General features: G+C 42.6%; 1 protein-coding gene across 2 annotated transcripts; it reads left to right on the forward strand.

Moving 5' to 3' along the window:
* Positions 1–22,220: 22,220 nt before the first annotated feature.
* Positions 22,221–50,661, forward strand: TIPARP (TCDD inducible poly(ADP-ribose) polymerase). 2 transcript variants are annotated; one of them, XM_003416133.4, is made up of 6 exons: positions 22,221–22,351; positions 24,939–25,899; positions 42,138–42,306; positions 43,595–43,755; positions 48,656–48,934; positions 49,551–50,661. In XM_003416133.4, exons 2-6 carry the CDS (start codon positions 24,980–24,982, stop codon positions 49,996–49,998), a joined length of 1,977 nt encoding a protein of 658 aa, XP_003416181.1. In that variant the 5' UTR covers positions 22,221–22,351; positions 24,939–24,979; the 3' UTR covers positions 49,999–50,661. The 2 variants fall into 2 exon arrangements, with proteins under 2 accessions (XP_003416181.1, XP_023411131.1); XM_023555363.2 differs by lacking the exon at positions 22,221–22,351 and adding an exon at positions 23,305–23,535.
* Positions 50,662–72,089: the final 21,428 nt, after the last annotated feature.

The raw sequence follows: 72,089 nt of genomic DNA on the forward strand, positions 1-72,089 counted from the left end.
GGAGCAGGAGAAAAGTGGGATGCAGACCTCAAATTCTAGTAAAAAGACCAGACTTAATAGTCTGACTGAGCCTAGAGGGACCCCAGAGGTCATGGCCCCTGGACTCTCTGTAGCCCAAAACTAAAATCATTCTCGAAACCAGCTCTTCAGACAAAGATTAGACTGGACTATAAAACATAAAATGCTACTGGTGAGGAGTGTGCTTTTTGGCTCAAGTGGACACATGAGACTATGTGAGCAGCTTCTGTCTGAAGCCGAGATGAGAAGGCAGAGGGGGACATGAGCTGGTTGAATGGACATGGGAAATACACGGTGAAGAGAAGGAGTGTGCTGTCACATCGTGGGGACAGCAAGTAGGGTCATATAACAATGCATGTATAAGTTTTCGTATGAGTAACTAACTTGAATTGTAAACTTTCATTTAAAGCACAATAAAAAAAAAAGATTTACAGCCTTAGAAACCCTGGGGATAGTTCTACTCCATCCTATAGGGTCACTATGAGTTGGAATTCGACTCGACAGCAACGGGTTCAGGTTTGGTTTGGTTCTAAAGCTTCGTTGTATATTCTGGATCACCTGGAAACTTCGTGAAAATATACAGAAGCCTGGCCCTATCCTACTTCAAGAAGCCTGGGCCTCTCCGTCTTGTACGGACTCTCTAGGTGATTCTAATAGTCTCTCCAAAGTTTGAGAACCACTGGCCTTGGGTACATGGCTGGCATCTTTTCACCTCAACCTTTACCAGCATCCTGGAAGACTTCAACATTCACAAAGATGATTCCACCATTACCAGGCCCCTCAATGCCTTGATCTCTTCACCCTCAATGACCTTCTCCTCCATTCCATCAGAGCCAGCCACTCCCACAGATTGAGCTACACTCTATGGGACAGAATTACAAAGCTGGTTTGTTTCCCTCCCAATTGCCCTTTTGAACCCCTCTATAGGCACTTTTTTTCCTTGTCCCTTTTCCTTGTCCCTAGGGCAGACAATAACTTCCCTGGTTACTTTCAGGTCATAAAAATTCTCCTGGTAACTCTCAGTCACAAGAATAGTCTCATTTCAGTAATTTAAATGTTAATAGAATTTGAATCACTTTCTAAACTAAAGCTCCTCCCCTTGGGCTGGAAAGCCCTGGGGCAGGGGCTGTGTATAGATGGCTCCTTGCCTTCCTCTTGCTGCCATCTTCCCCACTCCGCCCTGCCACCAGCTATCTCCATACCCTCCAGGAATGGTTCAGGGAGAGGGAGGAGAAGGAGCAGAGGGAGGAGAGATCAAGAGTCAAGATCTCACAGGATTATTACAGACAAAAACCAGGAAGGGTAGAATCCCATTATTCTTTCTTTCTTTTGCTGGTGAATTTTGAAGAGATACTTCCCTTGTTGTTGTTGTTGTTGTTGTTGTTAGGTGCCATTGAGTTGGTTCTAACTCATTGCGACCCTATGTACAACAGAAAGGAACACTGCCCAGTCCCACACCATCCTCGCAATCATTGTTATGCTTCAGCCCATTGTTGCAACCACTGTGTCAACCCCTCTCTTTGAGGGTCTCCCTCTTTTTCACTGACCCTCCACTTTACCAAGCGTGATGTCCTTCTCCAGGGACAGGTTCCTCCTGAAAACATGTCCAAAGTACATGAGATGAAGCCTCACCATCCTCGCTTATAAAGAACATTCTGGCTGTACTTCTTCCAAGACAGAGTTGTTCGTTCTTTTGGCAGTCCATGGTGTATTCTCTCCTTGGAGCACTCAACTAAGCTCCCGTGATGGAGACAATGTTTTTCCTCCTGCTGGCCTCCTACAATTCCCTCCTGAGCCCCTGGACATCCGGAGGCCACTTGCTCCACTGGGATCACTTACCCCCTCCAGTCAGTCTTGGAAGATGGCTCCAGATTGGCCCCTCCCACAAGCCACATCTGGCCCAGGAGAACCTCTCTCCTGGCCTTGTCCGATTGCTGGAGGCTATGCAATTTGCTCCCATTGCTGTCTTCTGCTCTGCCACCTCAGGCTGACTTAGTCAGACCAACTCTTACCAGGCCTGACACTCTTCAGACTTGAGGAGGCACATTTGAAGCTATTCAGGTAGTTACCTTAAAGTTTCCTTCTTACCTGGTTTGAGGAAAGAGGAGCATCACCCTCTTTTCCCAGGACAGTGAGGAAGAAAAAGCCAAGGCACTCTAAGTTCTCCCAAAGAAAATTTGTCTCTCAATTTTTTCAACTCCGATTTTGGTACACACTTGAGGTAGGTAGGTGATGGATTAAAGGTCACTGACCCTCTCTTTACAAGCCCTGCGTAGCTGGTAACCAAACCAAACCGTTGCCATTGCATCGATTCCAGCCCATGGTGACCCCGTGTGTTCAGAGTAGAACTACATTACTTAGGGTTTTCAATGGCCGTGACCTTTGGGAAGTATATCTCCAAGGCTTTCTTCTGAGGTGTCTTTGGGTCAGTTCAAAACTGCCAACCTTTTAGTTGGTAGGTAAGCACTTAACTGTTTGCTCCACCCAGAGGCAGCTGCACAGGTGGTATAGCCCCGTAATTTGGCACCTATCATTTTCTTCTCAGCTTTTAGGGCCTCAGCCAAAATGGAAACAGAAAAAGTCCCAGCAGTCAAGTTGGTTCCAACTCATAGTGACCCTGTAGGACAGAGTAGAATTGCCACATACGGTTTCCAAGGAGCTGCTGGTGGATTTGAACTGCTGACCTTTTGGTTAACAGCTGAGCTCTTAAACACTGTGCCACCAGGACTCTTACAAAGCACTCTGCTCCCTAACTTAGGGTGTGGCCAGCCTGCTTGTCAAGCCATTCTCACTAGGACCATTACTTGGCCTTAAAGGGACTCTACACCATTCATGATTCTCTTTTCCCTAGCCCTCTGCAGTCTTTAATTCCCTCCCAGGTTAGATTTTGTGATCCATACTTTCATTAATCCTTTTGCCAAAACCATGAATTCCTTCATCTCTGTATTTTCTTCACATCAACCTGGAAGAACCTCAGTCTTGGATGAACTCAACAGCCCACATTCTCCATGCCTGTACTCAGGCAGCTAAGCACTGTGTCTAAGAATTACAAAAGAGAAAGCTGATATGACTAAATTTTAAGGTCACTAACACTGGACCCTCAATACTGCCAACAACTCTGTTATATTTATTTGACCAACTGGTTCTCTTACTCTCTGCAAGGGCCGTTTCAAATCTTCCCCAATCTCTTCAATCTCCAGTGCCCTACCACACTGCTCACTCTCAAAAAAGAGCTCACCTTTCATTTCCTGGAGAATGTAGAAGTCCTGAAACTGTAGCTCCATTTCCCTAAAAAATTTACCACCAAACCTACACCTGTACCTGCCCTACTCTCTCCCTCTGGTTAAAACAGAGATGCTTTTCCTTTAAACCAAGACCAACACCTCTATTCATCTTTGTATCCAACCCCCTCCTACCTTCTTACCAAAAGCTAAACCAACCCTGTTGCCGTTGAGTCATTTCTGACTCGTAGTGACACTACAGGACGGAGTAGAACTGCACCATGCTTCCAAGTTGTAATCTTCGTGGAAGCAGACTGCCGCATCTTTTGGCCACTGAGTGGCTGGTGGGTTCAAACTGCTGACCTTTCAGTTAGCAGCCAAGTACTTAACTGCTGCACAACCAGGACTCCCCATCTTCTTAAAAAAAAAAAAAATCTGTTGCCCTCAAGTCCATTCTGACTCATAGTGACCCTACAGGACAGAGTAGAACTGCCCCACAGGGTTTCCAAGGAACAGCTGGTGGATTCAAACTGCCGACCTTTGGCTTAGCAGCCGAGCCTCTAACCACTGCACCGCCAGGGCCCCACCTTCTTAGGAACTGAAAAAGAAAACAAACCAGTTGCCGTCGAGACACTTCTGACTCCTGTTGACTTCGTGGGCTGCAGAGTGGGACTGCGCTCCATAGGGATTTCAAGGCTGTGACCTTTCAGAAGCAGATTGCCAGGCCTTTCTTCGGAGGCATCTCTGGGTGGATACGAACCGCCAGCCTTCTGGTTAGTAGTCAAGTGCTTATCTGTTTGAACCACCCAGGACCTCCTTCTTAGGAGCTGTATGCCATTAGCTATCCCTTCTTCTAGCTTCAACCTCTTCCTCTCATTTGGATGTTTATCATGAGGATCTAACCATATTGAAGTCTCCCCTGCCTTAACAAACCATTAACAGCTGACGTTTATAAAAAAATTATTATATACCAGCATTGTTCTAAGTACTTCATATATACAACTTATTTAATCATCATATCAACCTTTGAAATAGGTACTATTTTTAACCTCATTCTTCTTTAGAGGAAGCAGGTTCAAGGTCACACAGCTGGTGAATACAGAGAGATTCAAACCCAGGCAACCTGGTTCCTTAGTCTTTTCTATTTTCTTGATTCTCTATCAGTCTGTTTTTATTGTCTACTGTTTTTTAGATCTTCTATTGCATTGTCTTGTTTCCTCCTGGCTCCTCCCTCCTCCTCCACTGCTATTATGATAAATTTAAAATTTATAGAAAAACTGCAAGAATATTATAATGGACATCTATATACTGAGAATGCTCCTTAGAAGCAAGGATGGCAAGACTTCGTCTCACATACTTTGGACATGTTATCAGGAGGGACCAGTCCTTGGAGAAAGACATCATGCTTGGTAAAGCAGAGGACCAGCGAAAAACAGGAAGGCTCTCGAGGAGATGGACTGACACGATGGCTGCAACAATGGACTCAAGCACAGCAATGATTGTGACTTGTGCGGGATCAGGCAGTGTTCCATTTTGTTGTACATAGGGTCGCTATGAGTTGGAACCAACTCGATGGCACCTGACAACAACAACAAATATACCCTTTATCTAGATTTGACAATTGTTTTATACATACACACACACAAAATTCAAAATTCAGCTACCACACTATATCAACTCTGAGTAGTTGCCTAAAGTACAAACTTCATTTGCTTGCACTTCAGTCTACAAATCGCTAAGTAGATAACACACACACTATGACCACCAATCACCGCACTTCCTTCAAAGTGTGAAGGTGGCTGGTCACGACGCATTTGTTACTCAGTCCACTCCCAGACAGCAAAGTGTGCGGTTTTGTTGCCTCCTTGGCTCCCAGTGATAAACTCACGTGACATTTTACAAAAATGGATACTGGAAAGAAGGATTTGGCCGGCAAAGATGAAAGTGCAGGAAAGAAAAGGGATAACGCTGGAGGTGAAATTCAAATTACACATAAATGGAGTCATAGAAGAGACAGCTGACCGCGAGGATGCTGACGCTGACGCCCTTGGAGAGGCTCTAGATATGCAGCCAGAGGAACCTGGTGAAGACGACCTCATGGACGTGAATGAGGAACACGGTTGTGAAGGCAAGGATGACGATGCCCCAGAGGAAGTCAGGAAACTTCACATGAAAGGACCTCATGGGGATATTTCATGACACTGAAGGTGCAAAGGATGAATGCTGGAAGCTGATCCAAGCTCAGGGGTGTGACAGTTTGCCAAGGTGCAGAGAGATGCTTCGGCCATGTAGCAAGTTACACGATGAGAAGGTAAGTACAGTTCAAACTACTGTTCATAAGTTTTTTCACAAAGAAATAAAACTCTTTAATTCTCAATGTTTATAATGTTTTAAGTTACAATAATAGATATTAGTTTTACTATTTTTTTTCATTTTCCTGCATTTATAACTGACCATAAGAGGGAGTTTTTAACGTTTTGTCAAGAATTTTTAAAGAACATGGAACTGTTTCTCACTGGAAAGTGAGGACCATATATATATATATATATATATACATACACACATTCCCCCTGAGCCGTTTGAAATTAGAGATATCACGATGCTTCACCCTCTAAATACTTCAACAAGTATCTCCATCTCTTAAGAACAAGGACATTCTCCCACATAATCATAATATCTCTCTTATCCCTCTCAAGAAATTTAATATTGATACAATAATATACGTAGTATTTAAGACATATTCAAATCTCCCCAATTGAATAATATCCTTTAAAGCATATTTTTTAATTCGGTATCTAAATAAAGGTCACACATAGCGTTTAGCTTTTCTGAAATCAGAGAAGTTCTGCTGCCTTTTTTTTTTTTCTCCTTGACATAAATATTTTTAAAGAGCCCTGGTGGTGCAGTGGTTAAGAGTGGTTAAGGTCAGCAGTTCAAATCCACCAGGCGCTCCTTGGAAACCCTATGGGGCTGTTCTACTCTGTTCTGTAGGGTCGCTGTGACTCAACGGCAACCGGTTTGTTCGTTTGTTTTATAGACAAAGAGTTAAGGACACTAACAATCCTAGACCATCTTAATCCAGTCAGAGGGTCTGAGAAGATTTGAAGCAGGAGGCTAGTCTAGTTCGGATTTACCTTTACTCACAATGTCGTCCTTTGAATTTCAACCCAAAGCCTGGCAGGTGAGAGGACGTTGCCCCCTTTGATCTTCTCTAACCTTCCTTTTAAAAAAAATTATTGTGGTAAAATATACAATCAAAAAAATCCATTTTAGCCATTTTAAGTGTACAGTTCAGTGGCATTAATTACATTCACCGTGTCGTATGTTTCCATTTCCAAATGTTTTTCATCACCCTAAACAGACACTCAAACTAAAGCAAACCCACTGCCTTCGAGTTTAATTCCAACTCGCAACAAGCCTGTAGGACAGGGTAGAACTGCCCCGTAGGGTTCCCAAGGCTGTAAAGCTCTACGGAGACAGACTGCCACATTTGTCTCCTCCAGGGTGTCCGGCGGGTTTGAACTGCCAACCTTTCGGTTGGCAGCTGAGTGCTTTAACCACTGCGCCATTAAGGCACACCACTCAGCACCCCTTAAGTAATAACTCCCTCTTTTTCCCTGCCCCCAGGCCTTGTTGTTGTTAGTTGCCCTCGAGTGGATTCCGACTCAAGATAAGCCCATGTGTGTAGCACAGAACTGCAGTGGGTTTTCAAGGCTGTGACCTTTTGGAAGCAGATCACCAGGCCCGTCTTCCAAGACACCTCTGGGTGGGTGCTACAGGGGGGGTCCAAACAGCCAACCTTTCGGCTAGTAGTCGAGCGTTTAACTGTTTGCATTACCCGGGGAATCCCCCGGGCCCTGGTAATCACTAATAAAATTTTATCTCTATGCGTTTGCTTATTCTAGATATTTCATGTGAGGAATCACACAATATTTGTCCTTTTATGCCTGATTAATTTAACTCAATATGTTTTTAGTTTCATCCAAGTCACTGCATATATCAGAACTTCATTTATGGCTGAATAATACTCCGTTGTATGGTTCTATGACATTTCGTTTACCCGTTCATCTATCGACGGGCACTTGAGTTGTTTCTACCTTTTGGCTATGGTGAATAATGCTGCAATGAGCACTGATGTGCAAGTATCTGTTTAAGTCCCTGTTTTCAATTTTTTTAGGTATGCAACTAAGAGTGGAATCATTGGGTCACACGGTAACCCTATGTTTAACTTTTTGAGGAACTGCCAAACAGTTTTCCATAGTGGCTATACTATTTCACATCCCACCAGCAATGGGTGAGGGTTCTGGATTCTCTGCCACCACCCTAACACTTGTTAGTTTCTATTTTTCTGATAATAGCCATCCTGCTGAGTGTGAACCTCAACCTCCATTTTTATGCCCTAGCCCTGATCATCTCATAGAGAGCTGCCCCACAGGGTTTCCAAGGAGCAGCTGGCGGATTTGAACTGCCAACCTTGTGGTTAGCAGCCATAGCTCCTAACCACTGCACCACCAGGGCTCCCTTTGAGAAAAGTGGATCTAATACTCTGATCACCTCTCTGGGTTTCCTTCTTCTCCCAGATTCTCTTGTTAGCTCACTAATACCTTACAGGGTAAGTTAAAAAATATTTTGTCTGGCTTTTCTGGTTTTTCCCGGTAAGAGTATTAGCCCAAATTACCTAATCCATTATTGGAAGGAAAATTTTCCCTTGCCCCAGAGTTGACTCTTAAATATAAAAACATGGCCGTGTTATGTTCCTAACTAAAACACTTCAGTGACTTCCCATTTTTCTTAAGAATACTTAGCTCTACCATTCCAAATTATCTCAGCCCAGTCTTCCCCTCCCTTTCTAGTTTCCAGAGGCATTGGCCCTCTTTTGCACGCCACGCTTCACAACCCTGGCTTTGCGCTTGCTGTTTCTGTCCCCTAACCACTATGAACTGCTCCCACCCTACTCCCTTTGGTCTTGTTAATGCTCAAATGCTTCTTCACCAGGGAAGCCTGCCCTGGCTCCCTCAGTCTGGGCCTGGTCCCAGTTATGGCACCCAGCCCTTATCAAAGTTTGTAATTATATGTTGATTTGAGGGATTATTTCGGTAGTACTTCCTTCTTCCATGTGCTCCATGAAGGCAGGGACCAGGTCTGTTTTGCTCACCACTCCTTGCCCAGCAATTACTTGCATAGGCATTCAGTAAAATAGTTGAATGAATAAAAATGATAGTCTATCAACAAGTTCTTCTCTGGGTTGCTTGTCTATGCAGTTAGCCCATTTATTTCCACCAACAGGCCTGCATCTAGGGTTTCCTTGGCACAGCATCCAAGCCTATGACTGCTAAAAATTCCTGGCTCCTAACTTTGAAGTCTGATCTAAACAGTTTCAGTTTCCGTTTCTCTTACGGTCACGTTGATTTCATTTCTATAGAGCCTTACTTTTAATCAAAGAAATACTGTCATTTGGTGACTTTGCAAAACCTGTAAACTCAGGGGTTACCCTGGTTTCAATGCAAACATACAGATCACAGAGAAAAAGCCACTCAGAGCCTTGACTTAATGACTTCTAATTTAGCTAGCTCTTCAGAAAACAAAAAAAAAAGTTAAATAGCCTCAGGCAAGTGATGAAGTCAAAATAATGTATATGGCAAATAATATTGCAAATATTTTCTTTTTATTTAATATTTATTTTCCTGGTAGAGTAAATTTGCATCTGTTTTGTGTTTGAAAATAAAAGACAGCTGTTTCTTTAAAGTCTGTGGGCAAGAAGCCAATAAATAATGGGAACTCTAGTTGATACTATACCCAAACCAAACCCACTGCCATCCAGGCTATAGGACAGAGTAAAACTGCCTCCTAGGGTTTCCAACGAGTGGCTTGTGGATTTGAACTGCCGACCTCTTAACCACTGCTCAAAACCAGAGGTAGGTTTGTATTACTAGAAACTTGCATGAGACTGAACCGAGATTTTATTTTCATACTTTAATCCGCATGACCTGGAGTAGTAGTTTTCTTTCTCCTCTACATTTACAGAACACACAAATGCTAATTGTTTTACTTCTTTTCCCTCAAAGTCATTTCTTATTCAGTCAGCCTCTTTTGTAAAAGAATGGGGTCTTCTTGGTCAAAGTTAGGTGGTGGGAAGTTTAAATTAGCTCCTGTTTATAGGATTAGGAGCTCTGGTGGCACAGTGGTTAAGAGCTATGGCTGCTAACCAAAAGGTTGGCAGTTTGAATCCCCCAGCCTGCTCCTTGGAAACCCTACGTGGGCAGTTCTACTCTGTCCTATAGGGTTGCTTTGAGTTGGAATCAACTCAATGGCAATGTGTTTTGGTTTTATAAGATTATAGTTTGCCTCTGCTGGAAAAATATGAAATGAGTGGACAACCACTGGGAAACACCTCACTTCATGAAAAATAAATCTCCCTTCCTCTTTAAATACAGAATATAGGCCCATGCCTCCTCTTCTAAATAACGCACTTGTTAAGAGGTAGGGCTGCTAACCAAAAGGTCGGCAGTTCAAATTCATCAGCCGCTCGTTGGAAACCCTATGGGGCAGTTCTATTCTGTCTTACAGAGTCGCTATAAGTCAGAATCAACTTGACGGCACCCATCATACATATACACATACATATGTACATACATACAAACATACATACCAACCAAAAAAACCCAAACCCGTTGCCGTCGAGTCGATTCCGATTCACGGCGACCCTATAGGACAGAGTAGAACTGCCCTATACGGTTTCCAAGGAGCGCCTGGTGGATTCGAACTGCCAACCTTTTGGTTAGCAGCCGTAGCTCTTAACCACAATGCTACCAGGGTTTCCAAACATACAAGGCCTCCTAATTAACCTTTGAGGAGCCCAGGTGGCCCAGTGGTTAAATGCGCAGCTGCTAACTGAAAGGCGGCTATAAGTCAAAATAGACTCCAGGGCACCCAACAACAATTAACCTTCAGAGTTCCTGGGTGGTACAAATTGTTACGCCAGACAAAAAGGGGAGGTTCAAGTCTACCCAGAGGTGCCTCAAAAAAAGGCCTGGTGGTTGTCTTCCAAAAAAATCAGCCACTAAAAGCCATGTGGCACTGCCATGAGCTGGAATCAACTTGACAGCCACTGGTAGGGCACCTTCATGTCAGACAAAGGAACCAATGTGTATGCTACGTAGGATTAGACATGGGGACACTCCTATGGTCCCCATTGTGTAGCAAGCAGGCCTAACTTCTCCCCTAAACTCTAGACTTCAATATCCAACTGCCTACCACCACCTCCACTTGGATACCTAAAAGATCTCAATTGTAACATGTCCAAAACTCCACTTGTTTCCCTTGCTCCCCAGAGCCTGCTCCTCCCACAAACTTTACCATCTCTATAGGTAACAACTCCTTTCTTCCAGTTCATCCCTGGCTCTTCAATTTCCCTCAAGCCCCATATCCAATTCAACAGCAAAGCCTCTCAGCTCTACCCTCAGCAAGTGTCCAGAACCAAACCACTTCTCATCGTCGCCAAGGCTACCACACTATTCCAGTCCTCCATAATTTCTTGCCTGGACTATTCACCTATCTCCCTGCTTTCACCTCTGCCATCCCACAAGCCCTTCTCACACAGCAGCCAGAGGGATCCTTTTAAAATGTAAATTGTATAGGAGTGATAGTATTATTGTCAGAGCCAGTCTAACTTCAGGGGGGATGATTCGAATCAAGGCCAGCACAGGGCTGATTCCTATGAGGTGGAGGTCAGATCTACCTCCGCTCTCCAACATTTTTAACCAATTCTGACACCAGCCATCCCTCCCATGGCACTCTCTACTTCTCCACTGGGTTCCATAATCCATTGCAATGGCCATGCAGAACTCAATGACCATACCCACAGTTAAGTGGTTTGTTAGGAAACAGGGTACAACTCAGGATCAGGGTCATGACGCATGTAGGCAGTCTCCCTTCTTTGGTGCACGACAGCTCTCTCAGCTCCTCTCAGCCCCCTGAGGACAGGCTCCTCTCGGCCCTGCCATTTGTCACCACCAGCTCTGCTGCTAGGCCCCTTCCAGGCCTCTCACTCTATTCAGTGTTACAGCTCTTTTAGGAGATTCCTTGCCTCTTCTCTCTACTTCTTCCTGCTTCTCTTCTTGCTTCTTTCTGTCTGACAAACCTCTGTGGGGCTGGCTACTTAAACACACAAACTCCTTGTCAATTTCAAGGCATGGCACTCCCATCAGGGCCACGAACTGATCAGTCCCCTCTTGGTAGGGACAGACACTTTATTTGCATAGCAGGCACAGCTGGGCTACAACTCACCTCATTTGCATAGTCTATTGACCAATCCTTGCAAGGTGCAATCCAATCACAGGGCAGGCTGCAGCCCAGGACCAGACAAAAAGTATCAAGTTATTTACAATTTACCCAGGAAATGTCAATCAGCTTGGACATACAAACCCTCTGGGGTAGAAAACTAGGGCAAAGGTAACTCCTCTGGGCTTAGGGGAAAAATATCTCAAGCTGTTTTTCTGAAGAACCAAGGCAAAAGGCCACCTAAAGGCACTCATTTCACCACACAATCTCAAACTGAATCCAAAATCCTTATCATGGGCTTAAAAGGTTTTAGGCAATATGGCCCCTTCTGTGCAGTACTCTCTTTTGTTCATTCTTCTACAGTCACACAGGCTTCTGTGATTTCCCTCTAATTCATACAAATTTGCCCCTACTTCAGAGCCTTTGCATATGCCGTGCCATCTACCTGGAATGCTCCTCCCCCATATCCTCAAAGCTCACCCCTTCACTTTGCTCAGGCTTCTGGGCAAGTACCTTTTTGAACAGCGTGTCACTTTAAAACAGCACTTCATTCCCCTCCTCATGGGACCCTTACCTAAGGTGACCATAACCTGTGGCTGCAAAGTCAACTCCAACTCAGTGACCCCACAGGGTTTCCATGGATGTCATCTGTACGGAAGCAGACTGCCTAGTCTTTCTCCCACTAAGCAGCTGGTGGGTTCGAATTGCCGTACTTTTGGTTAGCAGTCGAGTGCTTTAACCACTGTGCCACCAGGGCTTCTTATGTCTGTTTATCCAGGAAAGTCCTGGTTTCATCTGTATTATCCTGACATAACTGTGAATAAAAACCAAACTGAACTCATTGCTGTCAACTTGATTCTGACTGCTGCTAAGTCGATTCTGACTCATAGCGACCCTATAGGACAGAGTAGAACTACTCCATAGGGTTTCCAAGGAGCAGCTGGTTGATTCAAGCTGACCATCTTTTGATCAGCAGCTGTAGCTCTTAACCACTGCGCCACCAGGGCTCCAACTGTGAATAACTACTCTTAAATTGTCCTTATTTGGTAAATTGTATGATTGTCCTACCCTTACACTGAAAAAAACCAAACCTATTCCCGTCAAGTGGATTTTAACTCATAGCGACCCTATAGGAGAGGGGAGAACTGCCCCGTAAGGTTTCCAAGGCTGTAATCTTTACAGAAGCAGACTGCCACATCTTTCTCCCATAGAGCGACTGGTGGGCTCAACTACCAACCTTTAGGTTAGCAGGCGAGCACTTAACCACTGCACCTACCCTTATCATGTTTTAGTTTATTTTTAAACCTTTCATCACTGCCTGATAGTCCACGTCTGTCTGTCTCCCTCCTCCCTCCCTCCTCCCTGCCCCCATTTAGGATGTTAGTGTTAACCATTTGTTTTCTTCTGTGCCACATCCCCAGGGCTTAGAAGTGCCCAGAACGTACAGCTAAGTGAATACATGTTAAATGAATGAATACGTGGGGTCACTGACTAGGCGTCTAATATGTCAGGTGCTCTACTGGAAACCAGAGAGGAAAAGGTAAATAAGGCACAGTCCCTGTTCAGTGCACAGGCTCCTGACAGGTCCTGCTTTGACCGTGGTGGTATAGACACTGAAAACACATACACAGATCTTTTTAAACGGTTCAAGTGATTCCCAAGTATGGGCCCTGCTGAACACCTACGGTCTGGGAGTGGGAGAGTCAGGTGGGAAAGGCGGGAGGGTGCCAGAACCACGTCTCCTCAGTGACTGGCTGGGATGTCCACTCTGCCAAAACCCGCACACGGTTTGGCCATCAACATGCAAAGTTCTGCTTTGTCCATGAGCCTGCCCAGTATGACTGGCCGGGGCTACCAATGAATTCAATTTCTAAATTCTATTTCAGCGGCTAGGGGGGAAAAAAAAACTTTTCTATAGAAAGTATTTGCTTTGCAGAGCCTGAAGAGCAAAAAAGGAAAACTAGGTATGGTCCAGAATACCTCATGTCTCACATAAGGACTAGGGACGGGGAGGTTGTCCCACAGAGACCAGGGTCTGGGACTCGGTGGAAATGAACACTCAGACACAGTTTATTTGCTGTGGGGAACAGCTTTGTAACCAAGCCTGTGCCCACACCCTAATTATATCCTTATGAGAAATTCACACAAGTAGAAGTGCTATTAATTAAGACAACGTCTGGCATGTGGTTATCAAGGTCTTTAATTTTACCTGGGAATTAGCTTTTTTAAAAGTAGAGTTTTTTTTTTTGTTGTTGTTTTTTCCTATTAGATTTAGGTATTCTCCAAGTAGGAACAACTGAGTTTCTTAACATTCTGAGGAATAATAATTTTAGATACTTTCAGGAGTCCACTGCTGGCACCCTCTCCTCTAACAATATAGTTAGGCTTAATCCTTCCTCTCTATACTCTTACTGCCTTGCATATATGCTTTTATATACTTCCATTATAGTACTTACCACACTATAATGTATTTATTTGCTTTCCCATTTGGCCGATCCCCCACCCCACTGTGGCTCCTGTGTAGCAGCAATGCCTAGGGAGCTTCTTCATAGTGCACCCCCTGCCCTGCTCTTTGAGATTCTACTTTACAGGTCTAGGGTGGAGCTGGGGAATCAGTAGCAGAATTTCCCAGGTAACTCCTGGTGGTCTTTTCACAGGCTTCAAGAAATTGACAGAAGAAAACCTAAGACTCAAGGGAGCAATTAGTCCAAAGGACTAATGGACCATGTGAACCACAGCCTACATGACCCTGAGACTAGAAGAACTAGATGGTGCCCGGCTCCCACTACCTACTGCTGTGACTGGGGCCACAAAAGAGGGTCCTGGTCAGAGCAGGAGGAAAATATAGAACAAAAAATCAAATGCACAATTTGAAATAGACCAGACTTACTAGTCTGACAGAGACTGGAGGAACCCCCAAATCTATGGCTCTAAGACACCCTTGTGACCTGGAATTGAAGCCATTCCAGGGGACCACCTTCCAGCCAAACAGTAGACAGGCCCATAAAATAAACAATAACTCCTAAGAGGGATGTGCTTCTTAGAACAGTCAATTATATGAGATCAAAAGGGCAATATTTGATCAAAAGCAAAGATGAGAAGGCAGGAATAGGTACAAAGTCAGGATGAAAGGAAACGGGGAACCCAGTGCAGAAATGGGGAGAGTGCTGACACGTTGTGGGGAACGAAACCAAAGTCATGGAATACTTTGTGTACAAACTATCTAATGTGGAATGGGAATCTAAGTTGCTCTGTAAACTTTCACATAATGGACAATTCAAAAAAAAAAAAAGAAGGAAAGAAAGAAGGAAACTGACAGAGAGTGGGGACTGCCTTATTCATTATTTTGCATAACCAGTGCCCGGCACATACACGTCCCATAAATATGAGTTGAATCAATTAAGTGAATGGTCTGGAAAACATCTGGGAACTTCTCCGAGGGAATAGTCTCCTACGGACCCCAAGCCAGTTAGCTCAGACAGCACTTTCAGTGTGTGGTGTACGAATTATGCAACAGGCTTAAAACTGAAGGGGATTACGAGAGAGCACGTGGCTCCTGGAAGACAAGGACTGTTAAGCAGGGGACTAGGCAGTTCACAGAGCCTGATCTTAGACAAGCAGGAGAGTTTGCCATCTTGCACAAGTGTTTTAGAACTCAGCCTATTCATATTTTATCTGTTTCGTTTTTCACTAGGCCTTGTGCTTACTGTCAACCTTTCCCAGACAAAGGCATCCTGCTGCCTCATCAGAGGCAGAGAAAAGAAGTGAGTTTCAAGAGACAGATTATAACTGAGAAATATTTTTAAAATTTGGAAATATTCTGCAAAGTGAATATTCCATCACTTTATGAAAATATAAATTTTAAATTTACATTTGTCTAACTGTGTTCATGTCAGTTCATGTCTGCCTCTGAGCATTGAATTAAGTCACATTGATGAAATTCTGTACCTTTAGCTGCTCTGACATATTCCCTAGAAGCATTTTCCAGTCTTCTCCCACCAACTCCGTATTTAAAACTTGAGATAAATAAACTTCAGTCAAAATCTTGTCTTGCTCTAGAATCCCAACAGTACTGAGCTTCCTCACAGAGAAATAGAAATCTTCCGTCGGGTAAGTTCAAGGAGTCGGCCTATTCGTAATAACATCACGGCAAAACTTTCCAATAAGAGATTTACATGTTTAAAAACAACAGTACTGTAATCCAGTTGCCTAGCCCTGGTGGCGCAGTGCTTAAGAGCTACAATGAGCTACGGCCGCTAATCAAAAGGTTGGCAGTTTGAATCCACCAGCTGCTCCTTGGAAACCCTATGCGGCAGTTCTACTCTGTCCTGTAGGATGGCTGTGAGTCGGAATCAGCTCGATGGCAATGGGTTAGATAAGTTTGACTTTTCTTTCACTTTGGGTAGGTTAGATACACGCACATATGAAGTTCTTTTGAGTTAAGGAATAAATTGCCCTTATGTACACTGGTCATGGGAAGCATTTTATCTTGGATTTAGCACTCATAAATTAGGAGCTCTCTCCCTGCCATCTGTGCGAGTTGGCTGTCTTCTCCATGTAATCTCAGCACAGTGTTGCTGTGAGCCAAGCCCTTTTTGCAAATCTCAGGTCTTTCACTGAGCTGGCTAAGTCACGTTCCTCACTATCTCCCTCTTAGCGTGCTAACCAGAAATGATGATCTTTTACACCAGAAGGATGCTGGGGAATTAACTGTTACTAGTAATTGCGAAAACAGAAAGCGACAGAATATTGATATTTACATTTGGCAGCATTTACTGTTAATGAAAATGAAAACTGGCAGTCTTGGTTTACTTAAAGTTGAAACTTGAAAGTCTGAAGTCTTGGTTTTGACATTAATAAATTGGTCGTTGGAAGTACTCTGCTTGTCATCATGCCAAGGCAAATATAGCAGACAAGGATAACAGAAAGGGGCGAGAAAGGAACACTTGAAAAAGAAATTAGAATATTTCCATTCTTAGAATTAAATAAGCGTAATAATTAAATAAATATAAAGAATTAAATGCTTATGGTCACATATGTATATGCCATATATGTTGCATGTATATATTTGTGTCTTTTGTGGTTTAAAAGAACATTCAGGGAGAGGTCTTGTCTTATTCATGGCCGTGTACTTACAATATTCATAGGGGACACAGTTACAGATAGTTTACAGACATAACCAGATGTTTTGAGAGAATGGCTTTCTGGTTTGAAGGCTTAGGTCCTTAGTCTCATGTGACAACTTAGTCAACTGGCATCACAAAGTTCACGTTCTGCACCCTATGAGGTGAGTAACATCTGGGACCATAAAAGCTTGCAAGCAGCTATCTAAGATACAACTATCGGTCTCTACTTGTTAGGAGCAAAAGAGAAAGAAGGAAACCAAAGCTTCAGAGCAGAAACTAGTTTACAAGGCTAAAAGCCTGTATAAACCACTGACTCCATCTGTCCTGAGACCAGAAGAAGTAGATGGTGCCCAATTACCACTACTGACTGTTCTGATCGGAGCCACAACAGATGGAACCAGATAGAAGGAGAGAAAAACCACAGAACAGAATTCAAATTCTTAAAAAGTCCGGACTTACTGGACCTGTTGAGACTGGAGGACTCCCTGAGACTATTACCCTCAGATACTTTTTAAACCTTGAACCAAAACTATCGCCTGAGGTCACCTTTTAGGGGAACAACAGACTGGGACACAAAACGAAGGACATTACTCATGAGTATGGGGCTCCATTAAAAAACCATCTATACGAGACCAAAGGTCAGCAATTACTCCTAAAGTGAAGATAAGAAGACAAGCAGGACAGGGAAACTAGACTACTGGAAACAGAACAACCAGAAGGCAATTAATGAGAATGTTGACACGCCGTGAAAAATGTAACTAACGTTACTGAACAACTTTTGTAGAGATTGTCAAATGGGAACCTAATTTGCTGTGTAAACTTGCACCAAAGCACAGTAAAATATTGTTAAAAAATAGTAATAAAAGGATGTTTTAATTCATGATGAAAAAAAGAATTATAACAAATAACCTAAGTGTTGGAAGAGAATGGAATTTAAAAATACTTAATCCAAAAGAAGGCACGAAAAGAAAGAAAAAGGAGTGTAGAACAGGTAAGAAAAATGGGAAGAAAATAGAAGATGGTAGATTTAAATTCAAATATTTGCTTCGAGGCAATTCCACGCATAAGTAGGCACAGACCAAGGTCCTGTCTCAAGAGAGTTTTTAAGTCTGAAGATTTTTGTGTTTACCTATTGGCCTCTGAATTCTGCCCAGATCATTCCTACATAGAGTTGCTATGAGTCAGAATCGACTCGACGGCACTGGGTTTTGGGGTTTGGCATTCCTACCTTAGCTTAATGGCCCTGTCTTGATGCAATCTGAAATGCAAACCTACGGGGGATATACCACCCTTGGTCTATTCTTTGCTGGTATGCTCACCCAACCTGGTTTAAAACATTGTAAAAAGGCTTGGAGCCAAAATCATATCTATTACTACCACGCCTTAACTGCAATTTTTACAGGCTTCCAGGTGGGTTGTAAGGTAATAGTTGGCTTTTCCATCCCAGAAAGGCTCTAAATTATGGAATTCACAATCAATTTCGATTTCAGGCCACAGGCATAGAGCCTCTGGGCAAAGTGGTATTCCTTCCATCTCCGCTGGCTGACTGGCAAACTCTTTCTTCCCTGCCTTGAACAGCTTTGTGAAAAGAAGCAATAAGCAGCAGCAATGTTCTCAATTTTTTCAACCATTTCCACCATCACTGTAACCTTAAATGGCATGTGGTCCCAAGTCACCAAACCAGTTGCTGTAGATTCCGATTCATAGCAACCCTATAGGACAGGGTACAACTGCCCCTTAGTGTTTCCAAGGAGCAGATGGTGGATTCGAACTGCTGACTTTTTACTCGCAGCTGAGCTTTTAACCACTGCACCACCAGGGCTCTGGTCTCAATGTACCAAAAAAAAAAAAAAAAAAAACGAAACCCTGGTGGCATAATGGTTAAGTGCTAACACTGCTAACCAAAGGGTTGGCAGTTCAAATCTGCCAGGCACTTCTTGGAAACTCTATGGGGCGGTTTTGCTCTGTCCTTAAGGGTCACTATGAGTCCCTCTGGTCTCAAGGTACAGCAGGAGACAATTTGACCAAACATTTCAAATCTGCATAGCAAGGGTAGCCAGCATTCTAGCCTTTCTATTTCCTCTCCTGAGCCAATTTCTCAACTTAGTTCAGTTACTTTTAACATCTCACTTCTGGCACCATTCCTATCAATTGCCATATTTCACTGCATCTAAGAGGCCATAGATTTTAAGACACATTATTATTTTACACACTACCAGGAAGAAGGATCCCTGGGTGGTGCAGATGGTTGGGTGGTGCAGATGGTGAGGTGCTGGACTACTAACTGAAAGGTTGGTGGTTGGCACCCCCCCAGAAGGTGCCTTGGAAGAAAGGCCTGGTGATCTGCTTTTGAAAGCTCACAGCCTTGGAAACCCTATGGAGTGCAGTTCTACTCTGCACACTTGGGGTCGCCATGAGTAGGAAATGACTCAACAGCAACTAACAACATTAGGAAAGAAACGACACTACCAAATAAAGTATGACCTAATGCTTTCTGATTACTTCTAATTTTTCATATTTATTGAAAGAGCCCTTGTAGACTTATTTAGAAATATATGCTGACCACTGGTGGCACAGTGGTTAAGGGCTTGGCTGCCAACCAAAAGGCAGTTTGAATCCACCAGCGGCTCCTTGCTCCTATGGGGCAGCTCTACTCTGTCCTCCGGGGTTGCTATGAGTCAGAATCAAATTGACAACAACAGGTAAAATGGACATTCAGAGACTTATTGAGTCACTTTCCATGTCAGAGTCATTGGTATCAGTGTTACTCCAAACAATATCATCCTTTGTGCCGTAAGTGCGCTGGTGACGAAGCACTTTCTATTAGCATGCTCTACTATTGTCTCGGGGTTTTTTTCAAGCTGCTGACATTCATTCTGCAAGTTTTAATATTGGCACTTTCTAGTAACAGAAAGCTTCCAGACAAGAGCAAGCATTCTTCCCTCCTCAAATACAACACGTTCAGCGGTCAAACAAGCCTCTTACTGCTTTGAAATTTCTTTATTCTGAGACATACAGCAGCTTCTCTTGCCTTCAGTCCCACTGCTTGGCATGTACAAGGCCATCCTATTGTACCTGTCAGGCCTTGCACTTTTGTCTTTTTCTTCAGCTCTTTGAAGTTACTTGTTATATTGTCTTCTCTAAGGAGTGTCACTGATAAGAAATCTGTTAACAGAATTCTCATTCCTTTGTAGGCAATTTTTTTCTTTCGCAAATTTTAGAATTTTCTATTTTATCCTGAATGTTCAATAGAGTGAAGGGTTTTTGTTGTTGTTGTTTTTATTTATCCCATTCAGCGTCTGAACAGCCTTTTCAATACAAGGATTTGTCTTCTTCAGTTTGGGGAAATTCTCAGCTATACATTCTTCACGTTTGCCTCCACTACTTTGTTTCCCTTTCTGGCAAATCATAATATTTTTTTAACCCGTTGCCATCAGGTTGATTCCAACTCAGAGCAATGCTATAGGACAGAGTAGAACTGCCCCATAGGGTTTCCAGGTAGTGGCTGGTAGATTCAAACTGCCGACGTTTTGGTTAGTAGCCAAATGTTCAACCACTGCGAACTTCTAAATCTATTGTACATACCTATTTTTATTTTTTGACTTCTATTTTTCATACTTTGTTGTTGTTAGGTGCCATCCTCACAATTGTTAAGCTTGAGCCCACTGCTGCAGTCACTGCATCAAGCCATCTCGTTGAGGGTCTTCCTCTTTTTCTAATGACCCTGTGCTTTGCCAAGCATGATGTCCTTCTCCAGGGACTGGTCCCTACTGATAACATATCCAAAGTACTTTAGTGCTATGTAATGAGGGAATTCCTAAGCCCAGTCCCCCGGGGCACTACTTCAATCTTCGTGTCTCTGTTGCAATTTCACCTTTTATCTTTCGTTTCCAAGGGCTCTAATTGGTTCTTTTTTACAATCACGGTTTCATGGATGCAATAAATTACCTTACTCAATGAAGATGTTAATTAGACTTATAAAGTCTTGTTACGATTACACAATGAATACTCCTTTCTTCAAGGTAAATTCTTCAGCCTGTGTCATTTGGTTCTCTTCAAATTGGTGAATCTTGACTGTGAGGTTATCTGTCACTAGATGCCTCTCCCCAGGTGATCCACTTGGGGGGAGGGGCAAAATCAGTTTCCACTGTCTGTGCTTATCATTGTTTGCAGTAGGCGTCGGTGATATGCAGGACATGCCTGAGTGCCCTGTGGCTCCTCCTCTGGGCTTGATGGTTCCCTGTCCCCCCTCATGGTACCAGCTACGTGGGGATACTGCCTTATCCATCTACCCCGAGCAGTACTCCTGCCTTTAGACAGACACCCCTTTTCTGCTGTCTCTTCTTGGAGGAGGGCGTCCTTGGCACGATGGTTAAAGCACTCGGCTGCTAACCCAAAGCTTGGCAGCTGGAACCCTCCAGCTACTGCAGAGGGAAAGCTGTGGCAGTCAGCTCCCCGTAAAGATGACAGCCTTGGAAACTCTACGGGGCGGTTGTACTCTGTACTGTGTGGTTGCTGTTAAGTCGAAATCCACTGGACAGCAATGGGTTATAGGGTGTTCCAGCAGCCCTGGTGGCACAGTGGTTAAAGGCTCGGCTGCTAACCGCAAGGTCATTCGGTAAAGATTACAGCCTCGGAAACCCTGTGGGGCAGTTCTGTCCTATAGGGTGGCTGTGAGTCAGAATCAACTGGACGACAAGGGGTTCGGTTTTGCGGTTTGGGGAACAGGGTGTCCCGCAAGCTACACGGGGACAGGCACGGCGTCTGCGCCCATCAGGGCTGTGGCCTCAAGCCTAGTGCACGCCGGGCACGCAGCAGGCGTTGGACGGAGAAGTCACCGCGGCGTCCGCGGCCCTGAACACACACAGGCGCCCCTATCGCCCACACCCGCAGCCACGTCTCCGCGGCCAGGCCGCCTGCGCTCCTCGCACGTCTCCCGGGAGCCAGGAACGCCCGCGACCCCGGAGGCCCGTCCGGCGCGAGGCGGGCGACCCCGTCTGGCGGCGGCGGCGGCTGCAGTCGTTGGCCTGCCCTCGGCTCCGGCGTCGTCAGGACCTGGAGGCGTCTCGTGAGGACGCAAATAAACCAGCCGACCGCACCGAAACGGGTCGTTCCGTTTCACATCCTCCCTCGGGGGCCCGGGTCTTCCCGGAACAACGTGACCCTCCATCTGTCCGCAGGCAGGTGGAGCCCGCCCCACGCGGCGCACCCCGCTCTTCCTCACAGAGGCGCGCTTCCTCACAGAGGCGCGCTCCCCGAAGCGCGTAGACGCGGGCCCTGAGGCGCGCCGCCGGCCCGCGGAAGGACACGCCCCCTCGCGGGAGCGCAGCGGCGGCGCGCAGAGCGCACGCGCGCGCGCGCGGGGCGGGCCTCCTTCCCGGCACCCACTGAGCGCCGGGCCTCCTCAGCCAGCCCCGCCCCCCGCGCAGGCTCCGCCCCCGCGACGGGGCCGCCGGGAGGAGGCGACCGGAAGCCACTTTAAAGCAGAGCTCGAGGTGACAGGCGAGCGAGCTGAGGTGCGAGCGCCGCCGCGGCTTCCTGCGCTCGCGGTTTCCTGCGCTCGCGGCGGCCGAATGGCCCCTGCGCGGCTGGCGGCGTCGCCGGGCTGCGACCCTTAGACGCCGACGTCCGGCGCAGACGCTGCCCGCGAGCCGAGAGCGCCGCGACGCGACTCCTGTGGTGCGTCCTCTCAGGCAGCCTGTGGAGGTAAAGGGCTCAGCGAGGGCTCTGAGGGGCCGGCCGGGGGCCGCCGGGGTGGGGGCGCCGGGCTCGCTCCCAGCCTGCCGCGCCGGGGGCGACGGCTCTTCGGCGTGTGCTTCTCTCCCTGGCGAATTCGCTCGGCTCCGTCAGTGTCGGGATCGCGCTCCACTTCTCGGTCGCTAGGACTTCTGGCAGGTGGATAAACCGGGGATTACGTTGAGGGGTTAGTCGGGGCCGCGGCGTCGCCGATCCCCTCAGGGCGGGAGGGCGGCGCGTCTATGCGGTCGCTCCCGCCGCGCAGACCCGGCTGAGGCGCGAGGAGGGTCGGCGCCGGCGACCCCGCGCTGCGGCTGCAGCCCTCAAGTTTGGGGCGGTTTTGAGGTGAAGTTTGAAGGGCTGGGAAGTCCGCGTCGCCGGCCCGGCAGCGCCCGCCGCGTCTCTGCCGGGTCCGCTCTGCGAGCCCGGGACGCCGGGTCCTGCCCCGGGAAGGGCGTCTGAGGAACGAGGCGGGAGGAGGCCGTCGGGAGCCGGGGATGCTCGGGGCGCCGCGGCCGGCCGGGCCCGCGGGAGCGCCGCTCGGCCCCGGGCTCGGCCCCCAGGTCGCGCGGCGGCCGGCGGGCGCCGAGCCTGCGGCGAACGGGACGGGCGTCCCCCCGGAGGGGGCGAGGGAGCCGGGGGCGTCCCGAGGCCGGGGCGGCGCGGCGGGTCGCCGGCAGCGGAGGAAGCGGCCCTCCAATCTTTATTTTTCTGTTATGCAAACTAATTGAGGAACTGGGTTCTGGCGGCTTCCTCGGCGCAGCCGCTCCGCCGGCGTCCCGCCGCCTCGTCCCCAGTTTTGTGTCCTCGGAGAGTTTGGCGCCGCGGCCAGCGGTGGGCAAAGTTGCTCGGTGCACGCGCGCCCCGGCGAAGTCGGCTCCGCGTCGGCGTGGGCGCGCTCGGGGGCGCCGGGCGGTTGGCGGGCGGGCGGGAGGCGCAGGCCGGTCCGGTGTGGCCGAGAGGGAGCACCACTGTCGCTGCCAGTTGTGCCTCGAGGCAAGAGCACCGGGTGGCGACTAATAACGCCTGGCTTGGCAGCTTTCCGGCTGATTGATGTCGCACGTCAGGTCCCCCTCTCGTCGCGAAGCCTTCCCGAACAATGCCAGCGCACGCCGAAGGCCCCCTTTTCGCCCTTCTCCTTTGGCACTCGCCAGGTACAGCAACACCTTGTTGTGTATCGTGCTTTTTATTTTATTTCTCTCATTTTGATCATTATGCACTTTTTGCACGGGTAGGTTCGTGGATCTCCCTTATTAGATTTTAATGTTCGTTTTTGGGGGAGACTCAAGTCTATCTTTTTTGTTGTTTTTTGTTAACCCGTAAAGGCTAAGAGGGAACTAAGCACTTCATAGGTGCTTAATGCTTTTTATTCAGTCATCCAACCAATATTTATTGAGCATTCACAGGGAGCATTGTGCACTGTAGTGGCACCTGGGTACATGTTTGAGTAAGTCATGGGCCCTTGCACCAAGGATCTCTTTCAGTCTATTGGACAAGAGAGAAGAGATTTAATTGCTTGTCACCATCCCTTTCCCATCTGGTCAGTAAATACTTCCAGAATTAATGAATGCTAGATAGTTTTTTTTTTTTAGATAGTAGGGGGAACACCATCTTTTATTTGTAAAAGTTTTCTTTGTTTTTTATTTGAAGTTCTAGACTTTTTCAAGGGGTCTGATTCTTCCAACAAAGCTCTTTTTTTAGTATCGTCCAACAGTTCATGAGGAATCTGAAAGAATTAGGGCTTTATGTGTTTCATATGCCTTGTGTTCTATTTTTTTATAATATGTTCCCCTTGGCCTTTTAAAGAAATGCATATACGTGAGATTTTACTGAAGATGGAGGACCAAGAGGCCTTTATGTGTTAAGAAATTTTGTTTGGTTTCTAACACAGCCTACTGTGGTTGTTGCTGTTGTGGTTTGTGTTGCTAACAGGCCTTGGTATTCCTCCAGTAGTGCTAATGTTTGCAGGATTGCAGAAGTAGACCCTTAACATTCTTGGGGAATATATTGGATCCTTCTGAATATGGAAATGCATCTGCAGACTCTTTGCTTTCTACCATATAACATTTCGGTTGAGAACCCCGTTTCCTCTGTAAATACACCAGATGCACTTTAACTTTGAGATATATCCTTCACTTGATGTACTTTTCTTTCACAGCGTTTATCACCTCCTGAGACAGGTGGTGCATGATAACTGCGAAGAGAACTGCAAAACCAAGGTTTCCCCATAGTCATCAGCTAGATACACTTATTTCTATTCCTCCCTCTGCCATGCCCCAGCAGAATTTCAAATTGCTGCATATTATGAAGACAAATAAATGCCACAGGTCTATTGGAAGATGCTGTTTCTCTTCCACCTTTACCTGCTGTGAGCTTTAAGTCACCTTGGATGCTTTGGTGCCCTGATTTCTCAAAATTTGAAACCGACCCATAAAGACTATAGTGCAAGAGGTGTGATTGCAGAAACTCAGTCACAGACCAAAACAAAACATTTTGACAAATGCATGGGGTCTAGTTGTCATTTTGTAAATGCTCATTTTTCTTCCTTTCCTGGTAGGACTTTTAGACTGTGAGGAGCAGTTGGAGCTAATACCCATCATGGAAATGGAAACCACTGAATCTGAGCCAGACTGTGTAGTGCAGCCTCCCTCTCCTACTGATGACTTTTCATGCCAGATGAGACTCTCTGAGAAGATCACTCCGTTGAAGACTTGTTTTAAGAAAAAGCCAGATCAGAAGAGATTGGGAACTGGAACTCTGAGGTCTTTGAGGCCAATATTAAACACTTTGCTAGAATCTGGTTCTCTTGATGAAGTTTTTAGACCTAGAAATCAGAGTGCAGATGAGAGCAGCTTACATGAATCTATTGTGAAAAAGCCTTTGGAAATCAATACACCTTGTCCACCAACAGAAAACAGTATGTCTGTCCTGATTCCTGACGGGACAAATGTTGGGGGCCAAATACCAGAAGCCCATCCTTCCACTGATGCTTCAGAACAGGTGGTTCCCATCCAGGATCACAGTTTTCCAGCAGAAACCCTCAGTGGGACAGTGGCAGATTCTACAGCAGGGCACTTCCAGACTGACCTTTTACATCCAGTTTCAAGTGATGTTCCTGCTAGTCCTGACTGCATAGACAAAGTCATGGATTATGTTCCAGGGGTTTTCCAAGATAACAGTTTTACAATCCAGTACATTTTGGACACCAGTGATAAGTTGAGTACTGAGCTCTTCCAGGACAAAAGTGAAGAGGCTTCCCTTGATCTCGTGTTTGAGCTGGTGAACCAGTTACAGTACCACACTCACCAAGAAAATGGAGTTGAAATTTGCATGGACTTCTTGCAGGGCACTTGTGTTTATGGCAGGGATTGTTTGAAACACCATACGGTATTGCCATATCACTGGCAGATCAAGAGGACAACTACCCAGAAGTGGCAGAGTGTATCCAATGATTCCCAGGAGCACTTGGAAAGATTTTACTGTAATCCGGAAAATGATAGAATGAGAATGAAGTATGGGTATGTATTTATAACAACTTGTAAGACTTTTGTTAAATGCTATAGAGAAGGTAAAGGGGCAGAGAACTTAGTGGGATGGTTTCTTTCAGAAGTAAGATTTTAGCCTTTTTTCTACTGTTATTCTTTTGGCTTTATGCTATCCTGATTTTTCATGGTAGTTGAATGCAGCCTATTTTTCTAGCCACACAATGAAGGTTTTATGACTTGAACAATTCAAATGTCACTCTGCAATATATGTGTGACTGAGAAGTTGCATATACGTTGAATGTTGTGAATCGAATACTATTTTAATCATACAGGAGAGATTGCTTCTGAAAGAAAATTCACGGAGAGTCTTATAATGTTAATAATGACTGCCTAATTTCTATATTATCAAAGTTTTGCATATTGAATAGTTGCTGTTTTTAAAAGGAAGACAGTATGGTTTGGAGATTTTTATGGTCCTCTTTTCATTTGAATGGTAAAAAAACATTTCTGTGAATGATTCAGGAGCTTCCCTCGAACTGTTGAATCATGTCCAGACACGTTAAATCTTTTATTAATTTCCTTAAATCTTCTTGTCACTAAATTTATTATTTATTTTACTAATTAAATAAATCGTTGTACAATTTAGGTTAAAAAAAAAAAAAACCTGGAAGAGTCATGTAACAATTAGTGAAGGGAAGAGTTAATGTTTAGGGGTATGTTTATCACTTACATGAAAAGCAGGTATCTTTACGCTTTGTTGTGTAAGACGTATATATATATCATCTTTAACACGAATAGGAAATTGAAATTTTCACAACGAAATTCTTTAATTGAAGTTCAAAATGATGGAGAAAATGAACTACAAATGTTAGGTTTCTAGTGCAAAAACGGCTGTATAACAACCATTAACCTTTGTTTTTCTAAGTTTTTTCTGTAGTGTAGAAGGAGTTAAAGTGTGTGATGTTAATAGCTGTTTGTGTATAGCCAAGGATTGAAATTATGTGAGGGAGAAGAGCACTTCTGCCCTTTCTACCTGACTTGAGAGACTAAGAGGGTAACCTGACAGTCTCCCAAATAAGGAGTGGTCTGGTGGAGCACTGGGAGGCATGAGCCGTATGGGGAGAAAAGCACTGAGTCCTAGATAACCCAGAAGTCCAGGAGAAAAGCTTCCCGGAGAGAGTCACTTTGTTCACATATCAGTCGTCTTACTGTTACCCAAGTGCCCAGGGAGTCAGCAAACTGTACTGATAAACCATTTCCAAGTTGTCTAGTTCTGTTAGTTTTGATGTTAGCCTTCTGTGTTCTGATGTGGATTCTGGGTGCCAGGGCACTGCTGGCATTACAGAAACTGGTGTTTTGTCTTTTTGGTTTTTTTTTTCTTTTTTAATTCTCTCCTCATGCTCCGTTTAGTATTGGGAAAGTGGTTTTCAGTTAGGTAGTAGTACACAGATCTGTCCTTTTTTTTTTTTTTCCTGTAGTATTTTATTTTGAAAATTTCCCAGCATACAAAAAAGATTGAAAGAATTGTGCATTGAGCACCCATGTACAGATCTCCTAGGTTCTATAGCATTTTGCTTTATATGCTTTATCACAGATCTGTCCATCTTTCCATGGCCCTGTGTTTTTACTAATCTATCTTGTGTGTGTGTGGGGGGGGGGGTGGGAATATATATGTAACTGCATTTGCTATTTTCTGTGTGTCTCCAAAACACCAGTTGCTGTTATTTGCTCGCGGTGACCCCATGTGTGTCAGAATAGAGCTGTGCCCCATAGGGTTTTCAATGGCTTATTTTGTGGCGGTAGATTGCTAGGCCTTTTTTTCCAGCCACCTCTGGGTGGACTCTGAACCCCAGCCTTTTGGTTAGCAGCTGAGAGGGTGTTAACAGTTTGCACCACTCAGGAACTCTTTGTGTCTTTTTAGCAACCTTAATTGTCATGAGAGGAGAACTTTGCATCTTGTGATTCAAAAGAAAAGTGTGGAACAGGATGAAAAACAGAATGAGAGCCAAGTTCAAAAGCGTTACACAGATCCCTTGGGATAAAAGTAAGGTCGTATCAAGAATGTAGATTGCTGACCATAAATATATTATCCTGGTAATCTAATGCATTGAAGATCCTACTTTGCTTGAGTAAAGACTTTTTCTTAGATCCTATGGTAAACCTAAACACTTCGAAGTTTTTGGTTTTTTTTTTTTTAGCCAGCATTGGAAGAGAGAAAGTGTTGCCCATTTTATGTTTAGAATCTTTTAAATATTTGTCCAGAATTCTTCTGTTGCCCATGAGCTAGCAATTCTAATTGCTATGTCAAGGGTAATTAATTTTATAAACTCTCAAAGCCACTCTAATCCTCCTTTCTCCAGATTGCAAAACTGTGCAGGAATGGCGGCCTCCCACTTCACTCCTTAGGAAGCAGATTTCCAGCCTGTTGAGTACTTCACCCTCTTGGTACAGTACGTTTCTGTTTAAATTGGTTAGGAAGAAACTAGCAGAATGACTGTCCAACACATTACATTCTGTTACCGTGAGCAAGGCGAGAGAGGCATGTTGGTCGCAGAAGATTCAGGAACCCTTCGGTCAGCAGCACCTTAGGTGTTTTTCCCTTGGTGAGATTACTATGCTGGAGAAGCGTGCGTTGTTGGCTCAGTTTTAAAGTGGTTGCACTGGGTGCTTGACTTCCAAATCACCTTTAAGGAAGTGAATTCGTGTTTATCGGACGCTTCGTGTCACTGTGAGTCGGAGCCCACTCGGCAGCAGTGGGTTTGCTTTTTTTTTTTTTTTTTTTTTGGTTTTAGAGGAAAAGTCAAAGTAAATTATTATAGTTACTTCTACTACCACATTGTTAATGGTAATAGGTGCTAGCCTCTGGTCTTGCCTGATAAAAACAGCAAAACATATAACTTAATTACTAATAAAGTGATGTTCTCTATGGACTGCAGGAAGAACTGTTCTAAGATTGTAGATTGCTAAGTGTCAAAATTAGGCTTTTGGGAAGTTGACCTGTGGTCATTGCAACCTGGTTTTCCTTGTATTCCAAAACGATGTTGTGTTTCCTGGCAACAAGATGCAGATAACGGCATGTTGAGCCTTGCTGAGAGATTCACAAACAAGCTGGAGCAGCCCAGGTTCACATGGTTACCACATTATTTGGCTAAAGCTATTAATCTCTTATGGTCAGGCCTGTAAAGCTGATCTATCTGTGCAGATTGCACATAACCAGGAAGTGTGTGTTCAGCTGTGCATATGTCCAAGACAGACCTAGCAGACTTTGGATTCAGGAATGATGAATGGTAGTTGTTTACTCCACTTGTTTTCAGCAGTTTATATGACTTGGTAAGTCACTACTATATACTGTATACATAATACTGTGGAACTTGGGGAAAGTTCATGGTTCTGGGTCTCCAGCAAAGACAAAAGTTCATAGCTCCAAACTGTACAGGTAAAAGTCCTTAATTTTGCTTTGCAGATGTATTGAATTTGACGTCTAAATTAATCCAAATTATATGTGCAGTTTTCATTTTATTCCCCAGAATGAAATTGGAAAGGAAGTTGAACTAGATAAGTTCACAGGCCTGTTCTTACTCTTTAGTCAAGGTGCTTAAGTACTAAAAACTCATTTTGAAAACAGGATATCAATAATAATGCTAATTTGGTTCATAGTAATGCAATTATTTTAACTATTTCCCGCTTTGCCTTCACCCCAAATGATGCTGTAATCCCACTTTGCTTTCTTGCTCTGTTTTTGTACATCTGCAGATGTTTATTGCCAGCATCAACTGGAAACTAGCTGTATGTCTGAGCTCTCCAGATTTAGATACGGAAGCCTCTTGCACACGGGATGGCCCTTGGAGAATTTCCAAATTCCAAATAATGCAGTTGAGAAAACAACATTGAATGTTGTGTTTTCAGTTAAAAGAACACAGTCTGACAGTTTAGGCGTGCATCCTTACTAGAAGATGATATTGGATGCCAAAGCTAAGCAGTTTTAAAAGAGCCTCCTGTATGTGTGGAATACTGTTGTGGGTAATGGAAATTGTGGAGGCTGCATGAACCTTTAGCAACTGAGCTCACCACTGGTTTTCACATGACATTGATTTTAAAGTGTGCGGGAATGTTCTTACTGGTTATTGCTGCCCGTCAAGGGTCACACAGCAGACCTCATTTTGAAGGTTACCTGTAGGTGAAATATTACTAATGATTGTCTTAATTCTGAATTTATCACAAGAGGGTGAGGGTGACAAAGGAAGTTGCAAACCTTGACTCCATGGTTAGTTTTTCTCAGAGGAGAGGGTTCTGTTCTCTTTTGAAAGTAAAGCTTATTGACAAGAGAGGGAGCTCTACTGGGTAGTAAATTCAGGAGTCCCTGGGTAGTGCAAACACTTAATGTGCTTTGCTGCTAACCGAAAGATTAGAGGTTTCGTGTCCACCCAGAGGCACCTTGGAAGAAAGGCCGGGTTATCCACTTCTGAAAAATCCACCCAGAGGCACCTTGGAAGAAAGGCCGGGTTATCCACTTCTGAAAAATCAGCCCTAAAACCCTGTGGAACACATTTCTACTCCTGTACACATGGGGTTGTCATGAGTCAGGATTGACTCGATGGCAACTGATGTGTGGTATTATTTGCTTAGGCTTAAACAATCTTAGTTTCTGGGTGATTTTGATTGCTAATTGCTCTGGAAGCCTTTTTAAAAATCTGCTCAAGTGACAGTACTGTTAGATGATAGCACAGAAACTCTGTAAGAAGACAAGAAATACATATAAATAATAATGAAGAGCATGTACTGTTAATTCTGTGTGACTTGCAGAGTGACTTATCCCGGGTTTCAAACTGGTTCCTTCCGGTTTGAACCCCTGCTGAGAATTTGCATTTCTAACAAGTTCCCAGGAGATGCTAATGCTGCTGGTTAGGGATCAGTCCTGAGAACCACTAGTAGAGCAGTGGCTCTCAAAATTTATTGTACATAAGAATCACCTGAGGATCTTGTTAAACTGTAGGTTCTGATTCAGTGTATCTGAGGTGGAAATGCAGATTCTCAGCAGGGGTTACAACTGGAAGGAACTGGTTCAAAGCCCTGGAATTATGTAAACTAGGGCAGATCCAAGCCATACTTCCCCTTTTGAAGGGTTCCTGACTAAACTCTACTAAGTAGTTAAATTAGCCAAGTTAGCGCTGGCCTGCACAGCTGTGATGATGTATGAACTAACTCATTATGTGTTATTGATAACACTGGAGAGAGGAAAACAGCTGAAACTTACTATGCCTTGTGACTTTTTGGTATTTCTTGAATATACACAGCTGGATGAGTTTGAATTTATTTTAAAAATTCCTGCTTAAGAGAAAGAGAGCTCCATAAGCAAGAAGTGTGTTTGAAGTGACTTTCAAAATGTGTGCCTTGTGCCTTAGGATAAAGCAAGCCAATGAATTATTTTTTGTACCTCTTTATGCTGCTATTTACATATGAAATAAAACTAATTGGTTTCTGTCTATAACTAATCCAGAGAAGTTACTAGGCCTGTGTAGAGCTATCATGGGAATCAGTAGCAATCATTCATTTATTCCCTTGCTGGGTTTTCATCAGTAAGCAGATTAGAGTTTTTGAGGTAGCTGTCACCTGGCTTCAGGTTAGGGTCAGTATTTCTGATGTATTTATGGTATTGAAATGAACCTTGCAAAAAGCAAAGATTTATAACTTAAATCAGGCAGATGGAGGAAATAGCTTATGAGGTTATCTGGCAGTCCCTAAAAATAATTGCATGATACGTACATTATGCTTATTATTATTGAGTTGAATCCATAGCCTTTGCTTTATTGTGAATAAACAGGGAAAATGGAAGAGTAATGATCCCGTTCGACATTGAAAACTTCACTCTGCATATAGTGGGGGTGCAGAAAATGCTACTTTTGACTGATTAGACTATGCCTTATTTCTCATTACACTAGAATTTCCAGATTCTGGATTTAATGTTCTGCCATGAAGCAAAGGTGAATTTATAAGTTCTTCTGTGCATCCCTGATCTCGATCAGTGACCCCCCCCCCCCCTTTTATTCTGGGATGGGAGCTATTCCTGAAGAGCCGGAGTATGTAGCCCGTCCAAATCTTGACGACTTGGGGAATGTCATTAGAATTCAGCCATTGAGATTGTGGTTTTTCCTGTGGCCTCTTTTATTTTTAATCCCCTGGTTTGAGCCTACTTGATTTTGGGTGCTTTGATGGTGGTGATTCTAGGTCACATTTCAATTAGGACCTCAGGCCCTCTTAACCTAGGTCACAACCTTTAATTAATAATTACCAGTCTCCTGGAACCCTGGTGACACAGTGGTTAAGAGCTAGGCTGCTAACCAAAAAGATGGCAGTTTGAATCCACTCGTTGCTCCTTGGAAACCCTGTGGGACAGTTCTACTCTGTCCTATAGGGTCACTATGAGTCGTAATCGATGTATGGGTTTACCAGTCTCCTATTTGTGAGTTGTAGTTGCCTTTTTGTGAAAGAAAAGCTAAGTGCATGTGTATATTACTGTTGAAAATGAAAAAAAAATATTTTGAGTTACAAGATAAATTCTTGAGTATTCAGGCACAGCTTTCTGTAAAGCTGGTTCATATTGGACACTGGTAGGTTTTGAAAGAAACGCACTTTGTAAAAGTAATGGGGTTTCTCTTTTACAATAAACCTGGGAGTCTTAAGGTAGCTTGTGTGAGTGACTTTGTATTTTTGCAAGACAGCAGAACGCCGAAGGTTGAGCCATTTTCTGTTTCATTCTGGGTTTGCAACATTAGCTAATAGCCTAAGATCACAGATTGAACTGTACTTTGCAACACCATATACACATACTGTACAAAGGAGTAAAATTCTTCTGAAGTGCACTATCGCAGGAGCGGGGTTTTAGATACGAGGAAATGTCTTTAATAAAATATTTTAGATATGAGGACACTTATTTAATAAAATATCTCTTATTTTTTATAGATTATCTGACAGTACTTCATAGAGAGTAGGAGTTATTTTGCACACAGACTCACACTATTTGCAATTTTACCCTGCAAATCTTAAACCTAATCCAGCCCAATCCCAGACGCGTTCACTGAAAGCCTCAAATTTTTTTTTATGTCTAATTCCCTGTTAATAGGGGAATTTGAAATAAGTGTTAGTTGCTAGGTTCTGAAATACGTTTTAAAATCTTTGAAAGCTAAAGATTTTATGTAAAATAGATTCTACGTTTCAATTTGGTAGTTTTGCAAATATTTTAATTTGGAAGTTGTAGTCTTCACCTAAATATAGTGAATTCTGTGATTGGGAACAAAAATTTTAGAAGTTGTCATATGTGAAATTTCCAATTTTCCTTGCTGACCTAGCCAGGTACTGTTGTGAAAACAAGCATAGAAGGGAGTTAACTGAGCATTCCTGTTGGTGGTTTCTGTTCAACAAAATGTGTGTCTCCTTCTGTCTCTGCCCTATGCTGTTTACTTACTGGTGACGCCCACTCGACCAGTAAAGAACCTTTACGTGGACATCACAGTGAAAGGATACACTCTTAGGAGAGTAGAAATGTGAGAGTAACCGCTCCACGAAAACCAGTGACTTGAGAGTATGTCGTGTGTGTCACAGAAGGTTGTATAAATAGTGTGTCACAGTCCCCTATGACTGAGTTATCTGAGAAGAAGTTCAGTAATTTGTATTGTTCATGTAATTGGAAGACCTCTGTGTTCATGTTGTTGCTTCTGAGCAAAAGGAAGGATTTGTGAATGTCCTTGTGGTGAAACTTAGCTTTTGTAATAATTGAAAATATGTTTCGGCCACATTTAGGAATTTCTCTTTATTACATTAACTTTTCTGTTTTGAGCTAATTATGGGATTCTTAAACTGTTCCTTCTCATTTGACATATGTTCATAGAGTTGGATGACCTTTGCTCTAAATTTTTACCAGCCCTGAATAGTAAGTGAATAATGGCAAGGGTGGAGGTGAGGGGCCCAAGGGTGAACTTTGCTTGCAGTCGTGTGTGTGCTTTCAGAATCTTGCCTGCACACTGTGATCTTCACAGCTCCTGCAGCTTGATCAGGGTGTAGAGAGGGCAAACAGCACAAAATACTCTAAATAATTTCCTGCTGCGGTTGGCCCTTGGTTTCTGCCTGTCACCTGGCTTCACTCTTGCATTTCCAGGCATTAAGAGAATAAAAATAAGCACAGGAGAAATACTAGATTTGCCTTCCAGGGTTTAATTACTCATAAAAAATGAAAGAAAACATGCTTGAGTGGGGGTGCGAGATGTGAAACAGAAGGAGCTTTACTTGTTTGCTTGCTTTCTGATGTTTGGATTGTCCAAACACTGCCAGATATCAGAAGACAAAGTTGAATCTTCCAGAAAAATTTGCTTTGTAGAATCCCTCTCCCCCAGAAGAAGTTACTGACTTTAAGACGGTGTTGAAAGACTTTGTAGTCTTAATTTATAAAACTTAGACAATAAAGAAATTATTATCTCTTAATATCTTTTCTGTAGGAAGTCTTTTTTTTTTTTAATAGAAATGTGCGTAAAGAATTTCCAGAGTGATGAGTTCTCTATATAGTTAGCTTGTATACCTTCAGAGCTCTAGTCTGCTGAAAGCAGATTCTTGTACTTAAACATCTTTGAGTTCTCAGTACCAAATACATGGTTAGCCATCAATGAGTATATTTCTAATTGGCTCATTCATCAATTAATTTATCTGGACTAATTGGGGGAAAGGGCTAAATTGGAGGAAATTCTGAGTAAAATCCTTTTTTAAATAAGTCAGTTTGTAATTTTAAAAGTCAGTCCGGAAATAAATTAAGCCAGTAAATTGTATTTTACTAGTGCTTAAGAGGATAAATGTTTTATGATAATCATTTCTAACTAGTATGTAAATGAGTTTATATGTAAATGAGTTCTGAATTGTTTGAGGTTGTTTGAAACTTACTTTTAAAGCAATTTAAGCATTCACATATAGTACTGATTTTATATTTTTGTAGAAATCTTTTGTAACATATTTCAGCCCTGTTTAAATGCTGTCAAATTCTATGTCCACAAAATTGAATTAACCACAACTGTGCCTTGAATGGATGGCAGACTTTTATTGTCTACTTTGAGGCAAGATAGAAAGCTCAGTTTTTAAAAAATATTTCTCTTAACAAAGGGGATGTTTACTCATCTCTGTAAAGATTAGTAACTGCATAGTCAAAGGTAGTATAAGGCATGATGCAAAAGTTTTAAAACTAGTTCGTTCTTTCTATCCCAGCTATTCTTACAGAAATTAAGTTTCACTTCCTCTCCATGGTTGAGAAGTATGTCTCACTTACAGTTAACTCCTGTGACTCTCAGGACCTGTGACGGAACTTGGATGCAAGTTCAGGCTGTATGACATTTCTGGTATCTTCAGGGTGCAAAATTTAATTCTGAGCCTTTGTGCATAGATCGCAGTAGGATCTTCTGATCTCAGGTATAATTTTTGGTAATAAAAGCTTTTAGCTAGTCCACATCATATTAAAAAGTTATTTTGTGTTTTTTGTTTTGATCTGGTGGGTTTGTAGTCAAAAGAAAGTGAAATTTTAGCAGGTTTTTTCCTCAAGTGGATATTATAATTTGCTTTTAGTGGCTGTATTGGGGGACTTCAGCGTATGGTATTATTTATTATGGGTTTAGGAAACCTTTATTCAAATGGCCATATCTTAGTATGAAAGCTTTTGAGAAAAAGCTGTGTGTATTTTGTGTTTGTTTAGTTCCCCACATGCCTTTGTAGAATATAGAATTACAAAAGCCTAAAAACAGGATATCCTTTCCTTTAGGAAACCTACCTGCATTCCTTTTCTCTCCAATCTCTTGTCCTCTCTTTGATTAGCTCCAGTGTGTTTACTTCTAGAATGACTTTAAGACTACAGCTTAGATGTCCAACAATCTGTAAATCAAACATGGGATCTGGCACACAGATACATGCGATTCCAGTGTCTGCTCACTGGCTTGCTGCCTTCTCGTTCACCTGTTTCCAAGAGTCCCAGGAGGTATTGGGGAGTCAGCACACACAGTCAAAATTTCACCTTGTGGGTTTTTTTTTTTTTTTATGAGTTGGGCTCCAGAAATTCACTGTATCTAGAAAGTGGGGAGCACTTTTACCTACACAAAAATCTCTTAAGGAATTTAGAAACAAGATAAATCCATGCTCTGCATTTCATGTTAATTGTTTTAGCGTGATCTGAGCCTTAGCAGGACTGCCTTGATTACGTCTGGGTCTCGTCAGAGGCGGGCAGGTTTGGTTCTAAGCCTGACCATAATCACTCAAGGCCACTGCGTAATAATGTAAACTCCCAGTTTTGTTTTTGTGGGCATGTATGTGTCTACAGCTACTTCCAGATACAAAGGGGAAGGTCCAGTTGCTACCAAGACCCAATGTCATAATGTGGGCGTAAAGCATAGAATTTTAACCTCTGGTAAATATTGAAAAGTCGGTGCAAGCATTTATAGATAATTTTTGTTTCCTCTGCTCGACAGCTCTGTGCGATTTATTTGGGGCAATGTTAGCAAAAATTTTAAATAATAACAGAAATGACAGTTAACTGTGCCTCTAAAGCAGAATGTTGAGTATGTAGTTTTCTGAAGTTGAATAACTATACAGCTTTCACAAAGTATGTTGGTATTGTGTGTCCATGGCTTTGATTCTCATCACCGTGTAACATATTTGAAGGGATCTGTAAGCTGCCAGATACTCCAGCACTGCTCACTGAGCTCCTGGAAACATCAAAGCCAGGTGTCAAAAGCCAGCTGTATTTTGTGTGCCTGTGAAATTTCTTCAGCAGCAGCAGCAGCAAACATACCCCGTCTGTCATGCCTGTGTGAAGCCTGTAGCAAAGCTGGAATACTCTATATTGCGTTTAATCTTTACTCTTCTACCATTATTACCCTCGGTTTTGGGAGACTTTTTCACTTTACATCATAGTAATAAAATAAGAGGGCCTATAATTTTTTTTTATAATCGTGTCCAGTTAGTCCAGCTGATTAGGGCAGGACTGAGGTCACAGGTTTATCCCTGTAGAAACCCGTTAACTCTTATAGGCAGGAAGCCAAGATTCTGAACTGTACGGAGTAGGGTCAAGAAAACTTTATACCTAAAGTCTGAGTTTTGCATTTTATTTACATCATCTTCCCACTGAAACATGTTCCACCTCCCGTAACTCCTGTCTCATTTAATGGCACCATTGTCTATCCAGTCACCCAGATCAGAAGCCTGGGGTACATCCTGGACTCTCTACTGTCCACTCTTTCTGTCCCACATGTAATCATCCTCCATCCAGTTAGACTCTAAATACTTCTCAGGTCATCTCCACTGCTGCCAGAGTCCTTGGTCATCATTTGTCTCACACGCAGTTCTAATAGCTGTGAGTGGCTAGGTATAGAATGCGTAAGTTCTTTAAACATTTACAAAGGAGTGTCTCTTCATCCTTCCTTCACTTTTCCTTGCGCTGCCTTTCCAAAAAGTAAATAAACAAATCAGTCTTTCCTACTGCTACTGTCAGAGTGTTCTTTATGAAAGATAAGTATGGAGTTTATTGAGAACCCATCAGAGATTTCCTCCTGCTCACAAATCAAGTCCTAACCTCTTAATCCAGCGTACAAAGCTCTTCATTATATGACCCCAGCCGCCCTACCCAGTCCAGCCTTACCTCTTATCATCCCTTCACACACACATGCCCTAACCTCTCACATGAACTGCATGCGCTTCTCACACGCCCTCAGGTCTCTGGAGCCTTGGTAGGTTAGGTTCTGTCCATGTCACTTGGCCTCCCTGTGTCTGCCCTCCTGGCTGGCAGATTGAGCTCCCGTTTCATCCACTCTCAACACCTCACTTGACCACCTTTCCTGATCCCTTTCCCAGCAGAGGTAGGCTTCCTGCCTCTGGGTACTTCCCAGAACACACCTTTTCTAATTGCCACAGTTTTTCCTTGGTTGCAAACAACTTCTAAGTAAATAAATTGCTTAAAATGGTTACCCTCTTTTCAGAGCTCCCCAGTGTATAAACTTGAGAACCGTTATTCTGAGAAAAACATTGCATTCTTACTAATTTCTATTTTAGTCAGCTCTGTTTATTGTTTACTTTGTAGCCCTTTTTACTTTCTTGTGTTTAGTATGTGAAACACATATAAAAGAAATGATGGTATGTGACTTAGTATTGGTGTTGGTGCTCTATGCACTGATAATGTATGCCAGAAAAATGTTGAATTAATAAGTATGTCAGGGTATTTGTTAGACAGTATATCAAAATATGAGAATGGGTGTCCTTTTCAGAATTTTAAATTATTTTTATATCTGAATGTTTACAGTGGTATGTCTGGTGGTATGTTTGTGTTTGCTGGCAAATCATGTAGAAATAGAATTGTTAATAATATTTCAGTGATTTAGCTTATTCTTCCCTTATAGTAAAAATCAGCAACCTGTTCACAAAATTTTTTTTGACTCATCGTAATAGGTAAATCAATATGGATTGATGAGCTATGTAATATATTTAGCAAAATCTAAATCCTTTGCACAGTAGCTGTCTCCATACTCATTTCTCCCTGGCCAGCCCTGTAGGAATGCCCTTGCCAAGCAGAGTTCATACCAGGATTATTGCACCCTGCTTTTACAAAGACACTCCCATAACCCCTACCCCATGTCTAACACTGTCCCTTTTTACCGTACTTACTACTTAGACTCTGTTTGTATTTGCTTAATACTCTCAATCCCCACCCTTATACCTTAGGGCTCTGTGACCCTGGCTTTACCTCCTCAGCTCAGGGCCAGCATCTCTCACACTGCCTGTTACCCCCGGGCTCATATTTCCTCATCTCTTATGTCCCCCTATTTAGAAGGTCTCCTTTTCCAGCTGTCTGCACCACTCCTGTACCTTCCTGTCCCCACCTCTTTCCAAGATGCAAAGTGCTTGAAGAGCTTTTTTTTTTTTTTGCTCTTCCACACAATCCTTTACTCATGGTGATATTTTGTTATTTAAAGTGCTCCTAAAATTCTTACACAGAAAGCCATCTTGAATTGATATAATAAGACCTTTTAGTTTGGAAACCCTGGTGGTGTAGTGGTTAAGTGCTATAGCTGGTAACCAAAAGGTCGGCAGTTCAAATCTACCAGATGTTCCTTGGAAACTCTATGGGGCAGTTCTACCCTGCCCTATAGGGTTGCTATGAGTCGAAATCGACTCAATGGCAGTGGGTTTTTTTAGATTTAGTTCTCCTGACCTGTACCCATTCCAGAACTCCAGTAGCCACCTCCTCTGTCATAATGCTGTGTATCTATTGTTTGTCCTTAGACAGATGCATTTCTTTTGTTTTGGGTCTTGTTGGTTATTCGTCTTTTAGAAGCCCCTGGAAGCCAGGGACTGCATCTGTTTAATTCTTTGTGTATTGCCTAATATAGCCCACCATGACCATTACCACACGTAGATGACTCACAACTGCTTTCTGATAATAGGAAACAATGGTTTGACAAAGAACGAGTGGTGGATGTCGAACACTTGGCATTTGTATCGCTTGCATTTATCCCGATGAAGATTGAGGGGGGCAAAAAAACTCTTGGCTTTGGATTCTTAAAGCATTCTTTGTTTAAGGTAGAGCAGGTGTAAAATTAATCCTATAAAAAGATAATTTAATGTTTTACAAACTGGTTGTTTTGTCTCTGTCAAGTCTAGAAAAGCATATGGAAGATCAAATAGAGCTAAAACAGTACTTTGATATATCAGTCCAAAGAACAGTTGATTGTAGTAAATTAGGATTTGTCGTCAAAATTTCCTAATGCCCGAAGGACTGAAATGCATAGAGAATGTAGCAAAAGCTGCGCTTGTAGATGTCTTTCTCATGCAAATCATTATCTGTGAAGTCTCAATAATACAGGCGTAAACAGAAATTGCTAGAGTGATGTCAGGAATATAATCTGACAATTGAACAGCAAAAAAGCATTGGCTGTTTATATTATAATGCATGTTAATGTAGTGACATGCTGTTCTCAGAACCCTTTAAAGGAAATACTGAGATTTGTTAAGTCATAATTGGGAGCAGTTGCTGGGAAATGGATTTAAAAGGTGAAAATCTGTTTAGAAACTGGAAAAGGTCTTAAGAAGGGGAAAGATGTTAATATGTCTCTTCCCAGTGTTAACATCAGATTCTCTTAAACTTCAGTGAAAATTGTTTAAGGCAGCTTCTTGAAAAGTTTAATTTAGGCATAGGAGTTTCAGTTTTCAGTGTTTTTGTTTGTTTGTTTTTAAGGACTTCCTAGAAACATTTTTTTCCTTTTGAATTAAATATTTCTATTTACTGTACAAAGCAGTGAACAAAGGTAATTCTGAACTAAATTTGATTGTCTTGTGCCCATTTTATCCTCAATTAAAATGAATGTTCCTTTTAAAACTACATCCACACTTTCACCAAAAATGCAATAAAATGTTAAAAATAAACAAAGACAAAAACTTACTTCCTGCTAATTAGTACTTTTTTAAGCAAGAAAGCAGGATATTCTAGAATATCTTCAGGAATTTTTAAAGCAACATACTGTTTTTACAAGTTATGTTCTTCTTGGCACCATCCATTTGGTATATAACTTGTTTTTTTCCCTCTCAAAGAGTAGAACTTGTTTTAAAAACTACCAACATCAGAATGGAGGGTGGGAAATAGATTTTCTTCTCCTGACATTTGCCAGGATTGTTTATGGAGAGATGTTAATAGGTATTCATGGAGAAAAGGGAGAATGTTGTCCTGTAAGATTTGGAGGGACACTTTCTAGCCCTCATAATGCTGCTTCGGCATCAGCATCGGTGTTAGCTTATTAAAGGGACTGAGGGGAGGCTTTACTAAGTAAGTTGTATAAAAAATAAGTAAGTTGTTTAAGTCTGTGTAATTAGGTCATTTTTAAGAATTCGACCCCAGAATTTTCTTTCGCACAGAATACCTATTAACAGTTCATGAAACAAGTGTTTCAAGAGTAGCATTTGGGAAATGTTTCTCTAACCAGCAAAACCCATTAGGCCAAAGTTAATATTCTTCAGAATCCTAATTTACAGCAAGGAAAATGGTTAATTATTGGGAAAATTTGAATTTCACATGTACCAGTCATTCTGAGTGCTCACTGGACCTGAGTGTTCCGCGTGTTATACGTGTCCATGTAGAGACCTACTGGTGCAGGAAGTGTGTCGTGACCTTTCCAGAGTTGGGGCGGTGTATTCTGCAATTTAGTCGCTTTGTTACTAATAGCTATGATGTCGTTCTATAATATATTTCATGTTTTCTTAGGGGAATCTTTGAACATACACAAAAAGGAAAGAGAGGAGCACAATGAAGATTTTGCTGTCTTGTCTAATGATCATTTTTAATGTGCTTACTTCATATAATGCTTCAGATATTTTAAACACTAAATGAAGTTCCATCAAAAAAGAAACCTAAATGTTTTAATTGGATCACCTTCTATAAATGAATTTTTTTAAATGAGTATGATTCATGTATTAGGATTTTCCCCCATAGTATCAAAATGTTCCTAAAGTGCTGCTTCAGCATTAGCAGAACACTTTCAGAATGACAGAAATATTCTCTTAGCAAAACCTCATAATCAAACTATTTCTCTCTTCATGTATTGCCAACTTTTCTTTCTCACCCATTTTTTATTGTTAATGTATATAACACATTTGCCAGTCGACATTTTCCAGGTGTACAGTTTAATGACACCAGTTACGTTGATCATGTTGTACAATCACAACCCATAATTGTCGCCAGATCTCCCGTCACCATAAACCTACCCGTTGTGGATGTTCAGTGGGTTCGCAGTACTGGGCCTCATCTGGAGTCATTTTGTTTTTCCGTTTTCTCCTGTCTTTCCTCAGGCAGTGTTGTGTATCCTCTCTTGGTTTAGGTAAACTGATGCGTCTGATAAAGGAGGAAGCTTCAAGAGAAGTTTCTTTTGTGTCACTGCCCCTTCTCTGTGTCATCTCCATCCTAAGGCTTTCCACGATTGGCTGAGACCTCGGTTTGACTCATCCCTCAGCGGAAGGGAGAATGGGACTGTGCTGCTGGGGTGACATCAATCCTCCTGTAACTCCATGGCCTGGAAGTTTTGGGTCTTGTTAAGAAAGGGAACGTAGGGAATGGATGTTGGGAAAACAACCAGTTAATGCCCTTTTACTCCAAATAAGCCAAGTTTTGAAATTTTCACAACAGGGCATCCTAGGTATTTTTAATGTCAAATGAGATACTTAGATGTGTCTGTGCAAATGTGTTAACAGTTTTTTCCTGGCTCTTGCAGAGGACAAGAATTTTGGGCAGATTTGAATGCCATGAATGTGTATGAAACGACTGAATTTGACCAACTGCGAAGGCTGTCCACACCACCCTCCAGCAATGTCAACTCCATTTACCACACAGTCTGGAAATACTTCTGTAGGGACCACTTTGGATGGCGAGAATATCCTGAGGTATTTATAGGTTGTTTTTCCAAAAAGTGCGTTTATATATTTTTTGTCTTTCACTGTTCTTTTGTTCGTTCTTTCCAACAATGACTGGCCAGAAGTATAAATTATAATCATAGAACTTATTAATGCAAAATTGAGTCTTGTTGAGATAAGTAAAACTTTTCTTTCTTAATTTTTCTGAAAATGTATCTCTTTCCATTAATCTGCTGATATCTATAAATAGACCATTACTATCTTTGAAGAAATAAAATGCTTTTCCCAGAATCTTAACTATAAAACCAGTTGCCACTGAAGTACTTGCAATGAGATGAGTACTGGGGTAGCTCCTACCACTGTCTGTGTGGTTCCTGGGCTCATGGGGATGGCTCATGTGTTACACCGAGCATTTCAGAAGCCTAGTGGGAAAATAATCTCTCTCAGGCCCCTGGAGGAAGTACTTGAAAATATTTATTGAGTGATGGTCAGGCAATATCAGTCATTTAAAACTGTCCTCCTTACACATACACCCTCAGTCTGAGACAGTAAAAATAGGTCATCAGGCATAAAGCAGAATTCCAAAATGATGATTTATTTTGCCTCTGAATGAGAATTCTGAGTCAGGTTTAAATGATTGGACTTTAGAGATTAATTTTACATCCCAAAGATTTGACTTCTTCATTTGATTAAATTCATTTCTAGAATTACAAAAAAGAACTGACTTACCTACTTCAGGTTTTTTTGTTTTTTTTTTTTAAGAAATTGCAAAGAGAACCTAGTGTATTAGTTGTTATAAAACACTATGTTAAATTAAAATTTCTGATTTTTTTAAAGTAATCACTCTTATCTACCTTCCAAAGAAAATAAGAGGCCGTTTGAATGTATTCTCAGAATACTTGGACTGTCCTTGTGTTTCCTCTCAGAGGTGTCTTAGGTTTGGAGCTTAACTGGTTTATTTGAACTTTGCATGCTACCCTCTTTAATTCCTCTTCTGGAAATTCCCTTAAGAAATACATATGAAAAAGTCTCCAGGACGTTGTTAAAACCTCAAATGGGCCTCACGTATTTCATAAGGTGTCAGTCCATGTGCTTCCAGACAGGGAGCGTCTTTCCCCTCTGCATTCCCAACCTGTCCCCAGAAAAGAACTCTACTTGGTAAAGGGAATCAGTTTGGCTAATTATACTTTATGGAGCAGGGTTAACTGTTTTTGCCTTTAGTTGCATTAACATTTTTCATATTTCATAGTGATTACTTCTTTCTTTTTTTTTTTTTTTAACTTGCTTTTTTCTTTACCTTCTGTTTTCTACTCTGTAGTCGGTTATCAGATTGATTGAGGAAGCCAACTCCCGAGGTCTGAAAGAGGTTCGGTTTATGATGTGGAATAACCACTACATCCTCCACAACTCCTTCTTCAGGAGAGAAGTGAAAAGGAGACCGCTCTTCCACTCCTGTTTTATCCTGCTTCCATATTTACAGTAAGTGTCCGATGGAAAGCCTCACGGGTACTCTGATTTTATGTAAATATACTGCTGAATGCCAGAGAACAAAGGGTTTTAAATTAAGAGACTATCTTGGCTATTACCTTCAGAATGTGAAATTCTGAGTAATTCTTTGGGTTTGATGCTTCCACAAAGAGTTCAGCGAAGCTGTAGTTCCATCTGCACCTCACTTGCCTGGCTCAGCACACCAAGCTGCCTCTCTCACTAATGAGTCTACCCCTCACTAGGAGGAAGTCTCTAAAAGAGTGACTGTTGTACTGGCATTTTCTTTTTTTTTTTTTAACTGAAAGCAAAGTAGAGATAACATTTTTCCACAACTAAAAGTAATTATACCTGGGAGGAGACAGAGTTGGCATTCACCTTCTTCAAGGAAAGTTGAGTTTTCTGATGAGACCCTTCCATGTTACAGGACTTTCCAGCCCAGATAAACTGCTGTGACATGTGGGGAAAGTCCTGTAAGGAGGTGGTGATCTCCATCCTTCTTCCTTGAGTGAGTTTGAATGGGAAGAAAAAATTCACCTTTTCAAATACTTTACATTCACATTTGCTCATAAGTAAGGTTCTTCTCCCTGTGATACTCTCTGGAAACACATCATACTTATTAAAAATACAGTTTCTTGGCAAAAGACAGACTGAATTCCAGAAGGTGAACCGGTCTTCCTTTTTCCCAAGTACCATTTCTTCCTTCCCTCTCCCACTAATGCTGCAGAGATGCCAAAGGTTCAACGCATCACCATCAGCATGGCCAGCTTGAAATGCTAGTTTTCTCTAGGGAAATCGTCATATACTCCAACCAGATCTACCATTTTTAGAGCCTGATTTTGAAAAATTCTAGATTTGCTTGGCTTTATAAACTCGGGAGGTCTCAAGTAATATTGGTTAGTCCCTCTGCTGATCTTTGACCTGAAGATGCTGTTTTTATATTCTCACTAGTAGTTTTTCTTTCAGGCCCAACTGTGCTTTCCCCAGATCATTATGATAGAATCTTAATGATTCTAATTCTGAGACTGCAAAAGGAACATAAAAAAACAAAATACAAAGAAAAATACAGAAAAGCTCTGCATCTGAAAATAATTTGTAATAAGTCACTTTTAGAGAGATAAGTATTGGCTTAGAGTAAATGTGTACCTTCTTCAAAGGCCAACTGTGACAATTTTTGCCTCGTAGGTTTTTTTTTTTTTAATTAGAACTAATAAAAATGGCATTTTTGTGATTTCATTAGCACAGCTGTTAATAGTGTCCATGTTTATGTCCAGTAGTTAGGAACATATTGTCCTCCTGGTGAGGTGGTGGTACTCATTAGTGAGACAGGCAGCTTGGCGTGCTGAGCCAGGCAAGTGAGGTGCCGCTTCCATGTGAGCGTGAGAATGCTCATTCACATGCCGCATTGCTGGGGGAGTCTTAACGAACAGTGAAAATTGATGCGCTTGCAACCAAAGGCAAGTAGTCATGAAATAACCTCTCTCTCCTTCTTTAACCTTAGGCTTATTTTATAAAAGCACAAACTATAAAAATAACATAAGCAGCAGTAGAATTAATGTCAGAAGTAGGGCCTTACTGTTTATAATATAGGCTTCCAAGAGAATAAAAATGTTATTCTGCTCCCTTTTTCTTTCTAAAATTTCCTGTTTTAGTCTTCCCTGTCTGGAACAGTGATAATCAGGTATAAAGTAAGAGTTCAGCAAATCAAAGAGATTATGCAGACAGTTAACCAGAAAAGAGCAGAGAAGCAGCAAGTTCACCAGGGTCCAGTGGTGAACGCGGCACCTCAGATCTGTCTGCCTTGGAGTCTGCAGCCGAGGGGCACTCAGGGGCTGGCCTAGAAAGGAGAAGAGAACGGGGCTTGGTTCCAAAAAGCAGATTTCAGAAGTGGACTCCGGAGGGTCCATGGTCTTAGCCAAGAAGAAAGGGTTTTTTTTTGTTTGTTTGTTTCGTTTTGTTTTTAAGTGTTATTAAATGGAAAGGGTCAAAGAAAAATGTAGGAGGTGAAGAGGCCACAGTTGTCAAGGAATCAGAGCTGCCTGAGAGCTTGGAATGCCAAGAGGGGGGTGAGGGGATGTGGGAGGTTGACTGAATTCATGAGTATGCCTACAAATTTGGCATTTTTAAATGTGGTTTCCCCTGCTGCTTTTCAATCAGGCTGATAAAAAGGAGGTATTCTTTCATATCCGTGGAATGCTTGAGCTGAGGCTGCATAGGCAAACATCTCAGATTTAGGGGTTTGCCGGCTCATTTCTCTCAGCTGAAAGGACATCCATCCCATGTGATCACCTCGTGGTCATGAGAAGCCCTGATACAGTTTCTTTGGCCCTCCTAAAAAAGAACAAAACGATTAATTTTTACTTCATCATTGAAGTCAGCTTAGGAAACAGCTTTAAAAATTGCAAGGGGAGGGGAGGAGGGGGTAAAAGGTAACTTTGGCTTCTGAAAGTCCTTTCCTCAGAGGTCCTGGAGTTGAAGTCGATACCCTTTGACACTCACTCTAACGGAGGCTGGTGTAATGTATAAAGCATGCAGTATGTCACTGGCATCCCTATGAGCAGAATACATGCTCACTATTCTCAGAAAATAAAGACATGTTTGTAAGTGTGCTTGAAATACGTATTTTTTAATCCATGGCAACTAGAGCGTAGAAGTTGGCCAGATGGATGTCTATATGCATTTTTACATTTTAGCTCAGTTAGCATGTTTGCTTGTTAAAAGTTAGAATGTTTGGGTGGGAATGGATGCTATTATATATAATCTAATTTAGTAGCATAGGATAGATAGGATTTATTTACACAGTCTCATCTTTAAGCATGTGTAGATAAATAACAAACCACCACTTCCCCTGTTGCCCAAAAAGAAAAGGATACATTTGAAACTTTCTTTGTATAGAACTGGTTTTTAGGCAGAAGTGGCATCAGGAAGAAAGGAGCAGAGTCTGTTCTGTCGTCGGTGTCAGGTTTTCAGTAAGGGCTGAAACAGCCTAACTCTTGTTTTGGGCAAAGACTGCTCTCCCAACTCAGAAACCAGTGTTGGTAACTTCAGCAGCCCCTGATAATACTGGAAAGCCTAGTGGGCTGGGTCTTGTCCTCTTCTTTGTAGAGCAGGAGTAGAGGGAGGCTAAAATAAAGAGACTATGTTCTATGCTTTCCCTGCACTTCTCCAGAGTAGTGATGGATTTTAAAGGAGCCGTAGACTTTCAGAATCTAGTGACAGGGCTCTCTTCAAAGAAAAATGTACTAATGAACCAGGGCTCCAGAAGAATCTGTCAGGGCCCTGAGAAGATGCTCCAGGGGACAAGAACTTTGTGTGTGTGTGTCTTCCGTTGTGATAGATGAAAAATACAGCACCCATTTAAATCTGCCCCTGAACTCAGATTGGATAAACCGTGTATCCACCCAGAACTTCGCCTCACAAAGGGACTTGGAGGCACAGCCACTTGAAGGGGGCAGGGGCTGTAGAAGTCAATTGTGTGTCCATAGCTTTTAGCTTCTTATCAAGCCATCTCTGGAAAAGTCAGAAGACTGTGCGATGGATGGTGTAGAGTGGTGGTAGAGAGTCCCACAGACCTGGGTTAGAATCCTAGTGTTCATCCCTCCCTTGTGAAGGATATGGCAGGTGGAGAGTCTGAGCTCGTAGCTAGGTGGCCCTGGATTCAAATCCTGTCTCTGCTGTTTGCTGGCTGTGCTAGAGCAAATTATTTAACCTTTCTGAACCTCAGTTCCTTTATTGGAAAAGTGGGGATAACGAAGCCATCTTGCAAGGCTATTGTGATGATTAGCGTTACTGTGTGTAAAGTATGTGTTTAGTATAAGATGGATAAGACGATGATGCGGGCGATGATGAGATATGCTCTTTGGAGATTAGAAGCGTGTTCACACACAGTTGTAACCTCTGTATCACAAACTTTTTTGAAAATTCCAATTTCCTAATTTCTGAAGTCTGGCAGACATTATTGCTTCCTTGTGACCACCCTGTGCTGATGAGTGTCACAGTACCCTGGCCCTGAAACTGGGTCACAGGGTCAGGATTTCCTTTCTCTCTGCTGCTTCTTCCCTTTTTCTCTGTTTTGAAAGTGGCCAAGAAGTATAATGTAAGTTTAAGCATTTAATCAGGCAGGAATAAGTAATTGATCAAAACTGCTGCTCATTTAGATTCATTCAGAGAGCATACCCGAGTTGAAAGATTCAAGGAAATGCATTCTGGTGTCTAGAGTTTCCAATGATTGGCTCCTTCTTAAACACACCCAAATCTACAACATTTGAATAGTATTGATGGCCTTAATATTATATGTGATATTGGAAAATGAAGCAAATGCCGAGTATTTGCCAGCTTTTAATGAGCTCACCATGATTTTTGTTTTTATGGTGAAATCAAAAGTAAACTTTTTGAATTCTTTAACAGTTTGTCTTTTCACTCTTCCCGACTGGCCCCACTTTGTCCCCCGCCTCCAATTTCTCCCTCTTCACAGGTAACCTTTAGTGATGCCTTTTCTGCTTAGTAGCAGCAAAGTTTGAAAAAAGCATATAAATTATCACTGTTCCCTTGAAACAAAGTTTCTTTAAATATCTAGGCAAAAGAGGAATCCAGGATCCAGAAAGCAAAGATATTTATAAATTGGCTCTTACTTGCCTTGTAGCAATACATTCCAGAGTTTTCTCCACAGGGAGGAGACCAGGAAGAAGCTAATTATAGGTTATCCATGTTACAGGCAGTGTTTGAAGATTTTTTTTTCTCTCTCTCTCTTAAATAGATAGCATTTTTATTTTGTTTTTCAAACACAAGCATGTGTAAGGTATATAAATTATATCAGAGACGAATGTGGAACTTTGTAACATGAGATATACTTACTTCTGAAGTTCTATGTTTGCGTTCCTTCTTCCCCCTCCAGGACACTTGGTGGTGTTCCCACACAGGCTCCCCCGCCTCTTGAAGCGGCCTCCTCGTCCCAGATCATCTGCCCAGATGGGGTCACCTCGGCCAACTTCTACCCTGAAACCTGGATCTATATGCATCCATCTCAGGACTTCATCCAAGTGCCTGTTTCTGCAGAGGACAAAAGTTATCGGATCATTTACAATCTCTTTCATAAGACTGTGCCTGAGTTTAAATATAGAATTTTACAAATATTGAGAGTCCAAAACCAGTTTCTCTGGGAGAAATATAAAAGGTGAGTCAAAGTGTAAAAAGTTTAAGAGAGCTTTTCTTGAATTTAGCTAGTGGCAGATGCAGAATATAATAGTAAACATTTGTGTAGCATTTAATGTTTATATTTTTCCATATATTGACTCATTTAATCCTTGCAACAGACATATAAGGAAGATTATTGCAAACTACAGTTTATAGAGATGAGCTCGAGTCCCAGAGAAATTTGGTAACTTGCTTCAGGTCATACTACTGAGAAGATGTGGTGCTGGAATTTAAACCCGGGCATTCTAGCATCAGAGGCCTCGCTCTTACCCACTTTACTGTGCTGCCTCAGGTCAGCAAACCAGTCAGTGTAGTGCAGAGGGAATTTGTGCAGGTGTGGAGAGGGACGCTCAGATCAGTGGAGTTAGACCAGGAAGGCATCCTGAGGGAGGTAGGATGTGAGAACTAGATTGGAAACGGAAGAGAAAGCACAAGTTTAAAGTTCCCTGTGGTCTCTGATGGCATTTTGCCCTCAGTGGCTACTTGACATTTCCTCCTGGTTGAAACCGTACAGAGACGTTTGTATTTACAAGTATTAAGTGCCTGTTGCATTGATCTATACTTCTCCCAAATTCCCTATCCCCTCTTTACACTAGGAAAAAGGAGTACATGAACAGGAAAATGTTTGGCCGTGACAGGATAATAAACGAGAGACATTTATTTCATGGAACGTCCCAGGATGTGGTAGACGGAATCTGCAAGCACAACTTTGACCCTCGAGTCTGTGGAAAGCACGCTACCATGTTTGGACAAGGCAGTTACTTTGCAAAGAAGGCAAGCTACTCTCACAACTTTTCTAAGAAGTCCTCCAAAGGAGTCCATTTCATGTTTTTGGCCAAAGTGCTGACTGGCAGATACACGATGGGCAGTCATGGCATGAGAAGGCCACCTCCAGTCAATCCTGGCAGTGTCACCAGTGACCTGTATGACTCCTGTGTGGATAATTTCTTTGAGCCTCAGATTTTTGTCATTTTTAACGATGACCAGAGTTACCCTTATTTTGTTATCCAGTATGAAGAAGTCAGTAACACTGTTTCCATTTGAAAAATCTTGGTACTGCTAAATTATTTGATATGAACTCAATTCAGCATTTGTAGCAGGTTTTGGATGGGTGGGACTGGGTGGGGAACAGCATTGGACATTAATTGGGCACTTTTCAGACCCTTTTTTTTAAGTGCTAGAAAGTGAGTTTGTTTTGTTTTTGTTTTTTTTTTTAAGCAAAACACAAGTTTTAAAATGACCACTTATCCTTTAATTACTAATTGTCATTAGTGTACTCAGTGTGGAAAAGACTACAGATTGCATACTTTCATTCACACTTGTACATATAGTCAGCGATGTTATTAGAAGCATTTGGAAAAAAAGAAAAAGACACTCAATATCAGCCTAACTAGTTAAGTCTGGCTTAGGCCTGGAAGAAGTGAGGCCAAACAAATGAAATGGAGGCTGTGAGCAAAGTGAGGATCGTGTTTGTTTACAGGGATAGAACGGACTAGAACTGCTACTACCGAGCTTACTCCTGTCCAGAGCATCACTGCTACAGTGCAGCATAAGTTCATGCGATTCTGTGGGTAGAAAGAAATTCTCGTTTCTTATCAGCAGGACTGAAATGCATCACCCAACCAGAGAGTGTTAGTGACTAACTGTTCCACAGAGTTTGCCTCAGAATCCAGTTATGTTTAGGGGAAGTAAAAAGAAGTATTTGAATTTTTTTTCTCACCAGCAAAATTTTTTGCCTACTAGTTATATGAGAGGGAATTCTTGTGTTGCTCGACATCAGGCGCAGAAAGCTCAGTCTCTCCCACTTTCGGCCAACCCAAGTAGAAGAAGTGAGGCAGCTGTTTGGGTTAAAGCCAGTTTTGAGGTTTAGAAGTCTTACTTTCTTTTGGGGTTCCAGGCCTAGCCCCTGATTAAAGGTTTTAGAAAGGAAGTACACCTACAGCCGCATTGGTAATGTTTATTACTCTGCTTTGTACAAAGTAGACTCTCAAAAGTATTTGTTGACTTGGAATTGTTGTTAAGGGTGGCAGTCCCACCCCCAGGCCTGCTTTGCCAGATGCAGCTGGGTTCCCTGGCTGAGTCTGTATCTTACACTACTTACTTAATAGAAACACAAACTTGGAAATCGTGCCACTGGCCCAGCTGGAGCACTGTTAGGTGAATATGTTAATGCCTCAGTTCAGAGAAGTAGCACTAGGTATACTTCGCCTTAAGCAAAGCAAATACGTGGATTTACAAGAGTGGAGGTGGTTATTCAGAAGAATTCACCACCACGGGAATTCCTTCAGATACCAAGCTCTCCTAGTCTGTTTGCAGTTATTTCATTTACACATAACCTTTCAGGAACTTCGATGTTGTTTGAAGCAAGATATATCTATACTGGTGTCTCAGTGAATCGGTCTGTTTAAGCACTTATCAGGGCTTCCACGCAGTTATTTATTTTGCCCTAGTTGATCCTGTTGTTTGCTGCCATTGGCATGAAACAGCCAGCTGTGGCTGTCACTTTGAGTCAGTTCTTTCATTTGATTATAACTTGTAAAACAGTGATTCCCAATCTTTTTCAAGTTAAGACATCTTACCATTGCTTATTTGATTTTATGAAACTTGTTCCTTTTTTCTCCCTAAAGGAAAAAAAAAAAAAGCTTTATGACATATTTATTTTTTTAATAAAATTAAGCAAAAATAAAAGTTCTGGTAATTCTTTAAAACTCTTTGTTGTTGTTCTGGTTCCGTTTAAGACAACTGAGTTCAGCCCACAGTTGATCTGTAACCGGCAGTTGTTGGCACTGGTTGGCCGAATGTGCGACTGGATGACTGACTCAACAGACCTAACGAGAGCCTGCTCTGGGAATCAGCGGGAAGTGTGTTCGCTGGCAGTTGAGTGCAAATCACAAGAGAAGAGTGAATGTTTTACTTTACAGGGAACTATTTGGGGGCGGGGGGGCAAGTTTTATGTCAGCACACAGCTATCGAGAAAACAAAATAGGAGCAATTGTCTCCTTCAACAGATGCTGAAGGAAACGTGGAAAGGGATTTGTCGAAGCTGGGTCAGCTCTCAAGCACCTTGGCTCTGCCAGTTTAAAGTCATCTGCTTGGTAAATGTCAGCATCTCTGACTTTGCCCCAGTGCAGTATTTTTTAAACCCTCATATATTGTGTGTTTTAACTAAGTAAGAGCTATGGAGTCAGACTAAATTTTGTTAGGATTCTGTGGGTTTAAAACATACTAAAAAGCAGTCAGTAATTCTTAATCCCTGCCGGCACAGCTGTGATTTACACCATTTCAGAGAGCTGGAATTTGCTCTGAATTTCAACTGTAGTTAAGATTCTCAGGGAAAGAGCTTGCAAACTCCTGAAATATTCCAGCTTCATACAATCCTATTGGCAAGAAGGCTTTTTTCTTAATGTGCACAAAGTTTATAAATATTGTATCCCTTGTAATTACAAGTTCTAAAACCCAACTCTGCCTTCTGCAGAAAACCCATTTGTTTTAGTAAATGATTATTTAGTTTTAAAAAAGAATCATTAGGGCCTGAACTCCTGATCTTGAAAGAGGAATTATTATTACAGTAAGTCTGAAAATGACTAAATAAAAGGAATATATGGTACTGTCAGTTTAAATCAGAGGTGTTTTGTTTGTTTTTCCTTCATTTAAGGAAGGTAAAATGACCACAAAATATTTGTGGTTATCCTTACTTGGGATCTGACAGAATACTTTTAAAAATTTCTGCATGGTACTTTTCTAGATTTTACTCATTACTTACGTAAGTTATTGTTGCTATTATTGTGGCCGTATTGTTTGCTTTTTGATTTTTCTTGTATTATAAATATACTGTAATCTTGGACAAATCACGTAACCGTTCATGTGATTAGTTTTCACATCTTTGAAACGGACTTTTTTAGGGAAGACTGCACATGATGAGAATGTTCCAACTTCGAGACTCTACGATGTGAAAACTTTCTGAAAAGTGCTATACAAACAATTGATAATGTTATTTACAAATTAAAAGCCAGATACAATTGCCTTAGAAAAGATAGTGTTCGGTTTTAAAAACAGGCCCATCTAGTTTTATTGACACAGAAAAGTTAAGATCTGACAGTGCTTTCTTCCCTTCTTTAGCTTGCTAACCTTAACTCCAGCTGCCCTTGTAGGAGGAAAAAGACACTATGGAAAGGTTTCAGTTGGTCTTTCTTATTCTTAGTCCTTCCTCAGCGTGTCTTTTGGAGACAGGCTCCTGTATAGACCTGTCAGATGACAGAGTTCTGAAGCTTTAATCTTATGTGAAATGGGAGTGTTTGTGCATTAGAAGTGTTTTCTGAACATTCGCTAAATTCTTCAAGCTGGAGCGCAGATACCCGACCATTCTAAGGGTGTCAGAATTCTGTGGACCCTCGTGAGGGTACTTATTTATGCTTAAGTAACCCCACACTTGATAACGCTTTTTTTAACCCCACGCTTGATAACGTGCAGAATGACCAAAAGCAACTGAATTCAGCGATCTTATTAAGCAAACTTACATTTTTCATCATTTCCTATGTGAGTTACACCTACAGACAACACTTGGTGCTCAAACGTATTCATGGACTCCTTACGATAGCTCCCATGTGCTGCTGGAGTTCATAGCCGCCAGGCTGGGAACCACTGGACTGGACTATTTCTATATTCCAGTGTAGATAATTTCCTTTTACAGCTAGGTGTATCTCCTAAATTACATCCAATCTTAAAATAGCCATAATCAAATCAGATAGCTAATAGGCCCAACCTAGTGTTCAAGAGCCTCTAACTCTTCTAATAATACTTAGCAAGTCTTTGGTGCCAAATTGTCATTTAGTGGGCCTTGTGTTTAGATGTGATAGAGCTGTGCTTGCAAGTGTTTCACACCACATTAAGGACTGCATTTCACAGATCCAAGTGGCAAGAGTACACTTAACTTAAACAGACGCTACTCAGCTGCATGTTTGTGTGCTACTTTTCAATGCTAGCATGAAATTCCCGTGCAACCAGCAGTTTAAATGTGTTTTTGAACAGCATTGATAGGTTTTGGGCATCAACCCACGTTTTTCTAAGGCCCTTCTTTATGAGGGTTATACGTTTTACAATGTCTTGCTCGCGGGCTTAATTCATAATTTCTAAACTGGGTGCAGTTAACTGTTCCTTTTAAAGGTAGCAACCATAAGTTACAATTAGCATTGCTCTCAATGATCTAAGCTAACTGAACCCAGTATCTAGAAGCCTTGTTTCCAGCTGGTCATAAATATAAATGAATTTCTAATTGCAAATTCTTACCCATGTGACCACATTTATGACTAAATTTTTCTAACAACACAAGTTTGCAGCCTTATTTTTATTTAACTTGTAGGCAAATACAAGGCAGTGCCAGACAGGAGTGGGAACGCAGATTCTGTGAATCATTATTACTCGATTTTGTGATGAGTTGCCCTCATTTATTAGAAAACAATGGCTTCATCACAAGTTCTTCCAACAGTCTTGGTGTGTGTGATTTGTGGGCTGAGATAACAAAATGCAGAGCAATTCGCACAGTACCTGGCCCATAGTATACGTTCAAATTTTAACCAGTTATTATGTTTTGAGTCATTTCCCCGCAAAGTCTCCCCCCAAAAATACGTATTGGAATCCTAACCACAGGATGTAATTCCATTTGAAAGTAGGGTTTTCTTTGTTATCTTAATGAGTCCATATCAATGTACGGTGTGTCTTAAACCTATTTTTTTTTTTTTTTTTTGAGAGAGAAAAAGAGCATATCAGGCAGAGAGGAGTGAGCACGGGGGGAAGATACATGCCACACGGATATCCTTAAAGAAGCAAGGAATGCCAGGTTTACAGAAACAGAGTGGCTTACCCTAGAGCTGGTCCCCTGAATTCGGACTTCTAGCCCCCTAAACTGTAAGACGATAAATGCATGCTAAAGATAAACCGGAGCCCTGGTGGCACAGTGGCTGAGCTTGGCTGCTAACCAAAAGGTCAGCAGTTTAAATCCACCAGCCAGCCACTCCCTGGAAACCCCATGGGGCACTTCTACTCAGTCCTGTAGGGTCGCTATGAGTCGGGATGGACCAGATGGCAACAGGCTTGGTTTTGCTTTTTTTTTTAAAAGACAAACCTCACTTAAAACACGGTTCTTCTAAGAGGTATTTGGAGTCCCTGAGTGGTGCAAATGGTCAACACTCTTGGCAGTTTGAGTCCACTCAAGAGGCACCTCAGAAGAAAGGCTTTGCGATCAGCTTCCAAAACAGCCATTGAAAACCACGTAATGGACGGTCTACTCTGACACACATGGGGGCACTATGAATCAGAATCCACCCGACAGCAACTTTTTTTTTTTTTTTTTTAAGACCGTTGCCGTCAGGTTGATTCCTCCTCGTAGCAGCCCTGTACGACTGAGTGGAATTGCCCCATAGAATTTACAAGGAGCACCTGGTGGATTCAAACTGCCGACGTTTTGGTTAGCAGCCATAGCTTCTAGCCACTGCACCACCAGAGTTTCCTTTTTTAAAAAGGAGATTTAAATATTGAATAAAGACAAACACCACAGTTAGGGCAGCCAGATACTCCAGTTCAGTCTGATCTCGTGTGAAACTTACAGGAGAAAGCAAATTGCTTTACTGAATTGGTGAAAAAGATAGTGAGACTAAGAACTAAGTTTGTCTTTTTTTATGTGGTTCCTGAAAATAGCTGAGCGGTTAGGGTAACTTTTGTCTTTGGAAAATAGCCAGGCCATACTGAAACATTTGTAAATGAATTGCAAGTGCCCGATTCATCTCCTTGGCAACAAGTCTCAGGAAAGGAGGGCCATGATGAAGCCTCTACCCACCCCCATACTCTCTGAGGTCTGATGCTTGCCTATGTAGTTTGTCCCATGGGCTTTGGGATATACATATGACTAGCTGAGGAACTTTGTGGTCTCCTTAGCCATGGTGCTAATGGGGCGCACGTAGCACACGTAGCATTAAGCTTACAGCCCACCTAAGTGAACCTACCTGGCCAGGAGGAGACTGGTCGGGGATAGGTTCCCACGATGTCTCAGCCATTATACCAGGTGGAGTGCTTGCATAGTGGTGTGCGCATGGAAGTGGTCATCCCTGCCTGGACAGCTTTTGAGCTGGGGGGACTGCTTGTCCGTTGTATACTGTCCGCTACTTATTATAAATAGTGAAAGCTGTGTTCCATGTGTTAATGTGTGTTCGGGCTCTGGTCCAAAGGACGTGACAGAAATGGAGCAATCTGCACTAGTTATTGGTACCTCTTTTTAATGGCACCAATAACTAGTATGGATTGCTCCATTTAGAAACTGGATACAACCTGTAAGTAACTCGTAGTTTTGGCATTCTATTTTACTCTACAAAGATGTAGGGATGGGAAACTTTAGGGTTGAGATTGTCTAATACTGTATTTACTTTGTAGATTTAGATCTCCTTGAGTGATCTTTTGTTGTTAAGTAGGGAAGAGTACAAAGCTATTTAGAAAAGCATTTGGTGACCACCGCCTAGAACCCAAGGAATTCCTTCTTGAAAGGCCTTTGGGAAGAACATGCTTTTGTGGCCGAGACACGATTTGTGAAGGCATACCACAATACTTGTATTTTTCACTCTGGGGCCAGTGGTGAATCATGAAGCCACTGTGAGAAGGTTTCCACCATTGGACTGACACACCCTCCAGTTGAAGGCCAATCCCATCCGTACTATACTGGTTCAACAGAAACCTCCCATAAGGAGGCAAAGCAGGCAAGAAACCAACTGGCTCTATGAGTGGCAGATGGTTAGTCTCTTACTGCGGTGCCAAGTAAATGGAAAACTTTCCTGACTTTGGGACTTTCTGTCAGACAAGGGCCTAAAGGAGCTGCTAAAAATAAGGAGTCACTTATCACAATGCCCACCACCTTTTTCAGGAGTTGTCTGGATGGCGGTGGGGCTCCCCAGGGCCAGGAAATAGAGCAAAGGGTTTTCTCTGAAGACAAGGGGAGACAGCAGGATGGAAGGGGTAGAAACAGTATTGGAGAACCACGAACACGTGATCGACGAGGTTCAGGATCAAACCCAGGTCTGGAGAGGCCAATGTCAGAGCCTGAAGTTGGAAGTACGGAAGAGATCAAGGCTGGGAATTGCATTTTGTTCTGTCCGTCTCTCCAGAAATGGAAGCAGAGAGCGGGCAGACAAGCCTGTAGCATTCACAAGATAACTCTAAAGAGCTTTAGCAGCTTTTCAGGGCCTCAGAAAAGCCAACGAGGAGGTAGTGATGGTTATGGTGGCCACGATCATGGATATTGGGAGGATGATGGTAGTCCTCCGTGTTGATTGTGATATTCATGATAACGATGGTGATGGTTATGGTGCTGATGGTAGTAGTGAGGATGATGAAGGTAGCCATGTAGGTAGGCAGTAATGATAGTGATGGTAATAATAGTGTTGTTGCTGTTAGTGGTGGTGGTGGAAAAGGGGGAGAAAGCAGGGCTCGTAGGACTTGATCTAGAAGAAAAAAGTGGGGGTAATCTTTTATTGTCCCAGCTTCACTATAGAGACTCTTAAAGGGGAAGGGAAATATAAAAATTTTGACCTAGAACCCTAAGATTCAATCTGAGAACTTTGGATCAGGGCAGAAAAACAGTAAATTCAAAAGCTTCTATTGATTGTTTAGCCAGAGATGGATACCTGGGGTAGACAGTTTTTTATTTAGGAAGATACGTTAATGGAAGATACGTTAATGGGCTTCTTGATTTTGAAAATGACGCTTTTTCTTGCCCCCACACTCTTGATGGAAAGAATCAGGGCCACCTTATTGTACAGCTCCAAGGAGGGGTTTGGTTTAGTGGCCAGATTGCAGCTATGCTCAGTACCCTTCCTTGGTCTGAGAAACTGAGCCCTGGACCCAGAATTCAAGGAAGATTTAGGAGGGCAGAAAGTTCTCTGAAGAGAAAGAGAAATGCCAACAACAGGGAGACAGGCCAGTGCCCATGGCTGGATAAAGTCAGACATTCCCAGTGGTGGGCAGCACTCCATGAACTTAGGAAGGGCACTCTGATACATTAATGTTCAATTGTTTCCTGTCCCAAACTGTATTTACCCTGCACTATCCGGCTGCTAACCAAAGGGTTGGCAGTTCGAATCTGCCAGGCGCTCCTTGGAAACTCTATGAGGCAGTTCTACTCTGTCCTGTAGGGTCGCTATGAGTCGGAATCAACTCGACGGCACTGGGTTTGGTTTTTTGGGGTTTGATCCACAAGTCTTGGAAATCCTGGTGGTGTAGTGGTTAAATGCTATGGCTACTAGCCAAAAGGTCAACAGTTCAAATGCACCAGGCACTCCTTGGAAACTCTGTGGGGCAGTTCTACCTTGTCCTATAGGGTCGCTATGAGTCGGACCCGACTCAGCTGCGTGGGTTTTTTGTTTTTTTTTTTTTAATCCACAAGTCTTGAAGCCCTGTTGGCGCAATGGTTAAGAGCTTGGCTGCTAACCAAAAGGTTGGCAGTTGGAATCCACCAGCTTCTCCTTGGAAACCCTGTGGGGCGGTTCTACTTTACCTATTACAGTAGCTATGAGTCAGAATCGACTCGACAGCAACAGGAACCCACAAGTCTTAAGTAAAGTCTTACGACAGCCTGTGTCATTGGTGCCTTAAGGAACACTCAAGAGGGAGCCCTGTCCACTCTCTTGGGGTCACGTGGAGGAGGGACATAACTGAAGCCTGAAGGCGACAGAGAACTGAGCCAGAAGAGGGACATCAGGCAACCACCAGGAAAATGTAGCTACCAGAGGAATTTATGCACCCTCCATAGAAATGTGGAAACCCTGGTGGCATAGTGGTTAAGAGCTATGGCTGCTAACTGAAAGGTCGGCGGTTCTAATCCACCAGGTGCTCCTTGAAAACTATGAGGCAGTTCTACTTTGTTCTACAGGGTCACTATGTGTCGGAATCAACTCAACAGCAACGGGTTTGGTTTGGTTTTTTATACTGGCTTTCCTGTAGTTAAGTGGGATGGAGAGAGTTGAGTATTTCATTAGAACATTGCAGTGGCCCTGAAAAGCTGGAGAACTTGGGGATATTAGGTACAATAATAATATTTGCTGATATTTATTAAACATTTATCATGTACTAGGCTCTGCACTGAGGGCTTTACTTTCCTCATTTCAAGTTATAACTGAGAAAATAAGGGCTATAATATTTTGATCAAGAGAATGTAGTCAGTGACTGGGAGAGACCGATTTAAACCTGGGTCTGCCAGATTCCAAGTTCACAACTCTAAATCAGTGGTCTCCAAATGTGATTGCACACCCCTATCGTTAAAAACTGTGGGGGCGCAAGAGGCCCCGGATGAGTACAGCATTACCAAAGAACAAGAACAAAGTGGAGGCCTCACACTACCTGACTTTAGAACCTGTTATACCACCACAGTAGTCAAAACAGCCTGGTACTCGTACAACAACAGATACATAGACCAGTGGAACAGAATTGAGAATCCAGGCATAAATTCATCCACCAATGAGCAGCTGATATTTGACAAAGGCCCAAAGTCCATTAATTGCGGAAAAGACAGTCTCTTTAATAAATGGTGCTGGCATAACTGGATATCCAAGTGCAAAAAAATGAAACAAGACCCATACCTCACACCATGCACAAAAACTAACTCAAAATGGATCAAAGACCTAAATAATAAAATCTAAAATGATAATGATTATGGAAGAAAAAATAAGGACAATGCTAGGAGCCCTAATGCATGGCATAAACAGAATACAAAATATTACTAACAATACACAAACACCAGAAGAGAAACTAGATAACTGGGAGCTCCTAAAAATCAAACACTTATGCTCATCCAAAGACTTCACCAAAAGAGTAAAAAGACAACCTACAGACTGGGAAAAAAATTTGGCTACGACAAATCCGATCAGTGTTTAATATCTGAAATCTACAAGATACTGCAAAACCTCAACAACAAAAAGACCAATAACCCAATTAAAAAATGTGCAAAGGGTATGAACAGGCATTTCATCAAAGAAGACATTCAGGTGTCTAACAGATACATGAGGAAATGCTCACAGTCATTAGCCATTAGAGAGATGCAAATCAAAACTACAATGAGATACCATCTCACCCCAACAAAAAAAAATTTTTTTGTTTTTGGCTAGCATTAATCCAAAAAACACAAGATAATAAATGTTGGAGAGGTGGAGAGACTGGAACACTTATACACGGCTGGTCAGAATGTAAAATGGTACAACCACTTCGGAAATTGATTTGGTGCTTCCTTAAAAAGGTAGAAATAGAAGTACCATATGATCCAGCAATCCCGCTCCTTGGAATATACCCTAGAGAAATAAGAGCCCTCACAAGAATAGATTTATGCAAACCCATGTTCATTGCAGCACTGTTCACAATAGCAAAAAGATGGAAGCAACCTGGGTGCCCATCAACAGATGAATGGATAAACAAATTATGGTATATTCACACAATGGAATACTACGCAACAAAGAACAACGATGAATCCATGAAACATGGATTAATCTGGAAGGCATTATGCTGAAATTAGTTGCAAAAGGACAAATATTGTATGAGACCACTATTATGAGAACTCAAGAAAAGTTTTAAACACAGAAGAAAACATTCCTTGACGGTTACAAAGGTGGGGAGGGAGGGAGAAGGGTATTCACTAACAACATAATAGACAAGAATTATCTTAGGTGAAAGGAAGGACAACATACAATACAGGGGAAGTCAGCACAGCTGGACTAAACCAAAAGCTACGAAGTTTCCTGAATACAACAAACATTTCGAGGGACAGAGTAGCAGGGGCAGGGGTCTGGAGACCATGGCTTCAGGGGAACATCTAGGACAATTGGCATAACAAAGCTTATTAAAAAAATGTTCTGCATCCCGCTTTGGTGAGTGGCACCTGAGGTCTTAAAAGCTAGCAAGCAGCCATCTAAGATGCATCAATTGGTTCCAACCCACCTGGAGCAAAGGAGAATGAAGAACACCAGAGACACAAGGAAAATATGAGCCCAAGAGACAGAAAGGGCCACATAAACCAGAGACTCTATCAGCCTGAGGCCAGAAGAACTAGATGGTGCCCAGCTACCACCAATGACCACCTTGACAGGGAACACAACCAAGAGTCCCAGACGGAGCAGGAGAAAAGTGGGATGCAGAACTCAAATTCTAGTAAAAAGACCAGACTTAATGATCTGACTGACACTGGAGGGACCCCCAAAGACACGGCCCCCAGACTGTCTGTTAACCCCAAACTAAAACCATTCCTGAAGCCAACTCTTCAGACAAAGATTAGACTGGACTATTGTGAAGAGTGTGCTTCTTAGTTCGAGTAGATACATGAGACCAATAGGCAGCTCCTGTCCTAAGGCCAGATGAGAAGACAGAAAGGGACAGGAGCTGGTTGAATGGACATGGGAAATACAGTGTGGAGAGGAGTGTGTTGTCATATTATAGGGAGAGCACCTAGGGTCACATAACAATGTGTGTAAATTTTTGTATGAGAAACTAACTTGAACTGTAAACTTTTGCTTAAACGCAATAAAAATCAAAAAAGTTTTGGAGCATACACCCCAATATGTTGTTGTTGTGTGTCGTTCAGTGGATTCTGATTCATAGCAACCCTACAGGACAGAGTAGAACTGCCCCATAGAGTTTCCTAGGCTGAAATCTTTACAGGAACAGATTGCCAGGTCTTTTCTCCTGTGAAGCAGCTGGTGGGTTTGAACCCCGACATTTTAGTTAGCAAAAATGCACTTAACCGTTGTGCTACCAGGGCCGCTTGATACCTGCATATTTAGTCATAAAGTACTTATATCTTCTGTTCACTAATGGAGCCCTGGTGGCACAGCGGTTAAGAGCTACGTGTGCTAACCAAAAGGTCGGCAGTTTGAATCTACCAGCCACTCCTTGGAAGCCCTGTGGGGCAGTTCTACCCTGTCTATAGGGTCGCTATGAGTCGGAATCAACCGGACTTTTTTTTTTTTTTTAATTCCACTAATAGAAGCCCTGGTAGCACAGTGGTTAAGTGCTCGGCTGCTGACTGAAAGGTCAGCGGTTCCGACCCACCAGCAGCTCCGCAGGACAAAGATGTGTCAGTCAGCTTCATTAAGATTTACAGTCTTGGAAACCCTATGCAGCGGTTCTATTCTGTACTACAGGGTTGCTGTAAGTCTGAATCAACACGATGGCAATCGGTGTTTGTTTTTTGGTTTATTCCACTAAAAAGTTATATATATTATAAAACAGACACAAACATAGAAATAAAATCAGTAATAAAAAGATGAGATAAGCATGTTATACAAACAAATGTTAGTTTTTTTATATTTATTAAATGTACACAAAATATTTTTTGTTATCCCTCAAAAAATACTAACGGTAGCTGGAAAAAGTGTATTATTTCCATCTGGAAGAAGCCCGTCACTGGCTGAACTAACTAACTCCTGACACTCAGTTTGCATTCTTCACTTCCTTACACAGAGGTTTTCTGATGACACTCAGCTGCAAATAGCCATCTTTTCAGGTGTCAGTTATTTATTTTTACAAACTGATAGGAAGGTGTTGTGTTTTTATATCTTTAATATATGACTTCAAATTTTACTGAAACTTTAGGAGGTTTCGAACAGGAAAATTCTTCTAAGGTTTTTTGTTTAATGAATACAGATATGAAAAATTTTATGTGATGCAGTTACATTAATTTTGGAAGGAGAACCACATAAAGATGAGAACATATTCAGAATATTATTTCTCAAAATGCTGTCTGCATAAGTTTGTTATGAATTACATAAGAATTTCTCACTTATTGTTAAAAATGTCACCTTTACCTTGAAGGACAGTTTAAGAGTGTGTGTGTGTGTAAATGTGCATTTTTTTTTCAAAAATATCTTCTAGGTTATTAGAGTCAGCCACTTGTCATCAGAAAAAAGACCAGCAATTTCGAAATCCTGATGTTTTCACAGAATAAAATCTATAACTCACCTTTAATTTCTACCATTCTTTATTAACTTTGTCATGAGATAACCAGTAAACGTAGACTTCCATGGTCACAGTCTTTCTTCCTTTCATCTAATAGTAAAACTTTGCAACTCTTGAACTACTTAGGACAGGGCTCGACAAATGTCTTCTGTAAAGGGCTCAATAGTAAATATTTTAGGCTTTGCAGACTGGACTATCTCTCTGTTCAAACCACTAAACTCCACTGTTGTTATCCAAAAGCAGACATAGACAACATGGAAACGAATGAGTGTGGCTGTGTGCCGATAAAACTTTATTCACAACAACAGGCATCAAGCTGGATTTGGCCCATGGACTGCTGCTTGTCAACCCCTGATTTAGGATGATACGATCCTTAAATCCACTCAACCAAGCACAAGTAAACTGCGATATGTTGCAATACCTTGAAAGGGCAAAGACTGCAAATGGCTCCCTCCAGACTGGGAAGCTCTCACTCTTTCCTGAGGGCACCATGTCTACCGTACATCATATGTGCCCACCCGACAGACCTAGTAAGGGTGCCAATGTCAACCATACCTTAAAAGATGGGAAACGTAACATTTTTCTTAAGCCTTTTTAGATAAAAATAAATGTAAGTAGATGTTCTAATATTTTTTGTTCATCATATGCACCCCAACCTTTGAGATGCTGACCTAAAGCTACTACAGAAGCAGGTCATCAGGATAGAATTAGAAGTGAAGTAGGGGGAGGGTTTACAGGAAGGCTTACTGTCTCAAACAATAGCCAACTTTCAGATGTGGAGCATCAATGTAATGGCTGCCTTCAAGGGTGGAGGTCAGGGGCTACAGAGAAGAACTAGTGGAAGAAGAGTCAGGACAGGACTTAACGGCTCTTGGACGGGCTTTCTTATCACCTTCCGGGACTGTCTGTCATGATCTTACACTGTCATGATTTATTTAAATGTATGCCTTTACCACTGGACTGGGAACTCCCCAAGGGTATCTTTGCATCTTTGGTGCCTTTTATACAAACCAGGTGTCACAAACAATAAATAACATTTGTTGAGTGAGTGAATGCAGAGGCCCAAGCAAGGGGCAATAGAAGAACGACAAGGTTGAGCACTGTTTTTAAGGAATATACATATTCACTGACATAAGAGAGACATAAAAACGTAAGGCAAAGTGTCACCGTGCACCACAGACACACCCCAAGTGAGGGAGGAAGAAATTACTTTGACTCAGTGGAATGGGATATTTCACCATCACCAGGAGATGTTTTACATGAGATGTTAGGTAAAGCACTCAATTTTTTAACTGTGTTTTTTCACAGATAGCTAGGCAATAATTTAGTTGATTTGCTCAATACAGACTGCCAAACTGGAAAATTCTGGTAAAACACAATCTACTTAATGCCGAATTATGTGGTTTGTTTAGTCTTACTGACCTGAAAATGCCAAATCCCTTTTCACGTGGCACCACTTGGGTATTACCTGCAACGTCAGACCACATCAGGACATCAGCCAACTGATGACACATTGCCCTTGAGCAGCTATGCCTTCCCTTGAAGACAAAGGTTAATGCTATCTCTGTATGTCATGTGTTTGGACTGGTGTCAGTCTATATGTCTCAAGTATTAACCCTAGACATTACTTGTCAGTTAATATTCCTTTAGTCACATTAAACTTTGTAGGTTTTTATACCACCACTTGTCTGTCAGTTTGCCTTACCGTAGTGGCTTGCGTGTTGCTGTGATGCTGGACACTATGCCATCAGTATTACAAATACCAGCAGGGTCACCCCTGGTGGACAGGTTTCAGTGGAGCTTCCAGGCTAAGACAGACTAGGAAGAAGGACCTCATGGTCTACTTCTGAAAAAACTAGCCAGTGAAAACCTTATGAATGGCAGCAGTACACTGTCTGATATAGTGCCGGAAGACGAGCCCCTCACATTGGAAGGCACTCAAAATAAGACCTCAAAGTAGAGTCAACCTTAATAATGTAGATGGAGTAAAGCTTTTGGGACCTTCATTTGTTGATACGGCATGACTCAAAATAAGAAGAAACAGCTGTAAGCAACCATTAATAATCAGAATATGGAACATACAGAGTATGAATCTAGGAAAATTGGAAGTCATCAAAAAAGAAATGGAACACATAAAGATCGGTACCAAAAAACCCATTGCTGTCCAGTAGATTCTGACTCATAGCAACCCTATAAGACAGTGTAGAACTGCCCCATAGGGTTTCCAAGGAGCACCAGGTAGATTCCAACTGCCGAGCCTTTTGGTTAGCAGCTGTAGCTCCTATACACTACGCCACCAGGGTTTCTGAGATGGACCAGCACTGGCCATTTTGAATCAGATTATCATATGGCCTACTACACCAGGAATGACAAATTGAAGAGGAATGGAATCAAACTTGACCAAAAAAAAAAAAATTTTTTTTAAGAGCTATCCTGAAGTACAACACTGTTAGTGATAGGATAATATCTATATGCCTACAAGGAAGACCAGTTAATATGATTATTCAATCATTTCAGGAGGTAGCATATGATTAAGAACTGATGGTATTGAAGGAAGAAGTCCAAGCTGCACTGAAGGCATTGGTGAAAAACAAGGCTCCAGGAATTGACAGAATACCAATTTAAATGCTTCAACAAATTGATGTAACACTGAAAGCACTCCCTATGCCAAGAAATTTGGAAGACAGCTACCTGGTCAACTGACTGAAAAAGACCCATATTTGCACCCATTCCAAAAAAAGGTGACCCAACAGAATGTAGAAATTATCAGACAATATCATTAATACCACATGCAAATAAAATTTTGCTGAAGATAATTCAAAAGCAGTTGCAGCAGTACGTCAACAGGGAACTGCCAGAAATTCAAGCTGGATTCAGAAGAGGACGTGGAACGAGGAATGTCATTGCTGATGTCAGATGAATCTTGGCTGAAAGCAGAGAATACCAGAAAGATGTTTACCTGTGTTTTACTGACTATGCAAAGTCATTTGATTGTTTGGATCATAACAAATTATGGATAACATTTCAAATAATGGAAATTCTAGAACACTTAATTGTGCTCATGAGGAACCTGTACATAGACCAAGAGGCAGTCTTTCGAACAGAACAAGGGGATACTGCGTGGTTTTAAGTCAGGAAAGGTGAGCGTCAGCATTGTATCCTTTCACCATACCTATTCAATCTGTTTGCTGAGCAAATAATCAGAGAACCTGGACTATATGAAGAAGAATGCAATATCAGGATTGGAGGAAGACTTACTAACAACCTGCAGATGATATAACCTTGCTTGCTGAAAGTAAAGAGGACTTGAAGCACTAAATGATGACTATCAAAGGCTACAGCCTTCAGTATGGATTACACCACAATATAAAAACAAAAATCCTCACAACTGGACCAATAAACAATAGCATGATAAACGGATAAAAGATTGAAGTTGTCAAGGATTTCATTTTGCTTGGATCCCCAGTTAATGCCCATGGAAGCAGCAGCCAAGAAATCGAATGACAGATTGCATTGGGCAAATTTGCTGCAAAAGGCTTCTTTAACGGTTAAAAAGTAATGATGTCACTTTGAGGACTAAGGTGAGCCTGACCCAAGCCACAGCCTTTTCAATCATCTCACATGCATGCGAAACCTGAACGATGAATCGGGAAGACCGAAGAAGAATTAATGTCTTTGAATTATGGTGCTGGTGAAGAATATTGAATATACCATGGACTGGCAGAAGAATGAACAAGTCTGTCTTGGAACAAGTACAGCCAGAATGCTCCTTGAAAGTTAGGATGGTGAGAACTTTGTCTCACGTACTTTGGACATGTTATCAGGAGGGCCCCAGCCCTGGAGAAGGACATCATGCTTGGTGAAGTCGAGGGCCAGGGAAAAAGAGGAAGACCCTCTATGATATGGGTGGACCCAGTGGCTGCAACAATGGGCTCAAGCAGAACAACCATTGTGAGGATGGCGCAAGACCAGACAATGTTCTGTCGTACACAGGGTTGCTAAGAGCTGGACCCAAATGGATGGCACCTAGCAACAACAACAGACTTTTGTATATATAGACCTGGATTTGTTCTTTCTCTCTCTCTGCACTCTGGAAAAACTGCTGAATCAATATATTCAGTTCTCTTTGGGACAGGGACATGGACCACACAGTTTTAAACAGAGTGAATATTAATGTGAGTAGAATGCAAAAGGGAAAGCCAATGACAGTTTTCAAGTAGCAGAAGGACTCTTCTGGAAGAAAGAGAGCCTGAATTCTCGTGTCAGGTTTTCTCCTTGCTTTAAGCAAGTCACTTAACCCCTTTAGTTAGCTTCGGTTTCCTCATCTGTAAACTGAGTGGCTCAGTTCTCTTCTGTCCCTTCCAACTCTCTGATTCAAAGACAAATTAAGAAATCATAAATCTATAGCCTGGATCCTTAATACAAAAGACCTTGATCTTAGAGATATAATATGCTTTATGAAGAAAGCCATCTGGTTCCAGGGGGCGTGAAACTAAAGAGGAATCCCAGAAATAGAAAGTGGAAAATGCGACTCAAAATCCAAGACTCTTCATGCTTGCCCTCTCATCTCCATGAGGCTCTGGCATACGTGCTGCCTGTAAGAGTGCAGCCCTTCCTGGGACGGGACCACATCAGTGTCTTGGCTTCTAGAGTTGTGTCTGAATTACTCTTCCTGTTTTTCTCTCCCCACCTCTACCTGCCAGTGCCCACCCGTGCTCCTTTCCACCCCCTCCCCAAAGAACACCAGAGAGCGTGTTGTCAAGGGCCACAAAAGCCTTCCGTGAAACCTGATCCGTGAGCACAAGGGGCCTTGATCTGGAGTTTGCCCAGCCCTCTCAAGTGACCCATTTTTTTAATAACTTCCTCCTTGACGATCAAGTTCTGTCGGCACAGATAATAAGCCCGCCACCTGGAAAGGCCTCCTGGAATATTGACTCTGGCTCTCTCCCCGCCCCGGCGCTGGTGCTGCAGTGGGTGACCAAGGGCCTGTGAGCCGGCGTTCACAGAGGTTTGCCATGTGAACTGGGCTTCACAGAGGGGCAGACTCTGCTGAGAACCCGTGACACTCAGCTCTGGAACGGTGCACTCAGGGCTCCTGCGGGGATGAACAGTTTCCGTCCTGGGGCCCCTGTCCCTGCTGCCGCCTGGGGCAGGTTACACTCTGACTCAGCTTCACATGCAGCTGTTCTCCGGGGTGTTGCCATGGCTTTTTCTAATGAGCCATTCCTCCTTCCTGCAGCCCCACAGGGACTCCAACCGCAGGCCACTTCCCCAAGCTCCCCCACCCGTTGGCGCTGACGGAGACTCTGCCTACCAGAGTTAATTCCTCACCATTCCACGAGATACATATTTAATGCATTTTAAAAATAGATGCTGAATGTCATTTCCGTGGCTATTTCAGATTATCAATGGCAAATTTTCTTTTAAATGAAACTTTTATAGGCATAAATGCTTTATTTAACATGGAGCAGGTTTTATTCCCAAGGGGAACAGAAGTTAAAACTCTCATTTGGTGTCCTTCCCAGGCACCAGGACTGTAGGAAACCATGAAGACGGTGCTCAGAATACAGACAGCTGAGAGACATTTGCTTTCCATCGTATTTGTAAAAACATGACTGGTAGCTGAAGACTCTCATCAGTCAATAATCACAAATGGTCCAGGACGTGGAATAGCTGTTGAGAGCTGAGAAAAACACTGCTGCTGGAGCGAGTTCAGGCTTAGAAACCAAGGCCTGTCCCAGCTTAGAAGGGGGACAATTCTAATGTGGGATATGCGTTGGAAAGGCATTCTCGTGCAGGAAAAGCCACATCTTTGTTTTGTTTTGTTTCAGGTCTCTATCTGAACACTGGTGAGGTTAGTTTTTCGTGTCTTTGTGTGGCTCAGAGATGAGTGCCATGCGCTGTCTTCCAAGAGGATGTTCATCCGCAGTGACATGCCTTTCGGTCAGCACGGAACTGGAAGGTTCCCTGAGCTCAGTCCGACAGAAACGATGCCGAGCTCCGGCCGAGGAATGCCCGTACCTTGAGCCACAGGGAAGGAGGCTGCACAACTGATTTCAGGAGCGTTTCCACTTTTAATATTAAAATTCATTCCAGCTGCAACTGCAACGTCTAGGTAAGCATGAAAAGAACGCTAGGTGAAAGTTACATATACGATGATTTATATTGCAATGCTTTATTTTTCAAAACCTGTTTTTTTAAATACATGCACAACAGAAAATGCGAAAGTTACAAAAGAACATATTAAAGTCCCCTCGTTCTTCCCTAACCTCCCCGCTGAGAGAAAAACTGCTGCCAGTTTCCCGTACAGCCTTTCCTAGACAATATGCACGTTCGCTCTCTGACACGCTGATAGCACAGCCAGCGCACGGTCGTTACAGCTTGCTTTGTTTCACCGAATTTGCCCCGGAGCTCAACCTCATTCTTTTTATTGGCTGCAGAGCGTTCTACTATACAGATGCTCCATCACTTATTTAACCAGTCCCTTAGGGAGGAACTTTTGGGGCGTTCGCCATCTTTTTGCTCCGACAAGCTGCGCCGTGGAGAATGTTCTCACACACCCATCTTCATGCCCACGCGCCGTCATGTCTATGGGTTGAATCGCTAGAAGTGGAGCTGCTGGTTCAAGGAAGAGCACATTTGTTTATTTTGGTAGATACTGCAACTTTATCCTCCTCAGAGGCTAAACTCGTTCACTAGCAATCCACCTCCACCTTCACCCCACAAAAGTAGGAGAGGGCGGTCTCCTAAGCCATCGCTTTGCTCTGTGTGATTTGCATCTTTGTGGAATTGCTTCCAAGGTAGAGATAGTCTAGCTGAGAGAATGCAGCACAATTTAGCATATTATCATTTGGGGCTCAACTCAAATGCTGCTCCTGTTGCAAAGCTTCCCTGACCACCCGCAGCACCCACGGCCCCAGTCACCCTGTCGCCCATTCCCGTTTACTGCCTTAATACCACTCGCCACTATGAGAAGCTACCTTGCTCGTTTATTTATTTACTATCTCCCCCAGCCCTCACCCCCACCCCCTGCTAGAAAGTAAACCTTAGGCCAGCAGGAAGCATGCCTGTCTATATTGTTCATCCAGCACTTTGAACAGTGCCTGGTACTCAATAAATGTGTGTTGAAAGAAATGCTGGCCCAAAGCTCCCCTTGGGACCCAAGAGTGTGAGTTTGCACTGAAATAACTTTCTCCAGCCCCCCAAGAAACACAGGGTGAAGGCTAGCTCACTCTGGGAACATTCCACAGACTTTGGAGAGAACACAGGGCTTGTGCCAATTTCTGGGAAAACACGAGAGGCTGGTAGAAGTACCCAGTGCTTTGATTTCGGCTTGAAGCAAAAGAAATTGCATTATCCTTGGTTCTGGGCAAACGATGGGTCAAAGTGGAATGCAAAGTAGTATTTGTGAAGTGACCTGAAGGGTGTCATGCACCATTTCTAAGACTATTAAGAGAACAGAGAGAAATTACTTGATGAAAAAGAAAGCTGGGCTTTTTGACTCTTTGTGTCTGAAGCAGGCCGTATTGAGGAAGCTGTCAGGCGGTATCTGCTGTGAAGGTGAGTCACTGCATACAGGTGGTAATAAATGAGTGTTTGTGGAAGGGGCGTTTCTAATCCTCTAAAGGTTATCCGGCTGGGTACTGGGTGTGGCTGGCAGGTTTGGTTAGGCCTAATTAATTGGATTCAGCCATGTGGGAAATTTTAGTCATGACTGTGGGTATAAACATTTCACACAGCCCATTCACGGGCTTGGCACCAGGAGGGCATGAAAATGTCATGTGAGCTTCCTAGACATTACATACTCTCGGAGATACGGGGGACACCATGCGCATTTTCCCATTGGAAAATATTTCTCGGTCTTGACCAATTAAATACATGAAGGAGGCTTCTCTTAAGCGCCAAAGAATGTGAATCTCTCAGAATTGTTAGATAATTCTGCTTCTCAGTTTCTTGTGTGGAAATTGGACCTGTGCCTTTATGGGTCAACGCCAAGGGGTGGCTTTGGGGGCCTTATTGTTATCAGTTGTCGTTGAGTCAGCTCTCAACTCATGGTGACCCCACGCACAACCATGAAACACTGCCCAGTTCTGCGTCATCCCCACGACTGGTTGGGGATCAGCCTATTCTGATTCACAGGCAGATTTAGGGAAGCAGATCACCAGGCCTTTCTTCCTAGTCTGTCTTAGTCTGGAAGCTCCACTGGAACCTGTTTTACGCATCAGAGCAACATGCAAGCCTCCGTGACAGGTGGGAGGTAGCTGCACTTGAGGTGCATTGGCCAGGAATTAAACCCAGGTTTCTGCACGGAAGTGAGTATCCTACCACCAAATCAACACTGCCCTCAACACTTGGGCTTTAGGTCTCCCTAGTCCACACACAGGCTACGTCCCCCAGCTCTTTCATGTGGAAAATCAGTGCTTTCTCAAGCTTATGTAAAAGCCTATGAAAATGCAGCTTCAAAAACAAGTCTTCTAACCCAGATGAATGGATAAACAAAATGTGGTATATCCATGTCTTAGTTACCTGGGGCTGCGAACAAAAATACCACAAATGGATGGCTTTGACAAACAGAAATTTATTCTCGCACAGTTTAGGAGGGGGGAAGTCCAAATTTAGGGCGCCAGCTCCAGGCGAAGACTTTGCTTCTCTGTTGGCTCTGGAGGAATGTCTTTGTCATCAATCTTCCCATGGTCTAGGAGCGTCTCGGTGCAGGAAATCTGGGTCCAAAGGATGCGCTACGTTCCCCGTGCTTTCTTGGTGGTATGAGGTCCCTCTCCTCTCTGCTTCTATCTTTTATATCTCAAAAGAGATTAACTCAAGATACAACCTAATCCTGTAGATTGAGTTCTACCTTATTAACCTAACTACTTCTAATTCTGTCTGACTCATTAACAGCATACAGGTAGGATTTACAACCCATAGGAAAGTCACATCAGATCGCAAAATGGTGGACAATCACACAATACTGGGAATCAGGACCTAGCCAAGTTGACAAAGATTTTGGGGGGACACAATTCAATCCATGATAATGCATACAATGGAATATTATCCATTCCATAAAGAGAAATGAAGTCCTGGGACAACCCTCATCACGGATGAACCTTGAAAACATCATGCTGAATGAAGTAGATCAGACCCAAATGGACAAATAGCAT

Source organism: Loxodonta africana, chromosome 23 (genome assembly GCF_030014295.1).
Source record: "Loxodonta africana isolate mLoxAfr1 chromosome 23, mLoxAfr1.hap2, whole genome shotgun sequence".
Lineage (NCBI taxonomy): Eukaryota > Metazoa > Chordata > Mammalia > Proboscidea > Elephantidae > Loxodonta > Loxodonta africana.

What these genes read in the sequence shown, in the direction of transcription:
- TIPARP (XM_023555363.2), top strand. Translation starts at nt 23,481, where the DNA reads ATGCCAGCGCACGCCGAAGGCCCCCTTTTCGCCCTTCTCCTTTGGCAC. An exon ending in ATCCTGCTTCCATATTTACA is followed by an intron (nt 43,756 to 48,655) that starts GTAAGTGTCCGA and finishes TTCCCCCTCCAG; the next exon opens with GACACTTGGTGGTGTTCCCA. An exon ending in CTCTGGGAGAAATATAAAAG is followed by an intron (nt 48,935 to 49,550) that starts GTGAGTCAAAGT and finishes TCTTTACACTAG; the next exon opens with GAAAAAGGAGTACATGAACA.